At 44.3% G+C, this 72089-nt stretch overlaps 5 protein-coding genes across 5 annotated transcripts in view; 2 read left to right on the top strand and 3 right to left on the bottom strand.

Annotated features, from left to right (window-relative positions):
• Positions 1-16634: 16634 nt before the first annotated feature.
• LOC142204286 (olfactory receptor 11H4-like) lies at positions 16635-17210 on the bottom strand. Its single transcript, XM_075275596.1, has one exon. It carries the CDS (start codon positions 17208-17210, stop codon positions 16635-16637), a length of 576 nt encoding a protein of 191 aa, XP_075131697.1.
• Positions 17211-30490: 13280 nt separating this feature from the next.
• Positions 30491-32390, bottom strand: LOC142204285 (olfactory receptor 6P1-like). The gene is made up of 2 exons (XM_075275595.1): positions 32376-32390; positions 30491-31417 (listed from the first exon to the last, which is right to left on the bottom strand). The coding sequence occupies exons 1-2, from the start codon at positions 32388-32390 to the stop codon at positions 30491-30493; spliced, it is 942 nt and encodes a 313-aa protein (XP_075131696.1).
• Positions 32391-38923: 6533 nt separating this feature from the next.
• LOC142204284 (olfactory receptor 11H4-like) lies at positions 38924-48584 on the bottom strand. Its single transcript, XM_075275594.1, has 4 exons — positions 48260-48584; positions 48039-48106; positions 40638-40736; positions 38924-39841 (listed from the first exon to the last, which is right to left on the bottom strand). Exons 1-4 carry the CDS (start codon positions 48582-48584, stop codon positions 38924-38926), a joined length of 1410 nt encoding a protein of 469 aa, XP_075131695.1.
• A 206-nt stretch (positions 48585-48790) lies between these two features.
• Positions 48791-53980, top strand: LOC142204283 (olfactory receptor 11L1-like). The gene is made up of 2 exons (XM_075275592.1): positions 48791-48853; positions 53027-53980. The coding sequence occupies exons 1-2, from the start codon at positions 48791-48793 to the stop codon at positions 53978-53980; spliced, it is 1017 nt and encodes a 338-aa protein (XP_075131693.1).
• Positions 53981-69981: 16001 nt separating this feature from the next.
• The window catches only part of LOC142204282 (olfactory receptor 11L1-like), a 2299-nt gene continuing 191 nt past the window's right edge, over positions 69982-72089 (top strand). Inside the window, exons 1-2 of the mRNA XM_075275591.1 lie at positions 69982-70089; positions 71330-72089. The exon at positions 71330-72089 is cut by the window's right edge and continues 191 nt beyond it. Of these exons, the coding sequence (XP_075131692.1) occupies positions 69982-70089; positions 71330-72089 (868 nt within the window). The remainder of the gene's footprint in view (positions 70090-71329) is intronic.

Below are 72089 nucleotides of genomic sequence, written 5' to 3'. Positions count from 1 at the left end.
GCTTGCCTTCCAAATGATGGCGCATGACAGTGGTTGTGAGGTTGCTCTTTTCAGAGCCCCTACTCAGTTGCAAAGAGTGCAAACCACACTATATTTGTCCTCCGTGCATACATTGAAAAATCTCCACACCACCGAAGTCCGTGGCCTCAATGGAGGAGTTTTTCTAGGCTGGCTATAATAAGGAACATCTTGGGCTTTGCTGGCTGTGACCTGGCTTCGGTGAAGCAGCTGTCCTCTGCCTCTGGACATGCCTCTACCTGTAGGCACCATCTTTGGTGCTGCACTTACCTCCACATCTACACTGCTTTCCCCTCTTGACATCACCCCTGTCCAGGTTGGGTCAGTGTCCTCGTCGTCCACCAGCTCCTCTTCCAATTCCTCTCTTGGCTCCTCCTCCTGCACACCGCCCATAGGAACAGGCTGCCCTGATGGCAATTGTGTCTCGTCATCGTAACTGGGGGCGGGTTGCTGGTCAACAAAAACAACATCAACAGGAGATAACGGATGCTCCAGTGTTTGTGCATCAGGACACAGAAATTCATCTGCTAGTTCCTGTGATTCAGGAAGTGGAGGGACAGAGAGAGGGACAGTGAAAGGACCCTAATACCACTCCTGGGAGGTGGGAAAGGTGGGATTACTCTGCTGGGAAGATTGGGCATGTTGTGAGGAAGGAGGACCAGACTGTTGTCTAGGAGGAGGAGTTGAGGTAGAGGCTGACTGGCTGGTGGAGAATGTGCTGGAAGCATTGTCTGCCAGCCATTGTAACACCTCTTCCTGGTGCTCAAGCCTGGTTAGTATTGTACCCAGCACCCTACTTAATGTAGCCATCAAGTTGGGGACTGTGGGAAGTGCAATGCTTGCTGCCACAGAGCCGTAGGCACAGGATACGCCAGCGCTGCACCTCTCATGAGGCGACCTGAAGCGAGCGCTTCAGGCGGCGCTATGTCAGGACCCCAGGGAGGGCGGCATTTTTGATTATCTAAGCCAGTCCAGGACAAGCTGTCCTGGACTGGCTTAGCACCGAGCGGTGGTTTGGGGAAGCCACTGGAGCAGTGCTGCTCCAGCAGCCTTCCCTCACGCTCAGGCAGAAAGCAGGTCTTCTCCGTGCCTGCTCTCTGCCTGCGAACGGTGCTAAGCCCCGCCCCCTTCGCTCCACCACGCCCCATTCGCTCCTCCCCCTCCTCCCGAGGGGGGGGGGGCGGCTTTCTGTAGTTCGCCTCGGGCGGCGAAAGGGGTAGGTTCACCCCTGGGATACGCTGTTGGTTGACCGCAACCTTGCTCCCCAGCAGCACTTCCATGCCCCCATCCTTGTCCCCGTCTTCCTCCCCATCCCTTTGAGCAAGGCTTACGCATTTTTAGATGTATAGAAATGTGAATTTTAAGGTCTATACACCGAGGAATGCTGGGTTGAGCGTATACAGCCTGACAATTGCTGTGTATCCCAGTTAGGTTTTGGATTGAGCGTCTATCGACTCCTCAACCAGCCTGATATTCCATGGAATAGCTATTCGATCGAACGCCGTTTGCTCATTTCTAGTAGTTACATTACACGGCCGCTATGACATGTAGGGCACTGTATAAACAGAGATTGCAGGCATGAGCTCTGACATCTCCGCTGTAAGAGTTACAGCAGAGATGCCCTCCGGTGATGTCTGGGTCCGGTGATCCTCCCCTCCGTCGTCAGGTGCTGAGGGGAACCGCTGCAGGGAAGCAGCAGGCACCGCCATGCCCCTGGAGGGAGGAGGGAGCGGGCGTGACCGCTCTCTCTCGAGGGTGGACCTGAAGGATAGGCTCGGCCGCGCTGAGGGAGATTCCCTGCCGCAGGCAGGAGCGCCGAGACCAGATGGACAGAAAGAAATCCTTTATTTTTTCTTACATGGAGGTCTATGGAAGGCAGACACACGGATAGGAATCTGTTTCTCTGTTTCTGTTTGTTTCCATTTTTGTCTCTTCATTCTTTTCTGAACATGCTCAGAATGACGAAGGGGAAAAGAAAAACAAAGAAATTCCCAAACATGTCAAAAATAGACACAACCGGACAGTTTCTTTGATAGACCCCCATTGATTCCTCTGTCAAAAAAGACGGACTATGATATGTGTTGTGACTACTTGAACCCGTTTTTTGGCCATTCTGTGATTTTTTTTATATACGTATTGGCAGAGGATAGACCAACCATTCACAGTGAAGGTATGTGCAGTACTGATCCTGACAGAGCAGGAGGAACAGGGAGATCGATGTATCAGCTCTACAAAACAGCTTATACTCCGATCTGACCAGCCAGGGACCTGTGGTGGCCTCCACTTGCCAGTAATCATCATTCACACAGCCAGACAGCAGGGGAGAGAAGAGGTGAGTATTAGGGATTTTTTTTTTTATTCTCATATTTTTCATTCTAAATTGAATCCAAAGTCATCTTAATAGCCCTAATGGATCCTGAGATATGGGGCTCTAAATTGTCTCCCCCCCCCCTCCCCCATGGCTTAGGCAGTATCTTAGAACTTAGGAAAGAGGGGGGAGGAGTGGAGCTGTGGACTGCAGAAACAATAACTCGTCATTGTCTGTGAATGAGCTACTTGTAACAAAAGGATTGCAGGGATTTCTGTCCCTGTTATCCCCTTCTCCTATCAATCAGATACTATACTTTTGCTCTCTGATTGTCACATAGAAATATAATGTAATACCCCTCTGAGCCCAATCCCAGGGGCTATTCTTATGTAATACCCCTCTGAACGTAACTAGGACATTTATTAGCCCAGACATTTACCATTGTCCAGATCACAACACCAAAAAAGGTGCACCAAACACACAACACATGCACAAAGTCTTCAGTAGAGTTTACATTGCTTCACTGCCCTGTCCTGTCCATACCTTACCTTTATAGAGTAAAATCCACGACCGCCACGCTAGTGATATCCGCTACACACTAATATAATAGCAATAACTTATCACTAGAGATGAAGGTACAACACACATGCGACAGGCGGAAAAGTTTCATCAGTCAAATAACATATTTTCACCCATTTAATGTCACACTATAAAGTCCCTGGTTTTGGAAGTTTTCAGATGGGTATAATGGCGGGCGTTTTTTTAAATATTTTTTTTTAAGAAGCCGCAGTACAAACAAGACACCCGGACTGCCAGGAGTTTGGGGTTAAAACAACATTTTAATAGGTAAAAAAATGTCATCTTCTATTTTCACGGCCCAATTCTGTGAAACATCTGAAGGGTTATAACACTCATTATACCCCTTGATAAATTTCTTGAGGGGTGTAGCTTCCAAAATAGGGGTCACATTTTGGGGGGTTCTACTGTTGTGTCACCTCAGGGGCTCTGCAAATGTGACATGGTGCCTGAAACTGATCACAGCAAAATCTGCCCCCTAATAGCCAAATAGCGCTCTGTCTGCTCCAAGCTCTGCCATGTACCCATACAGCGGGATACGGGCACATACGGGGTACTGCTACGTTCAGGAGAAATTGTGTAATGAACTGTGGGGGAATTTTTCTCTAATAACCCCTTGTTAAAATTAGAAATTTGGGGCTAAAGAGACATTTTACTGGAAAGAGAGTAATTTTTATTTTTCATGTCCCAGTGGTAGTAAATACTGGGAAACAGCTGTAGGGTCAAAGTGCGCAATGTAGCCCTTGATAAATTCCTTGAAGGGTGTATGTCCTTAAATGGGATCATTTAATGAGAGTTTAATTCTTCTGGTACCTCATTTGCTCGTCAAATACAACATGGCACCTGAAAACGATTCCAGTAAAATTTGCCCTCCGAAAGCTCAACGTCGCTGCTTCCCTTTCTGCGTCCTGTCGTGTGTCCAAACAGCAGGCTACAGCAACCCATGTAATTTTTTAATTCTCATTTTATTTTTTTTTATATTTTACATTTTATACAACAAATGGTCAAAAAGGCAACACAAAGTGTGCACAAAGAAGGTAAGAAGAACTCAGAGTCAGAGCTAACATCCAAATTGACAACACTTGCGTTTGGAAGGTTTAAGCACCTAAGCCAACATGACCAAGTCAGGAAGAAGACAGCCACCATGTTAGGCTGACCCTGTGGCATCACCATATTCACACTGGGATGTTACATGACTAGTACATATAATAGGTAAGAATTGCCTAATCAATTACATAATATATTAAGAAGTAGCAATGTAAGCCGTGTACCGGGGTGGGCTCCCCAGGATACAGCCAAGTCACGAACAAAGGAAGTGAGTCCAACTCAATTTAGCAAAGAGAAGATTTTACTTAGTTTAGTAAACCCTCTACCCAAAAGAAGACTCCCGGATATTTACATTCACTCAGCCTTGAAGCTGAGACCCTGGTGCTGTACAGCGCGGTGCCCACTCGTGTGGCCTTCAATATACTCCAAGCTTTTAGCTATCTGCAGGCTGCGCCTATACAGCTGCCTGTTACCTGTTATTACCCTATTACACAGGAACAATTCAGTGTGTGTGACACAGGCATCCGGCGGTGTAACACCAGGGTTTACAATCTTATCACAATACTACTATTCCCCCCAAGCAAGGTACACCCAAGAAAATATAATAGTTGATTAGCTTGCAAGCCAAACAGTGTGATGTTAAACTGGACGTTGCTCCCAGACTTGCTTAGAAGTCCCTTTCTGAGAGATGTAACTCCGTAGAATCCTCAGAGTCTTAGTTCTTGCTACCAGACAGGTAGATAATTCCCCAGTAGTGCAGCCTGTGATCCTGGTTATGCCTAACTATCTAACTACAGGCTCTTACTCAGTCCCAAACAATTTGGTGCCAAACTTGCAGTGTGGTGTGTGCACGGTTACTTCTGTTAGGTACCTTTTAGCCTTTGTTTGCAACAGTTGGAAGAGGAGCTCCTCAGACAGCATGCGGTCTCACTGACAGTCTCACTTCTCAGCCAAGTCTCTGACAGCAATCTTCTCCTTAGGATGGTGTCTGGATAATCTCAGGAAGTCTCTACTTCAGCTCCATTTGCTGTAGCTCCAGCCCTCCAAGGATCTTCTCTACACAAGGATGCTACTGCAGTCCTTCCTTCTACTTCAGATCAAAACACACACTGCCCAAAATGGCTGCTGCACACACACTCTCCTCCTTCTGAGCCCACCTCCCCTGAACAGGGTCTCCTTGCCAGTACTCCAGGGGCATACAGCCTTTTCCCTTTGTCTTGTGGTCTTGCAACAGTGACCTCTTGTAGTCAAACAACAAAATGTCAGATTATGAAAAAACAAAACTTATTTACAGAAACGGGCACATTCACTACACAAGGGCTGTTTCACTCTCTTACACCAAGACAGAGGTTCGGGACATAAATTACCCCGAATATCTGTCAAAAAATGTGTGACTATAGGCAAATATGGCTATTGTTTAACATGGATATTAATCCTTAGGTGCACCAGGTGCTACTTATACTATACACTGCATGCCGTAACCGTACCAGCCTGCAGAATAAAGGTCACATGTTACTTATACTGTACACTGCACGCCGTAACCGTACCGACCCACAGAATAAAGGTCACGTTACTTATACTGTACACTGCACGCCGTAACTGTACCGACCTGCAGAATAAAGGTCACATGTTACTTATACTGTACACTGCACACTGTAACCGTACCGACCCACAGAATAAAGGTCACGTTACTTATACTGTACACTGCACGCCGTAACCGTACCGACCTGCAGAATAAAGGTAACATGTTACTTATACTGTACACTGCACGCCGTAACTGTACCGACCCGCAGAATAAAGGTCACATGTTACTTATACTGTACACTGCACACCGTAACCGTACCGACCCACAGAATAAAGGTCACATGTTACTTATACTGTATACTGCACGCCGTAACCGTACCGACCCACAGAATAAAGGTCACATGTTACTTATACTGTATACTGCACGCCGTAACCGTACCGACCCGCAGAATAAAGGTCACATGTTACTTATACTGTACACTGCACGCCGTAACCGTACCGACCCGCAGAATAAAGGTAACATGTTACTTATACTGTACACTGCACACCGTAACCGTACCGACCCACAGAATAAAGGTCACATGTTACTTATACTGTACACTGCATGCCGTAACCGTACCGACCCACAGAATAAAGGTCACGTTACTTATACTGTACACTGCACGCCGTAACCGTACCGACCCTCAGAATAAAGGTCACATGTTACTTATACTGTACACTGCACGCCGTAACCGTACCGACCCACAGAATAAAGGTCACGTTACTTATACTGTACACGGTAACCGTACCAACCTGCAGAATAAAGGTCACATGTTACTTATACTGTACACTGCATACCGTAACTGTACCGACCTGCAGAATAAAGGTCACGTTACTTATACTGTACACTGCACGCCGTAACTGTACCGACCTGCAGAGTAAAGGTCACATGTTACTTATACTGTACACTGCACGCCGTAACCGTACCGACCCGCAGAATAAAGGTCACGTTACTTATACTGTACACTGCACGCCGTAACTGTACCGACCCGCAGAATAAAGGTCACATGTTACTTATACTGTACACTGCACACCGTAACCGTACCGACCCACAGAATAAAGGTCACATGTTACTTATACTGTACACTGCACGCCGTAACCGTACCGACCCACAGAATAAAGGTCACATGTTACTTATACTGTACACTGCACACCGTAACCGTACCGACCCACAGAATAAAGGTCACATGTTACTTATACTGTACACTGCACGCCGTAACCGTACCGACCCTCAGAATAAAGGTCACATGTTACTTATACTGTACACTGCACGCCGTAACCGTACCGACCCACAGAATAAAGGTCACGTTACTTATACTGTACACGGTAACCGTACCAACCTGCAGAATAAAGGTCACATGTTACTTATACTGTACACTGCATACCGTAACTGTACCGACCTGCAGAATAAAGGTCACGTTACTTATACTGTACACTGCACGCCGTAACTGTACCGACCTGCAGAGTAAAGGTCACATGTTACTTATACTGTACACTGCACGCCGTAACCGTACCGACCCGCAGAATAAAGGTCACGTTACTTATACTGTACACTGCACGCCGTAACTGTACCGACCCGCAGAATAAAGGTCACATGTTACTTATACTGTACACTGCACACCGTAACCGTACCGACCCACAGAATAAAGGTCACATGTTACTTATACTGTACACTGCACGCCGTAACCGTACCGACCCACAGAATAAAGGTCACATGTTACTTATACTGTACACTGCACACCGTAACCGTACCGACCCACAGAATAAAGGTCACATGTTACTTATACTGTACACTGCACGCCGTAACCGTACCGACCCGCAGAATAAAGGTCACATGTTACTTATACTGTACACTGCACGCCGTAACCGTACCGACCCACAGAATAAAGGTCACATGTTACTTATACTGTACTCTGCACGCCGTAACCGTACCGACCCGCAGAATAAAGGTCACGTTACTTATACTGTACACTGCACGCTGTAACCATACCAACCTGCAAAATGAAGGTCACATGTTACTTATACTGTACACTGCATGGCGAAAAAATTTACAAAACTTATTCACAGAAACGGGCACATTCACTACACAAGGGCTGTTTCACTCTCTTACACCAAGACAGAGGTTCGGGACATAAATTACCCCGAATATCTGTCAAAAAATGTGTGACTATAGGCAAATATGGCTATTGTTTAACATGGATATTAATCCTTAGGTGCACCAGGTGCTACTTATACTATACACTGCATGCCGTAACCGTACCAGCCTGCAGAATAAAGGTCACATGTTACTTATACTGTACACTGCACGCCGTAACCGTACCGACCCACAGAATAAAGGTCACGTTACTTATACTGTACACTGCACGCCGTAACCGTACCGACCCACAGAATAAAGGTCACGTTACTTATACTGTACACTGCATGCCGTAACTGTACCGACCTGCAGAATAAAGGTAACATGTTACTTATACTGTACACTGCACACTGTAACCGTACCGACCCACAGAATAAAGGTCACATGTTACTTATACTGTACACTGCACGCCGTAACCGTACCGACCCGCAGAATAAAGGTCACGTTACTTATACTGTACACTGCATGCCGTAACTGTACCGACCTGCAGAATAAAGGTCACATGTTACTTATACTGTACACTGCATGGCGAAAAAATTAATGGGTAAAATGCAGTGCCAGAATTGATGGGGTTTTTTTGTAATCTACTAAAAAATGTTAATACATTTATTCAATAATTTGTAGGCACCAAATCTGGTGTCATTACAAAGCACATCTCATCCCGCAAACAACAAGCCCTTATATGGCCGCGTCACCAGGAAAATAAAGAAAATATAGCATCTAGCAATGTGAAGGCAAAACCCCCCAAAATTGCCAAATTATTAGAACACAACTGGCTGCGTCGTGTAGGGAATATATAAGTTGTACGAGCGGATATCAGGGGACACCCCAGATTTACAGGTTATGAGGGAAAAGACACCAGAAGTGACCCCCAAAGTGACCCCTAAGTGACTCCCCCAATTATAGGAGCTACTGGGACATAGTAGGGAATTTGGTGTTCACAATGTCCTCTGCACAGCTTATATATTCCCTCTTCGCCATCCGCTGTGCAGTCACGTCTGGGATACTAATACTCACTACACCCCCTGATAAATTCTTTGGGGGTTCAGTTTTCACAATGGGGTCACTCCTTAGAAGATTCCACTTTTCTGGTACGTTAGAGGCTCTACAAACATGACATGGCGCCAGATACCAAACATCTGACTCTGTGCTCCAAAAGTCACATCACGTTCCTTCTCTTCTGTGTGTTGGGTATTTCTGTGCTCAGGAGACATTGCATAGCAAACTGTAATGTGCATTTTCTCATTTAACCCCTTGTTAATGGATTAATTTTAGGGCTAAATGAATGTATTTTTGAAAAAAAAAAATAATTAAATGTCTAAGTTTCACCTTCATATTGTTTTAATTCCCCTAAAAGGTTAAAGGGTTAACAAACTTCCCAAATGCTGTTTTGAAAACAGGGGGATTTATGGGAGTTTCTAATACAAAGACCCTTCAAACCCCCACCCCACCCCCCACCCCCCCAAAAAAAAAAAAAAAAAAAAAAAAAAAAAAAGAAAAAAGAAAGAAAGAAACATTTAAAATCTGATATCACCATAAAGAAGAGATCTGGTAAATTATGTTGATTAACTAGTTTGAGTGGTATGACTCTACATATGAAAAGAGGACACAATATCAATGTTTTGTTTTTTTTTTTGTTTTTTTTTAATTTTCACCAAATTTCCTATTTTTTCATAAATAACCACAAAACATATTGACCCAAATTTTCAACCAAAGTGAATTAAAATGTGTCCCAAAAAACTCTCAAAATCTCCTGGAAAAGTGAAACTGTTCTAAAGTTATCACTAGAGATGAGCGAGTAGTATTGGATCGAGTAGGTATTCGATCGAATACTACGGTATTCGAAATACTCGTACTCGATCGAGTACGACTCGCTATTCGAATGGAAAAGTTCGATGCAGAACCAGCATTGATTGGTCGAATGCTATACAGTCAGCCAATCAACGCTGGTTCTCCTACCTTTAGAAGTCTTCTCCGTGCAGCTTCCACGCGGCGTCTTCCGGCTCTTCATTCACTCTGCCAGGCATTGGGCCTGGGCAGAGCCGACTGCGCATGTCTGCTTGTAGTGCGGGCATGTACAGTCGGCTCTGCCCAGGCCCGATGCCTGGCAGAGTGAATTCAGAGCCGGAAGATGCCGTGGGGAAACTGCACGGAGAAGACTTCTCGGAGAATCCAGCCCGACCCTCACTGGTGGACTTGGTAAGTATAATTTGATCGAACGTTGCCTACCCCTGAAATGAGCATTTCCCCCCATAGACTATAATAGGGTTCGATATTCAATTCGAGTAGTCAAATATTGAGGGTGTTAGGGGCACAAGACCCCCAGTGTTAGGAGTATTTAGGTTCATTGCTTTCTATTTTTCTTACCTGGGGAGTTTTTGGCTGCGCGGTGTCTGGGGTGGCATCCTGGCGCTGCGGGGTTGTCCTGTCGTGGGTATTGGTGCACACCTTCTGACTTGCACGCGCGCACTGCTGGGAGGCAGCTTTATTTCCTGGTTTATTAGTCTGTCCTCCCATTTGCACCTGGGAGGAGTGGTCTCTACTCTGTATTTAAACCCATGCCTCCCATGGTTCTGTGCTGAGTGTCGCTTTTACAGAGCTAGGCCTTAGCAGGAGGAGTAGGTGGTGATCTGGGATAGAGGAAGTTCCTTGGTTGGTTTTTGGGAGGTTTGGGTGAACTAGTTGGTGTGTGAGTTTTCCCTTCTGTGTTCACTAATCCCACCTCTGTGTGTAATTGACTGTGTGAGTGAATTGCCTTATCCTTTGATTTCTACTCAGTTTCCCTGTGTTTGTTTCCTAGTGTATGGTTCCTTCCCATATTGGTTTGGGGGAATCCTTTCCCACATGTTTCCTGTGTGCTGCTTGTGTTGTTAGTCAGCGCACACCCTTGTCAGTCCCTGTCAGTAGCAGCTTCACTTGTTCGTTAGGGGTGACCCCCTTTAGTCTCCAGTCCCTAGAGGTCTTATAGGGCATTCCTTCTCCCACTTCCCTCTAGGCCTACGGTGTCAGTGAGAGAGGAGCTGTCGGGGTCAGGCTTAGCCTGAGTACAGCCGACCCACACCCGTGAGGCAGGGACCGGGATAGCTAGTGGGAGTAGTGCAGGGCGAGATTCCCTACTGCTATCCCTTAGCCCCGTTGCAGCTACCTGGACTGACATAACAGTACACTCAGCCGTAAAAAAAAAAAAAAAAAAAAAAAAAGTTTGTTTGCATTATAACGGACCTGAAATAGTTGTACCAGGCGGTGCAGCAGATTTCCACTGAGATGGAGGGGATCAAGCTACGAATGGATGCCATCCAAGCTTCTGGCGTATCTCAAGTACAGCAGTTGGCTCAACACACAGCCTCTCAGGTGGAGGGCATACAGAGGCAGGTGAGTAGCGCCCCTGTGGGTCGGCCTCTGGAGCCAAAAGTCAGCTTACCTGAACCCTTCTGAGGTAAGAGGTCAGATTTTTTCCGATTTCAAAAGGACTGTCTTTTGTATTTCCGGCTACGGCCGTTTTCCTCCGGTTCTGAGGTACAGAGAGTTGGGATTATTATTACTTTATTGAGAGATGATCCCCTCAACTGGGCACATTCGTTACCAGCCGACTCAGCTTGCTTACTAACTGTAGAGGCGTTTTTCTCCATAATGGGGTTACTGTATGACGACCCAGACAGGGTACGCACGGCTGAGTATAACCTACGACGTGTGGTGCAAGGGGATATAGAGAAATATTGCACAGAGTTTCGTAGGTGGGCAGCAGAAGTACACTGGAATGACCCCGCTCTACTTAGTCAGTTTGAGACAGGACTCTCGGACCAGGTTAAAGATCATCTAGTTTCTCACCCTGTTCCGGGAGATCTAGATGAGGCCATGCAGCTGGCAATTAGAGTTGGACGGCGCCTCCGGGAGCGTGGAGACAAGAGTCCTGGGGGGCTTAGCCCTCCTCAATTCTCTGTTTTTAGAGAGGACCCGGGGGACCAACCCATGCAGATTGGGGCCACTGTGCGAAGTGCTAGACCCAAGAGTGAAGGGTCCCGCACAGTACGCTGTTTTGTGTGTGGAGGGATGGGACATGTAGCAAGGGTATGCCCCTCCAGAGAATGGTTCGCCAAGGAGAGTAATAACCCCAGGTCTATTGAGGGTAAAGGGAGAAAACCTACTAAGGAGGGAGGTGTGCATATTTCCTGTACTCAGACTGCCGGGTTGACCCTTGATGGATGGGTAAATGGGCAGAAGTGCAGGATTTTGGTTGATTGTGGTTCGGCAGTCAACCTTATTGACTCAGAGTTTTGTGAGCAATTAAGGGTGAGTCCTTTGGTCTTGAAGTCTCAGATACCGGTGTGGGCTATTGATAAGACCCCTCTACAGCAAGCTGTCATCTCCAAACAGGTGGAGGGTCTGGAGTTTATTGTGGGTGGCCACAGGGAAGAGATTGACTTGTTCTTGTTGTCTAAGTTACCAGCACAAGTTGTGTTGGGGTGGCCCTGGCTGAAGCAGCATATCCCTATTATCAACTGGGAGACAGAGTCAGTAGTTTCTTGGGGGCAGGGGTGTAATGGTCGATGTCTGCCCATATCCGTTATGTCTTTGTCTATAGACAATTTGCCTCAAGAAATATGTGAGTTCAGGGAGGTCTTTGAGGAAAGGGCAGCCAAGACATTACCACCACATCGCACCTATGATTGCTCGATTAAATTTATACCAAATGCAGTGTTACCCAAGACAAGGTTGTACAATCTCACTATTCCGGAGAGGGAGGCGCTCAAAGAGTATATTGAGGGGAGTGTAGAGGTGGGGCATATTCGCCCATCTAAGTCCCCAGTAGCAGTGGGGTTTTTCTTTGTAAAGAAGAAAGATGGAGGGTTGCGCCCTTGTTTGGATTTTAGGGAGATTAACAAAATCAAGGTGCGGAATCCCTATCCCATCCCGTTGATCTCGGATCTATTCAGCCAGATTACGGGAGCTCGCTGGTTTAGTAAAATAGATTTATGTGGGGCGTATAACTTGCTGAGAATCAAGAAGGGGGATGAGTGGAAAACAGCGTTTAACACACCCCTAGGACACTTTGAGAGTCTTGTGATGCCTTTCGGTCTAACCAATGCACCCGCGTTTTTTCAGAATTTTATTAATGATGTACTAAGTGCCGTCATAGGGAGGGGGGTTGTGGTCTATCTGGACGATATACTCATTTACACCCCGGATTTGGAGACTCATTGGGAGAGAGTGAGAGAGGTTTTAGATCTCCTGAGGGTTAACCAATTAAGTGCTAAGCTGGAGAAATGTGTGTTCGCGGTCAATAAATTATGTTTCCTTGGCTATATCCTATCGGACAAGGGGTTCAAGATGGACCCTGAGAAGGTCAGGGCAGTCTTGGAGTGGCCGCGACCCGAGAACCTAAAGGCGGTCCAACGGTTCTTGGGGTTCTCCAACTATTATCGCCAGTTTATCGAGGGATTTTCTGAGGTTGTGAAACCTATCTCGGACTTGACTAAGAAGGGGGCTGACTGTGCTAAGTGGTCGCCAGAGGCGCTAGCCGCGTTTGAAGAATTGAAGAAGCGATTCTCGTCCGCTCCCATTTTGAGACAGCCGGATGAGAGGTTGGCCTTCCGAGTGGAGGTGGATGCCTCCTCGGTGGGGGTGGGAGCAGTACTTTCTCAGGAGTTCGAGGAGGGTACGCATCCCTGTGCCTTCTTTTCTAAGAAATTCTCTGCCTCTGAATGGAATTATGACATCGGAGATAGGGAACTACTGGCAATAAAACTAGCGTTCGAACATTGGCGTCATTTCCTGGAGAGGGCCAGAAGGCCAGTCCAGGTATTTACCGATCACAAGAATTTGATTTATCTTGGGTCGGCGAAGAGATTAAATGCACGGCAGGCCAGATGGGCTCTATTTTTTGCGCGGTTCCACTTTACCGTGAATTATGTGCCGGGTTCGAAGAATGTTAGGGCTGATGCTTTATCCCGGTATATGTCAACTGAGGAGGAACGAGAGGCGCCTGCCACTATTCTTGGGGATGGAGTGGTGGTAGCAGTATTGGGCACGAAATTGGAGAAGGCCTTGATCGAAGTGCAACACGCTGCACCTTCCAAGATACCTAGAAACAAGCTGTTTGTCCCAACTACTCTCCGACAAAGTCTCCTGAGGGAGTGTCACGAGTCGGTTCTTGCTGGTCACCCGGGGGTTTCAGAGACCATGAGATTGGTGTCTAGGAATTTTTGGTGGCCAGGGTGGAGTAAGGATGTCTTGCAGTTTGTTCAAAATTGTTCGGTCTGTGCAAGAGCCAAGGCGTCGCATACCCGTCCCCACGGTCTTCTACATCCATTGGAACCTCCTAAGGCACCTTGGACTCATCTGTCTATGGATTTCATCACGGGCCTTCCAGTGTCTAAGGGTTTCACGGTCATTTGGGTAGTCATTGACCGCTTCACGAAAATGTGCCATTTGATCCCGTTTTCCAGGCTGCCATGTGCCAAGACACTATCAGAGGCGTTTATTAAAGAAATTGTAAGGTTGCATGGTCTTCCTGAGGAGATCGTTTCGGACAGGGGTCCGCAATTTGTGGCTAAATTCTGGCGGGCTTTTTGCAGCAGGTTGGGAGTTACACTGTCGTTTTCCTCCGGGTTTCACCCGGAGTCTAACGGACAAACAGAGAGGAAGAATCAGGATGTGGAACAGTTTTTGAGGTGTTTTGTTCGAGAGAACCAGAATAATTGGGCTGACTTTCTCCCCCTGGCAGAATTTTCCCTAAACAACCATGATTCCAACGCCACAGGTACCACACCTTTTTTTTGCTCCGGTGGTAGACATCCTGTTTTCAGAGTATTTTCTTCCATTTCTTCCCCAGTTCCGGAGGAGGAGCTATTTTCTAAAAAGCTGCAAGGGGTATGGTCCCGTATCCGAGAGAATCTGGTGCGGGCGTCGCACCAGGCTAAGGTCCAGGCGGATAGGAAAAGAGGAGAGTTACAGTTCTTCCCTGGTGAGATGGTTTGGTTGTCCACCAAGAATATCAGGTTGAAGGTTCCTAGCAAGAAGCTGGGTCCCAGGTTTGTGGGTCCTTTTAAGATCATCAAGATGGTAAATGAAGTGGCGGCGCAGCTGCAACTACCTAAAAGGTGGAAGATAAACCGGGTGTTCCATGTCTCCTTGTTAAAGAAGGCCAAGAAGGGAACGTCTCCAGTTAAGGTTCCACCAGTTTCTGAGTCCGGGGAGTATGAGATAGCCCGAGTTCTGGATAGCAAATATGTACGGGGGAAGCTACGGTATCTGGTGGCATGGAAGGGATACGGTCCTGAGGATAATTCTTGGGTTCTGGAGTCGGATATGTCAGCCCCCAGACTCATCGAGAAATTCCACAAGGAGTTCCCGAAGAAGGATGCTCCTAGAGAATCCGGAGTCTTCTCCTTGAGGGGAGGATCCTGTTAGGAGTATTTAGGTTCATTGCTTTCTATTTTTCTTACCTGGGGAGTTTTTGGCTGCGCGGTGTCTGGGGTGGCATCCTGGCGCTGCGGGGTTGTCCTGTCGTGGGTATTGGTGCACACCTTCTGACTTGCACGTGCGCACTGATGGTAGGCAGCTTTATCTCCTGGTTGATTAGTCTGTCCTCCCATTTGCACCTGGGAGGAGTGGTCTCTACTCTGTATTTAAACCCATGCCTCCCATGGTTCTGTGCTGAGTGTCGCTTTTACAGAGCTAGGCCTTAGCAGGAGGAGTAGGTGGTGATCTGGGATAGAGGAAGTTCCGTGGTTGGTTTTTGGGAGGTTTGGGTGAACTAGTTGGTGTGTGAGTTTTTCCTTCTGTGTTCACCAATCCTACCTCTGTGTGTTATTGACTGTGTGAGTGAATTGCCTTATCCTTTGATTTCTACTCAGTTTCCCTGTGTTTGTTTCCTAGTGTAAGGTTCCTTCCCATATTGGTTTGGGGGAATCCTTTTCCACATTTTTCCTGTGTGCTGCTTGTGTTGTTAGTCAGCGCACACCCTTGTCAGTCCCTGTCAGTAGCAGCTTCACTTGTTCGTTAGGGGTGACCCCCTTTAGTCTCCAGTCCCTAGAGATCTTATAGGGCATTCCTTCTCCCACTTCCATCTAGGCCTACGGTTTCAGTGAGAGAGGAGCCGTCGGGGTCAGGCTTAGCCTGAGAACAGCCGACCCACACCCGTGAGGCAGGGACCGGGATAGCTAGTGGGAGTAGTGCAGGGCGAGATTCCCTACTGCTATTCCTTAGTCCCGTTGCAGCTACCTGGACTGACATAACACCCAGAGCTTATGTTGTTGTAGTTTCAAATTAAATAACAGGCCTGGATTGGCTAAAGCCATCCTTTAGCCTGGAGAACCACAAAGACACAGATGGTGGTGTATCAAAATGCATTCTGATTTATTGTTACAGAGAGGTAGTATTTATAAAGGTTGGGTTATTCTAATGACATAGTAACATAACCTAGCATCTTCTTATTGGCTAAGGCCTAATTACATCTAATTATTACATTCCAACAGGAAACTACCACCCCACAGTCTCTCTCTCTAGATGTATATCTCAAGGCATTCTAAAGACAATAGACATCCTGTGTTTACATCCTCGTTGGAGACAATTAGGTTAATTACCCTTCTCCCTTTATCTAAAAAGGGGTCTTTCATCTTTGATCTTTTCCTAACAATGCCCCTGGTCCCAGCCAATCTGTCTCCTTTCTTTGTAAGATAGCATCACCCAATACACAGAGCACAGTGTCTACATAACAAGTCTGGCAAGTTCCAAACTGCTCATCTCTGGGAAAGGGAAATGGATAGATAGAACAATCTCAGCCCCCACCTCTATACATAATTTTTCATAAGATATTGTTAGCCCCCCACAAGGGGCTACTCGAAACAAATATCAAACCTCGGACATTTTACATTTTACTACGCTCATCTCTAGTTATCACCAATAAAGTGTCACAAGTCGTATTTGAAAAATGGGGCTGTGTCAGAAAGTCCAAAACTGACTGTGACACCAAGGGGTTAATGTCCATCAGTGTCTAAGAAGTCTTTCCTGTACGGCTTTCTTAATATCTTTGTTCCTCAGACTGTAGATAATGGGGTTCATCAGAGGAGTAAACACAGTATATAGCAGGGAGAGGATCTTAGTGAGAAGCATTGATTTCCCTCCTGTTGGCAGAACATAAACACTGAATATGGTCCAGTAGAATATGGAGACCACAATGAGGTGGGAGCTACAGGTGGAGAAGGCTTTCTGTCTACCAGAATTGGATGGGATCTTTAAGACTGCCCGGACTATATACGTATAAGATAATACAATGATGGTGGTTGGGATTATTGTAGCTGGTGCTCCCAGGATATCCATCTCCAAGTGAACAATAAAGGTGTCGGAGCAGGAAAGTTCTACTAAGGGGACAAGATCACAGAACAAATGGTCAATGATATTTGGTCCACAAAATTCTAAAGTTGATGGTGTAAAAGCAACAATAAATGATAAGAAAAAACCCAACAACCAGCACATAGAGACCAATTTAACAGAAATGTGATTTTTCATGATGGAGGAGTAACGGAGAGGATTACAGATGGCCACATATCTGTCATAGGACATCACCGAAAGGAGAAAACTTTCAAAAGCTTCAAAACTACTAATAAAATAAAACTGTATGAAACAACCAATAAAAGTAATGGCCGCCCCATTATTCAGTAGGATGTGGAGCAGTTTGGGGACAATATATGTGATCAATAAGATGTCACTGATGGAGAGTTGTGAGATGAAGAAGTACATTGGGGTGTGGAGGATCTTACTGGTGGACACCAATAATATTATCAGGAGGTTCCCGCATAGTGTTACATTATAAACAATGAAGAACAGAAGGAAGAGAAGATTTCTTAATAATTGACTGCCCTGAAATCCAACGAGGAAAAAACTTGTGACGACAGTCCGATTGGTCTGCAAAATATGAAGAATAAAAAAGCAAATGTGACTGCCATGAGATACTAGGATGATGGAGTAGTGCACCGCTCATTCACTGTATATGAGAACGGCCACACTGTAATAATAGGATATGAAGGTTCACAGCTCTGAGCTAGTAATATAATCCCTGTAATCCCTACAATTTACAGACAACCATACTCTGTAGGTGGAGACCAAGTTATGAGCATTGTCCTCGGAGAGGAACATAAACCAATAATATAATATAGGACAAAGTCTCCGGAGATCTTATAAAGTAGTGGCCAACAGGCACAAGGAGAACTCCTCACCCTCTGTAAGTGGTCGCCTTCTACCAGTCACATACATAGCAGGACAATCCTCCCCATTCTTCTGGATAATCTGCTGCAATCCACTGAGGATCTCTCATCACTAAGGAGGTTCAGTCCATGAATATATTTATATAATTGCGGCCATCAAAGTCTGATCTATTAAACTATAATGTTACTGATCTCGTGCGGTCAATGTTGTAACAAAAAATACCAAAGTCCAAGATTACTATTTACTGTGGAGCGATAAGTAAAATCATCTCAATGTTAGAAGCTTCAACAAGTCCAATGTAATGTCTGCTGGGATTTCCTTCTTGATGTTTTCCTCAATTATATCGGACACAGTGGAGATGGAGGGAGACCTACAGGATTCTACAAAGGACAATTAGTACATGGTATAGTAATGTCCGGTGAGATTGTGGGATTCAGTTTATTCCTAATCTTAATATAACTAATAAAGATCTGCTTGAAGGATAAAACAAAGATGTTTGGAGTAAGACGACCAGAAGATACCCAGGATATGTAGAGTCAGGTCCCAGCTTGGCCACATCATCGCTCACAATACACAGATACATCTAGATACATCATTATATAGTGCACAGGACCAAATAAATAACAGGTGTAATAGATGTCTCCTGGTGGTTGGTGCACAATGTGGGGCGTAGTGATATCGGTAAGTCACCATTACTGGGGTGTACAAGGAATATTCAGGTCTCTCTTCAGTTGTATCTTTCAATGTAAGGGTGCATTCACACTGAGTAAACGCTAGCTTATTTTGTAGAGTAAAATTACACTTGTAAATTTTGCTATCCCATTGACTTCAATGACATTTTGCAGGCGTATTTTTACAGGTGTATTTTTTACAGGCGTATTTTTACACTTGTAAAAAAATATCATTGAAGTCAATGGGATAGCAAAATTTACAAGTGTAATTTTACTCTACAAAATAAGCTAGCGTTTACTCAGTGTGAATGCACCCTAAGATTGTAACAAGAGAGGAAAAAGGAAAGAAAGAAGGAAAAAAGTGAGAATTCTATTTTGTATATTAACTTGGTTAATGAGATTCACTATATAAAGAATATTACTGGGACGTGTACACATTACTAGAGATGATAATGATAATAAAGAGGGGGAATCGCAGCCGTTCCCTTCACTACAGTCTGAGACCTGGCGGCTCCTTCTAGATCCAATCCACATCCAGTCTAGGTCTGTTCATTCTACAAGACGTCTCCCTTTCTTCTCTCCTGCTCTCCTATCCTGTAACATAGTAAATCTAACACTTCCCGCTCCTCCAATCCTTGGAACATCGCCTATAATGTATCAGATAATAAGAATATTTCTAGAGAAGGATTTTGTACTTACGTCAGATCTTTCCATCATCCAGAATATTTCTTACTTGTTTCCCTCAGTTATTCATCATTACATAGAAAATAATAAAGCGCAGGAACCTCCAATGTAACGCCTGTGTGTGACCAGGCACATAAAGGACCGGCCTGTATATATACAGCTATACACAAAGGGAAGGCAGAGGATTGTGGGAAATAAGACCATGTCACCTTCTTGCCATTACCTCAGGTCTCCTGTGATCAATTTACAAAGAAAGAAATGAATGATAATTAATCATTGTCAGGAGATGCAACAAATTTACTAAGTAAGAACTTGTATTACACACCGGAACTTTTCCCTTCTACAAACTTTCTGCCATTATCTATAATATTCTCTATATCTGATGAGAAGTTCTTGTTGAAGAGATCAAAAAAGTTTCTTCCATAAAAAGTAAAACTTTATCCAATATAGAAAAGAATAAAAGTGCAAAAGGCAGAATAAGAGGAAGAATCCGAGTAAGGAGACTTATTGTTCTAATTTATTGTTCCTTTTAGGGAGCCTTCACACGGAGTTACGCTGCGCTCATTCTGGTCGTAAAAACACATTCAGAATGAGCGCATAAAAAGCAGCTCCCATTGTGTGTATGTGTGTGTGTGATGTGGTAAGACATTCCAAAATTCACTTTTCTGTCCCTTAAGGTGAGCCTTTCCGAATTAAGGTAGAGGCCCTTAAGCTGAGCTCCCAGCAGAGATAGTTTTAGGCCCTTTAACTTCATTCAGCCTTGCACCAGCAGAGATTTGTTGGTCTTTTGGGTGAGTGGAGCCTTGCACCAGCAGTGAGTAGAGACTTCAAACATCAGTGTTTTTGGCCCTTGAAGTGAGTTGAGCCTCTGACCAGCAGAGTTGGGGTGAATCAGGGTGGATTGATCCTAGTAGGAGCAGAATTGTGCAGCACTGATGGAGGAGGAGTATGAGGAGGAGAAGGAATTGTAGAGGGTGAGCACACACATGCAACTTCATGTCGGGGTTCTTGACACCAGTGGACATGTAAATGATGGGTCTATCCAGTGACTGTTCATTTTTATGAGCGTCAGCCGGTCAGCACTGTCAGCTGACAGCCGGTTGCGCTTACCCGTAATTATGCCACCGGCGGCGCAGAAGACCCTTTCGGAAAGCACACTGGCAGCAGGGCAGGAAAGGACCTACAATGCGTACAGCGCAAGTTCCAGCCACAAATCCAACTTGGAGACTCAATAAGTATAGGGCACAGGGGGGATGGAGAGGATAGGGCTGTGGTGGGCCAGGTACTCCCACAACATGCGCCTATACTTATCCCTCCTGGTGACACTAGGCCCCTCAGTGGCGGTACTTTGGTGAGGGGGTGCCATTAACGTATCCCAGACCTTGGAGAGTGTGCCCCTGCCAGGTGTGGACCGGATGGAACTTGTTAGCCTATTGGAGGAACTCTCCTCTCTGCCGCCAACGAGAGTTGATGGAAACATCTCCATCATATTCTGCACCAGTTGCTTGTGGCAATCACTCATGCGACTGGCCCTCCCCTCTACCGGAATAAAAGTCAAGATATTATTTTTATACTGGGGGTCGAGGATTGCAAAAATCCAGTAGTCGTTGCTCTCCAGGATTTTGACAATGCGTTTGTCAATTGAAAAGCACTCCAACATGTATTCAGCCATGTGTGCCAGAGTGTTACTTGGCGTCACTTCGCTGCCCCCACCGGAATGGTCACTCTCCATTTCCTCCTCTTCCTCCTCCTCCTCCATTTTGTCCCAACCGCGCTGCAGCAATGGGACACAATGAACTTTCCCACTAGCCTCCTGTGTGACAATGAGATCTGCACTTCGCCATCCTCCTCCTCCTCTTCCTCCATCAATATACACTGTGAAGTGGACAGAAGTGTGCCCTGACTATCCTGCTAGTGGAAATAAAAACAAAGAACAGCACCGAGCTGCATATGGTGAAGTACCATATGGTAGAAAGAAATAAAGGATAAGAGATCTCCTCACCTTTACTGGATGTGAATACAACCATATAAAACGCCTGTGAACCACTTATTGTGTGTGAGGGGGTTCTACCCCAGGTGTTGAGACTGCAGGATCCGTGCCACCCTTTGGTGTCAGTCAATAATGGAAAGGACCAGAGATTTCAGCATCCAGTTGACGCAAGACTGTTTATACACTTGAAAAAGGGCGTGTACCTGAAACGCGTAGTGTTTCTTCAACTGACATAAAGATTACCCATCCTTGACCTCGGCTGAGCGCGGTGATCCTTTTAATCTCTATTCCTTTCAATTACTGACTATCCTGCTGGGATGGTTCTGCTCCTATCCCCGACTCCTCAGTGTCCAATGTGTTATCCCTGATGGCGATGAGGGATTCTCGCATCACACACAGAAGGGGGATTGTTACACTCACGAATGCACCATCACAGCTGACCCTCTTGGTGGACTCCTCAAAGACACGCAAGATCTCGCATAAGTCTGCCATCCATGGCCACTCATGGTTCAGAAACTGCGGGAGCTGACTCTGAGGAACCCTTGGGTTTTGGAGATGATACTCCATCAAGGGTCTCTGCTGCTCACACACTCTACTCAACATGTGGTACGTCGAGTATGCAGTATGCAGTATCCCAGCTAATTCGAATGTGTTACTGTTGCAGCTGATTAGAGGTTGGTGTTAAGTATTTTATATCATTGGGATGTGCAGTTTTTAGAAGGGTGTTTCACTTGATACTTGAGAGAGAAAGAGAGAGAGAGAGAGAGAGAGAGTCATTTGACACGTAAGTTATTAATTGCCTGATTTATGGTTTTTGAATCAGGAACGTTACTTTTTTTTTTTTTTTTTTCAGGACAAATCAGACTTTCAGATAATTTATTGTTGTACTACTGGTTATGCACACACATTTTTTGGTTTATCAACAAATGATCAAAAAAGGAATAGGATAACTTGCTGATCAGCTGGCGTTCTATCCTCACTTCCCCACTGATCTTGAAAACCGCTGTGTTCTGATAGGAATGCCATTTTGTACAGTGTATTCTGACTCATTTGGATGGGGAATATTGGGGATAGCTGAATACTTACTCTGGTATCTCTGGCAGTCTGTGTACAAATGTAGGACCAGGGGGTAACTTGTTCTAACTGGAATACCCATATAAATAGACACAGACAGACAGGGATTGGCAGGAGGAAGTTTGCAGATGAGAACACTAATTCTTTAAGAGATAAGAGCACAAACAGCGGTAGCCAAGGTCTGTTGGGAAGACACCAGCCAGCAGAGAGCGCTGACTTTGGTACTTCAGTCAATTACCATGAGTGACTGTTATACAATATACAATAATGCCCCTTATGCCCCATAACATAACACAAATCATTGAGTAAACTGATATAAATTGAAAAAAATCAGCTCTTTATTAAGTTGTTGCCCAGGAAATGGAACATTGGCCGTTTTGTTGCATATCCAGGTGAACATGAAGAGTTTATTGTATTGTATTTCCTGTGTCTGGACATATGTCTTGTCTGTGGTCACTGAGTCTTGTTGGCTAAAAAAATTTAGACTTGAGGACCCAAAGTAGAGTGGGCCTCAGAAGACTTCCACCAACTGCTATGTCAGCCCCCTAAGCATCATGTTAGTCTCCAAAAATCAGATATTAATGTAACTCAGTGTCTATGAAGTTTTTCCTGTACGGCTTTCTTAATATCTTGATTCCTCAGACTGTATATAATGGGGTTCATCATTGGGGTAAACACAGTATATAGCAGGGAGAGGATCTTACTGATGAGCAAAGATTTTCCTCCTGTCGGCAGAACATAAACATTGAACATGGTCCAGTAGAATATGGAGACCACAATGAGGTGAGAGCTACAGGTGGAGAAGGCTTTCTGTCTACCGGTAGTGGATGGGATCCTTAAGACTGCCCGAACAATATAAGTATAAGACACTACAATGATGATGGTTGGGATTATTATAATTGGAGCACCAATAATATCCAACTCCAAGTGAATAATAAACGTGTCGGAGCAGGCAAGTTCTAGTAAGGGAAGAGCATCACAGAATAAATGGTCAATGACATTTGGCCCACAAAAATCTAACTTTGATGGTGTTAATGTGACAACAAATGCAAAGAAAAAACCCAATAACCAGCACATAGAGACCAATTTAATACAAATGTGATTTGTCATGATGGAGGAGTAACGGAGAGGATTACAGATGGCCACATATCTGTCGTAGGACATCACTGAGAGGAGAAGACATTCTAAACCTTCTAAAGTACAGAAAAAATAAAACTGTGTGAAACAAACAACAAAAGTCATGGCCGCCCCATTATATAGTAGAATGCGGAGCAAGTTGGGGACAATATTTGTGGTCAACATGATGTCACCGATGGAGAGTTGTGAGATGAAGAAGTACATTGGGGTGTGGAGGTTCTTACTGGTGGACACCAATAATATTATCAGGAGGTTCCCGCATAGTGTTATTTGATAAACAATGAAGAACAGAAGGAAGAGAAGATTTCTTAATAGTTGACTGCCCTGAAATCCTAAGAGGAAAAAACTTGTGACGAAAGTCCGATTGGTCTGCAAAAAATGAAGAACAAAAAAGGAAATGTGACTGCCATGAGATACTACGATGATGGAGTAGTGACCCGCTCATTGAGTGTATATGCTATGACTGGCAGGATATATTAAAAAAACTAAATAATAATATCCTGCGGAGCCCACTGGAATCTGAACCGCTGGGCACACTGGTGTGAACAAGGCCCGACAGATAACTTCACTGCCGGGCTACACCATCAAACTGAGTGCTCCCGGTTACTTCACAGGCCAGCTGTCACTGCAGTACAGAGCAGCAGCTTAAATGAATTTTAAAGTCTTGAAGTTATTGCACTGCAAGACTAACAAAAAACAAACTAGGACAGTGTGCTCCCAGTAGCTTACTGCGCCGCACCCACATCACAGCCACATGCAGTTGTAGTACCACAGGTAGCACACTAGCTAGGTAGGAGATTCCCACAAATCTGACTAGGGAAAGGGGTACCCACAATTTTATCCCATAAAGGGGAATACCCCCTACCTGCCTAACTAGGCAGCTTGCTGCCAGCTAATGTCTTTCACAGACATGCACCATATGGAATTTGAGGATAGAGCACCCAATGGCCCAAATCTGCCTCCTTAAATGGAGGAAAGGCGGGACCGACCAGCCAGCCCAGGTGCTAAAGCCAGATGCTGATAGGGTGACACCAGTGTCAGTCAGCAGACCGACCACACCTATCTGCTGCAAGGGGGTTATCCCCATGCATGCTGGACTGAACAGCCAAAGCGGAAGAGGCTGCGACCCTGATACCATGGCCGCACCTGCTGCACAGTCCTAACAGTGTATGAGAACGGCCACACTGTAATAATAGGATATGAATGTTCACAGCACTGAGTTAGTAATATAATCCGTGTAATTCCTACAATTTACAGACAACCATACTCTGTAGGTGGAGACCAAGTTATGAGCATTGTCCTCAGATAGGAACATAAACCAATTAATATAATATAGGACAAAGTTTCCGGAGATCTTATAAAGTAGTGGCCAACAGGCACAAGGAAAACTCCTCACCCCCTGTAAGTGGTCGTCTTCTGCCAGTAGGACAATCCTCCCCATTCTTCTGAATAATCTGCCGCTATACACTGTGGATCTCCTCTTCACTAAAGTGCTTCAGTCCATGTTCACAATCCAAATAACAAAAACAGAAAAATCCCTCTGATGGAACCATATATCACAGAGAGAGGCTTGTATTCACATCTGGAGATTTCCTGCTCCCGTCTTCTGCTTTCCTTCCAGGCACAGACAGACAATGTACAGGCTGACCAACAATTCACTCTTTTAGTAAATGGATTAAACCCCTTCAATACATGTCAGAGGTCTGAACCCCTTAGTGAGGAATGGAAAGTCAGGCTGTAGGGTGTTTAGCATGTTCCATATCTGGACCACATTGAAGCCGCAGTCAACCAAGACCGCAGGGTCTAAACCATTAATTTCTATGGGCTCGGTTGTCCTGATTTCAAAGACTTTCAAGGTCTGCCCTCATGACTTACATGTTTCCTGTGACAATAATAATATTACAATACACTGTAACACAGACACAAAGAAACATGAATATATTTAGTATCACTGCACCCATCAAAGTCTAATCTATGAAACTGCAATGTTATTGATCTCACACAGATAAATGTGCAGCAAACCAGTTCATTTAGAAAAATAAAGGAAAATAAATAAACCTTGACTTCAGGCACAAAATGAGCAAAAACCAAATAATAAAAACCTGCCCGTCTGAGCAACTAACTAAAAAGAAGTATAACCTAACTATACATATAGCTTACTACCAGCCACACAAACAAAACAAGCACAATATATTCAGGGTTACAGGACAGACCCAGACGCCTCCTCACTGCCTGAATCTGCCCTGAAGTGCAGGCTCTGCAGCATGTTCTGGCCCTGTAATGACTCTCACCTGGGGCTGAGGTTGATTCCAGAATGGTCTTGGACCACACATAAGTTAAAAACCTGGAGGAGATATAGCGAGACTCCAGCACTCTGCCTGTCACCTTCTCACAATCTATACAACTATATAAATAAATAATTATTTTAAGAAGGGACAGAGCACTGGTACTACACAAAGAACATTGGGGTCACCTTTACTATGGGGGGCACTAATGGGTCTGGAAATTCAACAAACAAGTCATGTATTATTTAGCCCTCGTATACTGGTATTATGTGATAAGTGTAAGCCTAAATTATCCCTAGACATATTCATGATACAGAGGTGTTCTCCCTCACCTGTCCTCTTGGCTGGACATGTCCCCGTGTATCACAAGCTGAGCAACTTTTCTAAAAACACCATGGTGTTAAAAAATTAAGTAAAAAAAATGTAATAAAAAGAGAAGAAAACATAGAAGTGCCATTAACAGATCCACATCACAGTCTCCAGCCCCAGCGACACAAAACTGCGTCAACTACAGTCCTATGAAAAAGTTTGGGCACCCCTATTAATCTTAATCATTTTTAGTTCTAAATATTTTGGTGTTTATAACAGCCATTTCAGTTTGATATATCTAATAACTGATGGACACAGTAATATTTCAGGATTGAAATGAGGTTTATTGTACTAACAGAAAATGTGCAATATGCATTAAACCAAAATTTGACCGGTGCAAAAGTATGGGCACCTCAACAGAAAAGTGACATTAATATTTAGTAGATCCTCCTTTTGCAAAGATAACAGCCTCTAGTCGCTTCCTGTAGCTTTTAATCAGTTCCTGGATCCTGGATAAAGGTATTTTGGACAAACAATTCAAGTTCAGTTAAGTTAGATGGTCGCCGAGCATGGACAGCCCGCTTCCAATCATCCCACAGATGTTCAATGATATTCAGGTCTGGGGACTGGGATGGCCATTCCAGAACATTGTAATTGTTCCTCTGCATGAATGCCTGAGGATTTGGAGCGGTGTTTTGGATCATTGTCTTGCTGAAATATCCATCCCCGGCGTAACTTCAACTTCGTCACTGATTCTTGAACATTATTCTCAAGAATCTGCTGATACTGAGTGGAATCCATGCGACTCTCAACTTTAACAAGATTCCCGATGCCGGCATTGGCCACACAGCCCCAAAGCATGATGGAACCTCCACCAAATTTTACAGTGGGTAGCATGTGTTTTTCTTGGAATGCTGTTTCTTTTTGGACGCCATGCATAACGCCTTTTTTTTTTATAACCAAACAACTCAATTTTTGTTTCCAAAATGAAGCTGCCTTGTCCAAATGTGCTTTTTCATCCCTCAGGCAACTCTGTTTGTGGCGTACGTGCAGAAACGGCTTCTTTCTCATCACTCTCCCATACAGCTTCTATTTGTGCAAAGTGCGCTGTATAGTTGACCGATGCACAGTGACACCATCTGCAGCAAGATGATGCTGCAGCTCTTTGGAGGTGGTCTGTGGATTGTCCTTGACTGTTCTCACCATTCTTCTTCTCTGCCTTTCTGATATTTTTCTTGGCCTGCCACTTCTGGGCTTAACAAGAACTGTCCCTGTGGTCTTCCATTTCCTTACTATGTTCCTCACAGTGGAAACTGACAGGTTAAATCTCTGAGACAACTTTTTGTATCCTTCCCCTGAACAACTATGTTGAACAATCTTTGTTTTCAGATCATTTGAGAGTTGTTTTGAGTAGCCCATGATGCCACTCTTCAGAGGAGATTCAAATAGGAGATCAACTTGCAATTGGCCACCTTAAATACCTTTTCTTATGATTGGATACATCTGGCTATGAAGTTCAAAGCTCACTGAGGTTACAAAACCAATGTTGTGCTTCAGTAAGTCAGTAAAAAGTAGTTAGGGGAATTCAAATCAATAAAATGATAAGGGTGCCCATACTTTTGCACCGGTCAAATTTTGGTTTAATGCATATTGCACATTTTCTGTTAGTACAATAAACCTCATTTCAATCCTGAAATATTACTGTGTCCATCAGTTATTAGATATATCAAACTGAAATGGCTGTTGCAAACACCAAAATATTTAGAACAAAAAATGATTAAGATTAATAGGGGTGCCCAAACTTTTTCATAGGACTGTACATAAAAAAAAAAAAAAAAAGAAAAATATTTCTGATGGAGAGGAAAATAATAAAATAATGATAAAATTATTATTAATAATAATAATAATAATAATAATAATAATAATAATAATAATAATAATAATAATAATAATAATAATAATAACTTACATCAGGTCTCTCCATCTCCAGCCAGTCTATGTCTCTGGATTTCTCTTACTACCTGTATATATAGAAGCACACAGTGAAGGCAGAGGATTGTGGGAAATAAGACGATGGGATGTTCTTGCCATGACCTCAGGTCTCCTGTGTTACAACTTACAGAGAAGGAAAACTTCTGAGAATTGTCCGGAGATCTCAAGAAGTTTCTTCAGGAAAAAGTAAAACTTTATTAACTACATCATTATTCATAGAAATCATCTGTACAGAAAGTTTGTTGCTATTACAACAGATGTCTCATGTGAAATAACTTAGAAATAAGTAAAACTTCTGAGAATTTTCCGGGGATCACAAGAAGTTTCCTTTGTTAAAAGTAAAACTTAGCTAAATGCTTATGACTTGTATAAGAAAGTTTCCTCCATTACATCAGGATGTTCTGTATTTCTAATAAAACTTCTGATCATTTTCTAGAATCAAAATTTTTGTTTATTTAAAAAGTGAAGTTTTACTACAAGAAAAAGAAATGAAAGAAAGTAAAAGACAACAATGTAAATCTCCCCATAGACCCTGCACTGACCCCTCTGTGTCCTCTACAGACCCCTCTGACAACTACAGACTGATCTGGATCTTCACCCCATTTCCTTCAGATCTTCTGTCCCTCCGGTTCCCTATAGTCGGCCACACGCATTAGATATTACACGGCTGTCACTTGTCAGGAAAGAACAATTGTCAATCGTTCATACAAAGAACAAGGAACGTTCTCTTTCCCCAGACACATCACCTTTAATAATCATTTGTGATACAAAAAAAGTCACTTCACCCATTTATAATCTAATGTGTATGGCCGGCCTCACCCCAGACCACTCTGTCTCTTCAGCCATCTGCAGGACTCTCTCTCTAAGCTTCTGGTGGTAACTTATGTGCTGGTGGAGTAGTGGACTGGCCATGTTAGAATCTAATATACTCAGTTTTGGTTTTGCCTTGTTTCAGACTCTGGCGACCAGGAATTTTCTGCCATGTTTGTGGATTTAAAAAGAAGAAAACAACACCGGCATGGCATGATAACATTCAAACAAAGTAATGATGTAAGGTGGTTAAAGGAGTGGCTTTCACCTTGATCAGCTGTGAGAATAGCCAGAACTCTGTTAGAAGCGTTGGAACCAATCAAGTCAGAGGATTCCTCTCATGGTGGCTACCAGCAGCAAAACTCCTAACACCCTTAGGTGTGAAAAGATACACTAGTAGGACCAAGACCAAAACTCCAGACAGGCGTTACAGACAACAGGGATTACGCTTCACCACAAATTCTTGAAATCACGGCCTTATTATCTTTTAAAAAAAGCTGAAATTGAAAAGAAGCAAGTTGCAGATTTTACCATGACCTTCACAGTCCCCTAATCTAGACATCATTGAAAATATGGGGCTAGACATCAAAAGAGCAGAGCACGCAAGACGAGCCAGGAATCTCACAGAATCAAAAGACTTTTCCAGGGAAGAATGGATGAAAATTCCTCAAACAAGAATTGAGAGACTCTTGGCTGGCTATAAAAAGCATTTATGACTAGAGATGAGCGAACACCAAAATGTTCGAGGTTCGAAATCCGATTCGAACAGTTGCTTACTGTTCGACTGTTCGAACGGGTTTCGAACCCCATTATAGTCTATGGGGAACATATACTCATTAAGGGGGAATCCCAAATCCGTCTCTGGAGGGTCACCAAGTCCACTATGACACCCCAGGAAATGATGCCAACACCCTGGAATGAAACTGGGACAGCAGGGGAAGCATGTCTGGGGGCATATAAATCACTTTATTACATGGAAATCCCTGTCAGCTTGCGATTGTCGCAAGCTAACTTTTTCCCATAGGAATGCATTGGCCAGCGCTGATTGGCCGAATTCTGTACTCTGGCCAATCAGCGCTGGCCAATGCATTCTATTGGTGTGATGAAGCAGAGTGTGCACAAGGGTTCAAACGCACACTCGGCTCTGATGTAGCAGATGCTACATCAATGCCCCCGTTGTCGTAGTTCCTGTCCCACCTCCCCTGCGCTGTTATTGGTGCAAAAAAGGCACCAGGGAAGGTGGGAGGGGAATCGAGTTTTGGCGCACTTTACCATGCGGTGTTCGATTCGATTCGAACATGGCGAACACCCTGATATCCGATCGAACATGTGTTCGATAGAACACTGTTCGCCCAGCTCTAGTCTTGAGCAGAAAAGATTTTGTGATTGTGTTAGAGATAGAGTCAGGTCTGTCCATGACATTTTGTGCGCCAAAACAAATGACTGCAATGCCTTCTTCCTGAAGAATTTGCGGACATCGGCCTAGCTATTTCAGCCACCACACATGCCCAAAGGATCCCAACTTCTGCCAGTTTTGCCTATACGTCTAGAAATAGAAAGAAGGCAGGACTTGGCTTAGTGTCTGATGGAGCTGCAAGCTCAGAAGTCCATCAGGATCACCAATTTGGCTCTTCCCCCCGGGCTTAACTTTTTTTTGTCTAGCATGTTAATTGCAAGTACAACATATTAGGACAGATATCTGTGAATTGTGTCCTGGACGGCTTTCTTAATGTCTTTATTTCTATAACTGTATATAATGGGATTGACCAATGGGGTAAACACAGTATATAGCAGGGATATGATCTTATTGACATTCAGTGTTTGGCCACTTGTTGGAAGAACATAAACACTAAACAGAGTCCCATAGAATATGATGACCACAGTGAGGTGGGAGCTACAGGTGGAGAAGGCTTTCTGTCTACTGATATTAGATGGGATCTGTAAGATGGAACGAGCAATGCTGATGTAAGAAATTACAATTATTATACTGGGAATAACCACAAAGGGAATGCTGAGTAGATACATTTGTAGGGTCATGGGAAATGTGTCCGAACAGGATATTTTCTGTAAGGGAACAGGATCACAAAGCAAATGGTCAATAATATTCGACCCACAGAACTTTAGCCTTGATATTGTAAAAGTGTCAAGAAATGCAGTGAAAAAACTGAGCAACCAAGAACTGGCAGCGAACCTCACACAATGGGAACTGGTCATGATAGAGGAGTAACGGAGGGGATTACAGATGGCCACATATCTGTCATAGGACATCACTGTCAGGAGAAGACACTCAAAGATTTCTGAGACACAGAAGAAATAAAACTGAGTCATACAGCCGATATAAGTAATGGTCCCCCCATTATTCAGCAGAATGTAGAACAAATTGGGGGCAATATCTGAGGTCAACACAATGTCACTGATGGAGAGTTGTGAGATGAAGAAGTACATTGGGGTGTGGAGGTTCCTGTTGATAGACACCAGTGAGATGATGAGGAGGTTCCCACATATGGTGACCCAAAATACTTGAAAAAGCAGAGAAAATAGGAACAGTCTTAGTGGTGGGCTGCCTTGGAAACCCAAGAGGAAAAACTCGATGATATCAGTCAGATTGTTAACCTGCAAACAGTAATGTCAAAATGATACATTTGATATAATAAATTACAGGAACTAGAATAGTTTGTGTTTCCTACAAGGCTTTATTACCATTGATGGAACACTAAACCTTGGAATGAATACTAAAAGACAACAAAAAAGCTGGACTTGTCTAAGGAACTTCAAGCAGTTTTCCCACTTTTTTTTTTTTTTTTTTTTTATTGATGACCTATCCTCAGGTCGGTGGGATCCGGCACCTGCTGATCATTTGTTTGAAGGTGTTGCGGTGCTTGTGCTCTGACTGTTTACATGGCGCGCTGTCTGATTCATAGTGGAAGAAGTGAATGTGATGAGGCTGTAATTATATTGTATGGAAGACATGAAATGTACACATAGAAGAGATTAAAACATGTGTGAAAGCCTCACCGCCCCTTTAAACAGCCGATCAGTGGACCTACCAGGTGTTGGACCCCACTGATATCTTATTAGTGACCTTTTCTGAGGATGGTTCATCAATACAAAAAAGAACTGCCCAATCCATTTAATGACCGCGTTGTCCTACTACGGACGAGGCACCGCAGGGAGGCTCCTATAGAAGCCACTTATATTAGAACCTGTCACATGACTGTGAGGAGAAGGTTCGGGGACATGGGTGAGCTCATGGGGCACATTGAGAAGAGTTATTTGGATATTTAGAATAGTTTATTTTTTTCAAGCATTTTTTGAATGTATTGTTCCTTTAAGCTATCTTAACTGTATTGTGCAGGAAAGATAATAAGAAATAGAGAAGAAAGAGGACGGTCACTGTCACAGAAATAAAAGAAGAATCAATGTCTCAATATCCGGTGGAGTGAGGGGTGACCGACACTATAAGGTTATTTATTTCCTCCTCCATCTCTTCATTCTCCAGGATCAGACATAGTAGTAAATGATGGAATACAAGTTCTGTACGAGACAGTAAAGATCAGACTGCTGGACTTACACCAGGTCCCGCCATGTTCTTGCTTTCTTGGACTTAGTCTCATTCTGGAGGTGAGAACAGAGAAATCTTTTTAGCAATTTGTTCAGATTCTGTAAGATAATGCAACATAATAACGTGTTCATTTAGTCACAGAACATAATCTATACTGTCACTTCTTGTATATACAGTATATATCCTGTGCTATTTCCTTTACGGAGATGGTGTCTTTGTCTCTCCTGTCCCCTGAGTCCCATCAGGTGAGGAATCGGTTGAGGTTTAGCGGCTTATTCCTGAGGGAATGATGGTGACAAAGAATAAGGAAATAAACAAGTCAAGTGTAATAAAATCTAACTATTAACGTTCAGGAATAGGGTTGAGCCGATCTTGACTTTTCAGGATTTTCAGAATTTTGAAATCCGATTTCCGATCATTTTTCATTCGAACCCGATCTCGATCCCAATTCCGATCCCAATGCAAGTCAATGGGATTTTTTTTACTAATCGGAGATCGGATTTCAAAAACAATTCTATTCACTATACAGCATGGAATCTAACAATTGAACGGTTTAATTGTTAGAATCCATGCTGTGTAGTGATTCTTTTTAATCACTAAGTAGCCAGAGGATTTTTTTTTAATCCTCTGGCTACTTAGTCCCCCCTGGTATCCACTTACCTGCAGAGATGGCTGGTCCGGTGCCCGGTGTTCACATTCTTCTTCGCCTCGCTGCCCCCTGCCTCCCAGGTTAGGAGAGCGTGGGCGGGTTAGGAGAGTGGGGGCGGGTACTGGGAGGGGAGACATCACATCTCCCTGCTCTGTACCCACCCACATTCTCCTGTCACAAGCCCTGCCTTCTTCCTAGCTCTTTAACACTAATCTGGGAGGCGGGGCGAAGAAGAACGAGAACACCGGGCACTGGACCAGCCATCTCTGCAGGTAAGTAGCTACTAGAGATGTTAGCTAGTCTCCCATTAGAATGAATCGATGCAGCCGGCGCGGTTGATTAAGGCTGTGTGCCAGCTGCTTCCATTCATTCCTATGGAACTGCAGCGGAGCCTTCACACTGAGTATACACTCCGCTCAGAATGAGCAGAGCGTATACTCAGGGTGAAGGCTAACATTGTTAGCTTTTCCCACAATGCTTGGCCAGTAGCAAAGCATTGTGGGAAATAATCACCGATCTCGATCCCACTTAAAAAGATCGTGTTTGGAATTCTGATCGCGATCATGAAATTTTCTCGATTGCTGATCGGAACCCGATCTTTTCCAAACACGATCGCTCAACCCTATTCAGGAATCTTCCTCCTTAATCTCTTCCTGATTTTATTTGATATGTCCGTTATTTTCATAAACATAACTTTTCATCTCATTCACTTGTGGGGCAAGTTGTGCTTTATCAGGGCCGCATTTACTAGTCCATACCGCGTATAAGGAACTTGGAAAACAAATGGTTAATGGTCAATGTTTTCCAAAGTTGATGTTCTATAATACAGAAAGGCCAACGATTTTAGATCAGCAAAAATCCAACTGTCAAAACCCCAACATATCAGATCTGTTGTGAATGGGCCATTTCTGTAGTCCCGACAATGACAATTACTCAGAATACAGAGCAGTGTATTAGCTAGAATGTAAGCAACCCTTGGAGCCGCTCGCCCAAAAAACAACTGGGCGACAGTGGACCAATAACAGACCCCCATTTTTTTAAAGGCCCATCTTAAGGATAAGGCATCAAAAAGCCAGAAAACCCTTTCATGGGGGGACGAATTTTTAATTTTTTGTTTCTCTATTTGTAATGTTTTTATTTTCCATTCCGGTTTTCACCTGGGGAGTCTATTGCAGCCTATTTTGACCTCTTCCAGTACCTTTGCCAATGCCACATGCCCTAGGGTCACCAGATACATAAATAAGTCGTCTGGAAATCCAGCATAATGACATTTTCACAATTTTCCAATGACCTCAGGTCCAAATCTCAGTCAACAACTCTTCTTATCCCTCTATCTCAATTTCTTTGTTTTAACCATAGAGACTTGGCTGTAAAAACAAGGTGAACCATGTGTGAAAAAGAAACACAGAATACCTGCAATTGCAGCTGATTTAGTTTTCTTGGAACGCATCACGGTTCTGTCCACAGCGCTTTGATCAAAAAGTTGAACCCTGTTGCACACTCAGCTCTACTACATCGGACACTGCTACATGGCCCAACAGTGCTACATCGGGCCGTGCGCTCAGCTGGGCTACTCCGGAGATGCAGCTGAGCAGAGTGCACACCCAGCACTGCTACATCAGAGATGAAGCAGAGCTGGCCGTTGGCTGAGCTCAGATACTCCGGAGTAGCCAAGTTGAGCGCACGGCCCGATGTAGCAGTGCTGGCCGATGTAGCAGTGTCCGATGTAGCATGCTATAGCCTCCGGCCAATCAACACTGGTCAATGCATTCCTATGCCGAGATGTAGCAGTGCTGGCACTGCTACACCGGGGATTTAGCACAGCTGAATGTGCGCTGAACCCTGCTGCACACTCAGCTCTGCTGCAACGGACTGCTACATCAGACACTGCTACATCGGCCAGCACTGCTACATTGGGCCGTGCACTCAGCTTGACTACTCTGCTTCTTCTCTTATGTAGCAGTGCTGGGCATGCGCTCTGCTTGGCTGCATCTCCGGAGTAGCTGAGCTGAGTGCATGGCCCGATGTATCAGTGCTGGCCGATGTAGCAGTGTCCGATGTAGCAGTCCGATACAGCAGAGCTGAGTGTGCAGTAGGATTCAGCGAACATTCAGCTCTGCTATATCTCCAGTGTAGCAGTGCCAGCACTTCTACATCTCGGCATAGGAATGCATTGACCAGCATTGATTGGCCGAATGCTATAGCGTTCTAAGATCAATCCACAGCAGTCTCCATTCTGGTCCGATCTTAGACTCTGCCTCCTCACAGGCGAGCCTCTGGCAGAACCAGCGTTGATTTGCCGAATGCTGTACTCTGTTATGGCATTCGTCCAATCAACGCTGGTCAATGCATTCCTATGGGAAAAAGTCAGCTCGCGCATATCGCAGGGATCCTGACATAATACAGTGACTTGGCCTTGTAAGATGCCCCCAGACATGCTTCCCCTGCTGTCCCAGTTGCATTCCATGGTGTTGGTATCATTTCCTGAGGTGTCATAGTGGACTTGGTGACCCTCCTGAGTCTAATGGTGGTTTCCCCTGAAATGAAGCATTTTTCCCCATAGGCTATAATGGGGTTCGATATTCGATCGAATAGTCGAATATTGAGCGGCTATTTGAAATGAATATCGAATATCGAATATTTTACTGTTCGCTCATCTCTAGTCTTTATCAATATCCATTACAGGATCTGGGTGGTTGAAGGGAGTTCTTTTTTCGCTCTATCTTCCCCCATGGTAAGATTTGGAGTGCTCAGGGTCTGCCATAAGATCCTGAAGGTCAGTCAATGACTCCCCTAACTGATATGTATTGATGTTTAATAGGCATTACTATCAAAATAAGTAAGTTAAGCAAAAAATTACTAATCATATTAAGTATTGATATGTGGCTGTCAGTCCGAGGCTAGCCAACCATACTCCTATGTATCCAGTACAGTGAAAAATTAGAAAGTTAAGTAACAGACTCCCCTGTATCCTTATAGGGCTGATGTTGTTGGGTTCAAAGGACCCAAGTGACTGCCCCCTAGTGTTAGTATCATCATAAACATCAGCTGTATCTTTATAAATATCTTGTCCTCAGTCTCAGCAGCTCCCACAAGTCCGAGTAATTCAGGATGACTAGTATTTTGCAGAGGCCAGAGAAGGTGAATAAAATAAAACATTCTCCCCTGTCCAGAGCGCTACCACTGCGGCCCGGTCCTGCTGCTTCTGCCCCATGTGACCATTGAGGCCAATCCTGTAATAGACAGGACACGGGACATTGCAGGTAAAGTATGTGAGTGATGTCCCGGTTCCTATCCTTAGGTGGTTTGGCCTCAGCAGTCACATGAGGAGAGGACAACACCCCCGAGAGCAGCAGGAAGGGACACCTGACAACCCCTTTGGGAACTGGAATTGTTGATTACTCTGTAAATACATTCAAGGTTCCATTTTGAATTTCATTTGATACATGTGATATGATAAAGTATATACATGCTATTGCACCTCTTTGTAGTGGATCAGTCTATTGTAGTCACTATCCATGTTATGTCACCAGCTGTAATTATTTATTGCTCTTGATTTATGGAATTTATTAAAGATGTGTTATCAAATACAGCAAAAAAGTCAATAAAAGAAAAAACAATGACTGGCATATAATAAGCAAGTATACAGAATATCAATAGCCACAGTTTCTCTTGGCGAGCTCATATGTCATGGATGGAGAAGGCTAGCAGTAGCCACTGGACCATACCACTAGATTTAAGAAACCTAAAGGAATGACTGCTACTGTACTTACAGGATCCTTAGCACAGGGAGACAGGAGCCGGAATGGGTTACTTTTGGTCATCAGTCAAGGACCAGGACTAAACCTTGTACTACATACAGGAACGCTCTTCATGCCCCATTGTGTAGTACAAAGCAGTGAGGAAACCAGTGTCAATGTCCTAAACAAGTCCTGAACTTCTAAAATAGTGGTTTAAAGCAAAATAGTATCCAGGAGAGGGTCACCCCATATCCAGTACAGTGGACACAGACAGGGGACTGGAGACATGAGGGGTCAGTGGAAATAGACCTTCTAACTTTGTGAGGCCCATCCCAGGGCTGTCATAAAACAGGCAGCACGTTCTACTGAATCAGCATCTGTGGGACACAAATAAGGTTGTAATACACGGTAGAGGAGGAAGCCATAAGATTCTGGCTCTACCATTCTGTAACCTGTAGGCCACAAGATACTTTGACCTAAGACATCTGCGTTCCAGCACAGGCCAGCATGATGAGGTCACTGTATTATGCCTCCTGTGTCAGGATGTAGATGCCTCGTCTGGGATCATTGTGATGTGCAGCTGACAAAGGTTTGTTTTTCCAATGTAGAGCGGGTACCTCAATCTTCTACCATCTGGCCCACTTAATACTGCAGCACCTCACGGCCTTTGGACCATAAAAGCCACCATGACCACTTGAAAAAGAGGATAGTCAACATCTTAGGCCATCTCTGCTCCATCATCTTCACACCACACAGTCCCGGGATGTCACTTGACTTATACATATAATAGGTAGGAATTGCCTATTCAATTGTATAATATATTAAGAGGTGCAGGACTAAAATTATCCAGAATATCTGTCAAAAATATATATGGCTATAGACAAGTATTGTCATATGGTCAGCATGGGTATATGTTAGGTACATAATGGTAGTCTCAAAAAATTCCTAAAAAAATATACATATATAAGAAATACAAGAAAGACATAAGTGAACTGGAAAAAGTGCAAATACGGGAAACCAAAATAATTAGGGGAATGGGTGGATTGGAGTACAACGAGAGGTTAACAAACTTGGAGTTATTCAGTTTAGAGAAGAGACGTCTACGGGGAGATCTAACAACAATGTACAAATACATGAAGGGACAATACAAAGAACTTTCTAAGGATATTTTTACTCCTAGGCCAGTGACAATGACAAGGAGTCATTCTCTACACCTAGACTGGTGACAGTAACAACAGGACATCCTCTACACCTAGACCACTAACAGTGTCAAGGAGACGTCCTCTATACCTAGACCGGTGACAGTGACAAGGAGACATCCTCTACACCTAGACTAGTGACAGTGAGAAGGAGACGTCCTCTACACCTAGACCAGTGACAATGACAAGGAGACGTCCTCTACACCAAGACCAGTGACAGTGACAAGTGGACACCCTCTACATCTAGACCGGTGACAGTGACAAGGAGACGTCCTCTACATCTAGACCGGTGACAGTGACAAGGAGACGTCCTCTACATCTAGACCGGTGACAGTGACAAGGAGACATCCTCTACACCTAGACCAGTGACAGTGAGAAGGGGACATCCTCTACATCTAGACCAGCAACAGTGACAAGGGGACATCCTCTACACCTAGACCAGCAACAGTCACAAGGGGACATCCTCTACACCTAGACCAGTGATAGTGACAAAGGGACGACCTCTACACCTAGACCAGTGACAGTGACAAGGGGACGTCCTCTACACCTAAACCAGCAACAGTGACAAGGGGACATCCTCTACACTTAGACCAGTGACAGTGACAAGGAGACATCCTCTACGTCTGGAGGAGAGAAAGTTTCACCAGAAACGTAGAAGGAGATTCATTGAACAAGTTCAAAGAGAGCCTGGATGCCTTTATTAAAGACAGCAATACAACAGATTATGGAGTCTAGATTTTAAGGACTCATTGAGACAGGGTTTTTATACTGACTGCCAGATTGGAGTTGGGAAGGAATTTTTTTCCCTGAATTGGGGCAATTGGCCGGAGCCTCATGGGGTTTTTTGCCTTCCGCTCGGTTAACACTGTAGAGATTGTAGGGTTATAGGTTGGACTTGATGGACTGATGTCTTCATCCAACCTTATCTGCTATGTAACTATATGTAGAGTATTTAAATACTAATGCCAATCAGTGTCTATGAATTATTTCCTGTACGGATTTCTTAATATCTTGATTCCTCAGACTGTATATAATGGGGTTCATCAGTGGGGTAAACACAGTATATAGCAGGGAGAGGATCTTACTGATGAGCAAAGATTTCCCTCCTATTGGGAGAATATAAACACTGAATATAGTCCAGTAGAATATGGAGACCACAATGAGGTGGGAGCCACAGGTGGAGAAGACTTTCTGTCTACCAGTACTGGATGGGATCCTTAACACAGCAAAAACAATATAAGTGTAAGACACTACAATGAATATGGTTGGGATTAATATGGTTGGAGCCCCCATGATATCCATCTCTAAGCGAACAATAAAGGTGTCAGAACAAGAAAGTTCTAGTAAGGAGACAAGGTCACAGAACAAATGGTCAATGATATTTGGTCCACAAAAATATAACTTTGATGGTGTAAAAGCGATAATAAATGAAAAGAAAAAACCCAAGAACCAGCACATAGAGGCCAATTTAACACAAATATGATTTGTCATGATGGAAGCGTAACGGAGAGGATTACAGATGGCCACATATCTATCATAAGACATTACTGAGAGGAGAAGACATTCAGAAGCTTCTAACGCACCAAAAAAGTAAAACTGTATAAAACATCCAGCAAAAGTAATGGCCGCCCCATTATACACTAAGACGTGGAGGAAGTTGGGGACAATATTTGTGGTCAGTATGATGTCACTGATGGAGAGTTGTGAGATGAAGAAGTACATTGGGGTGTGGAGGATCTTACTGGTGGACACCAGGGTGATGATCAGGAGGTTCCCACATAGTGTTAGATAATAAACAATAAGGAACAGAAGGAAGAGAAGATTTCTTAATAGTTGACTGCCTTGAAATCCTAAGAGGAAAAATCCTGTGGTAACAGTCAGATTGGTCTGCAAGTAGAATAAAAAAGCAAATGTGAGTGCCATGATATACTACGATGATGATGATGATGTGGAGCGTCTCCTCTTTCACACAAATAAGAATGGTCAAACTGTACTAATTGTATGAGAATAAACTAATAGAGATCAGCGAGTAGGTGTTCGATCGAATACTACGGTATTCGAAATACTCGTACTCGATCAAGTACCACTCGCTATTCGAATGGAAAAGTTCAATGCAGAACCAGCGTTGATTGGCAGAATGCTATACAGTTGGCCAATCAATGCTGGTTCTTCTCCTACCTTTAGAAGTCTTCTCCGTGCAGCTTCCCCGCGGCATCTTCCGGCTCTGAATTCACTCTGCCAGGCATCGGGCCTGGGCGGAGCCGACTGCGCATGTCCGCTTGTAGTGCCCGATGCCTGGCAGAGTGAATTCAGAGCCGGAAGACGCCGCGGGGACGCTGCACGGAGAAAACTTCTCGAAGGATCCAGCCCGACCCTCACTCGTGGACTTGGTAAGTGTAATTTAATTGAATGTTGCCTACCCCTGAAACGAGCATTTTCCCCCCATAGACTATAATAGGGTTCGATATTTGAGACAAATATTGAATCTCGAACATTTTACTGTTTGCTCATCTTTATAAACTAAGTTTGTAGATCAGGTCAAATAAAAAAACATCTGAGACATTTTGTCCTAGATGAATATCCATTTTCTTGGCTTTATAAACGTGTTGGTTTTCCATCTCTGCTCAAATGTTTAGAAGCTAGAGGAGACTATAGAGAGAACTATATATAACAGAACACTCACCGTTAGCTGCAGCAGTGTGTTATGTGTGTCTTTGCTTCCTTCAACCTTCCATAGACTTCGATAGGCAACCACATTTTGATTTCTTTGTGAATTGATAGTCTTAGAGGACCAAAATGGACATAGCAGAAATCTCATAGTGAGTGAAGAGTTTAGGAAGGAGAAGGAGAGGACAGAAGATCTATGTGGCACCAGGATCTATCCGGCTGCTGCTAATGTTATTCTACATACTAGAGCTCCCTTCACTACAGTCTGAGACCTGGCGGCTCCTTCTAGATCCAATCCACATCCAGTCTAGGTCTGTTCATTCTACAAGACGTCTCCCTTCCTTCTCTCCTGCTCTCCTATCCTGTAACATAGTAAATCTAACACTTCCCGCTTCTTCTCTATTGGGAGAATGTGCCGGAACCAGCAGAGAGTTGTGTTACTTCTCCTCAGTCTCAACATGGATGTGTCTAATAATAATCATTGTACATGAATGGATTTATGAGATGAGATATGATGTTGTACAATGTTACTGACTAGGACAGCGCCATATCCACAGAATAGTAATAATAATAATAATAATAATAATAATAATAATAATAATAAACTTACATCAGATCTCTCCATCTCCAGCCAGTCTATGTCTCTGGATCTCTCTTACTCCCTGTATATATAGAAGCACACAGTGACGGCAGAGGATTGTGGGAAATAAGACCATGGGATGTTCTTGCCATGACCTCAGCTCTCCTGTGTTACAACTTACAGAGAAGGAAAACTTCTGAGAATTGTCCGGAGATCACAAGAAGTTTCTTCAGGAAAAAGTAAAACTTTACTGGAAAGTTTCTGCTATGACATCAGGTTGTTCTGTATTTCGAATTGATAAAGTTGAAAACTTCTGACAGAGATTACAAAAGTTTATTCAGTAAAAAGTGAAGTTTTACTGCTACAAAAAGAATGTACAGAACGTAACAGATGACAATGTAACGCTCGCCATAGACCCTTCACTGAGCCCTCCGTGTCCCCTACAGACTGATCTCGATCTCTCGGCCTTCTGTCTACGTCAGAACTTCTTTTTATTTCAGTTCAAAGTTTATTATTTGTTGTTTTTTCACTATAAACACCTATAGGGGACCTATAAAGTCGGCATACAGATAAGATATTTTTTACATGACCAGGGTATACAGATACAGACCCAAGAATAACAGAGTCCATGAAATAGAGGTTCGGATGGTCACAGTTGTCAAATAGCAACATCAAAGCTGCGACAAAGTTCATGTCAAAATTTCCGGCTAAGGAATTCTTCAAAATGAGCAAGTTGTTTGGAGCCAAAATTGCGCAATAATGGATGTGGCAGCCGCTAGTAAATGTGCCAGTAGGAAGTTGTTGGAGGGGTTTAGGTCTGTCGACGGCAGGGCCAGGAGAATCAGTTCTGGGGTAAGAGAAACATCTGAGAATTTGAGTTTGCAAAGATCAAAAAGGAGAAATGACGGAGTAGTATAACCAGATATGAAGAGATAGGAAGGGTGCCCACTTGTAATTTGTATCTCCAATAGATGTTATCAGCTGATATCTTCAATTGGTACAATCTATCCGACGTCCGATACCATCTGGACAAAATGTTGTAGTGGTTTTCTTGTAATCAGATACAATGTGAAAAACCTTGAGAGTATCTGATGGACATTGTCCGAGTTCGAGGAAATGCCAAGGTCTTGTTCCCAGGAATGAATGAAGGCAGGCTTTCACAGAACATGGCGTCTATATACATGGATAGTAGGCAAGATGTTTTGTGTAACATTTTGGTCTTAGACATTAGTGGCTTCTCAAAGGGTGTCAAAATAGTACGAGTCTGAAATATTGTCCAGAAGAGACAAGTAATGGGTCAGGTGATGCAAGTGTAGAAAATTCAGTTTTGAAGTCTGGTAAAAGATCCAGGATTTGCTGGGTGGTGAGGGGAGCACCTGATGGCACCAGGTTTGTCCCATATGAAATTATATACCGGTGCTGACTGACCAAGTAGGATCGGTATAAATCTCATGAAGAGGATTGCAGAGGAGACAAGGAGTGCCCCAAATCTTTCTAGACATCAAATGGGCCCTTTAGTAGTGGATGTAGAGAGGATGTGGGTTGCAGTGAGGCCTTCATCTACTTCAGAACTTCCACTCTTCCAGATACTTGCACCGGCTGTATATAATAAATTTTAGATTGCTATCGTTCATCTGGAAAGACCATTCAAGGACAGCTCATAGACACGACTGTTCCAAAACAACAACCAATATTCCAATGGATATTCATTTACACCAAACACATGATCTTTATCTAACTTAGATCTGACAACAAAGGAAGTGATGCCAACGATTCAAAAAAGTTTCCAGACACTTTTTTAAAATTCCATTTTAAATACAGGAACAGTGCATATAAGACAATTTCATAAAATGTACAACATTAATATTCTATATTGAGTAGATGGAACAAAGGGACCTGACATTGTGTCTGCAAGGTGAGAAAGTCCATATGGCCAGCAGTATAAAACAAATGGGGATAGATGGACTTTATAGTGATACGGTAAGAGAAGACATGGAGATTACATTAGTAGTAGAGATGAGCGAACACTAAAATGTTCGAGGTTCGAAATTCGATTCGAACAGCCGCTCACTGTTCGAGTGTTCGAATGGGTTTCGAACCCCATTATAGTCTATGGGGAACATAAACTCGTTAAGGGGGAAACCCAAATTCGTGTCTGGAGGGTCACCAAGTCCACTATGACACCCCAGGAAATGATACCAACACCCTGGAATGACACTGGGACAGCAGCGGAAGCATGTCTGGGGGCATAAAAGTCACTTTATTTCATGGAAATCCCTGTCAGTTTGCGATTTTCGCAAGCTAACTTTTCCCCATAGAAATGCATTGGCCAGTGCTGATTGGCCAGAGTACGGAATTCGGCCAATCAGCGCTGGCTCTGCTGGAGGAGGCGGAGTCTAAGATCGCTCCACACCAGTCTCCATTCAGGTCCGACCTTAGACTCCGCCTCCTCCGGCAGAGCCAGCGCTGATTGGCCGAAGGCTGGCCAATGCATTCCTATGCGAATGCAGACTTAGCAGTGCTGAGTCAGTTTTGCTCAACTACACATCTGATGCACACTCGGCACTGCTACATCAGATGTAGCAATCTGATGTAGCAGAGCCGAGGGTGCACTAGAACCCCTGTGCAAACTCAGTTCACGCTAATAGAATGCATTGGCCAGCGCTGATTGGCCAATGCATTCTATTAGCCCGATGAAGTAGAGCTGAATGTGTGTGCTAAGCACACACATTCAGCACTGCTTCATCAAGCCAATACAATGCATTAGCCAGTGCTGATTGGCCAGAGTACGGAATTCGGCCAATCAGCGCTGGCCAATGCATTCTATTAGCCCGATGAAGTAGAGCTGAATGTGTGTGCTAAGCACACACATTCAGCACTGCTTCATCAAGCCAATACAATGCATTAGCCAGTGCTGATTGGCCAGAGTACGGAATTCGGCCAATCAGCGCTGGCTCTGCCGGAGGAGGCGGAGTCTAAGGTCGGACCTGAATGGAGACTGGTGTGGAGCGATCTTAGACTCCGCCTCCTCCAGCAGAGCCAGCGCTGATTGGTCGAGTTCCGTACTCTGGCCAATCAGCGCTGGCCAATGCATTCTATTAGCCCGATGAAGTAGAGCTGAATGTGTGTGCTTAGCACACACATTCAGCTCTACTTCATCAGGCTAATAGAATACATTGGCCAATCAGCGCTGGCCAATGCATTCTATTAGCTTGATGAAGCAGAGTGTGCACAAGGGTTCAAGCGCACCCTCGGCTCTGATGTAGCAGAGCTGAGGGTGCACAAGGGTTCAAGTGCACCCTCGGCTCTCCTACATCAGAGCCGAGGGTGCGCTTGAACCCTTGTGCAGCCTCGGCTCTGCTACATCAGAGCCGAGGGTGCGCTTGAACCCTTGTGCACACTCTGCTTCATCAAGCTAATAGAATGCATTGGCCAGCACTGATTGGCCAGAGTACGGAATTCGGCCAATCAGCGCTGGCCAATGCATCCCTATGGGAAAAAGTTTATCTCACAAAAATCACAATTACACACCCGATAGAGCCCCAAAAAGTTATTTTTAATAACATTCCCCCCTAAATAAAGGTTATCCCTAGCTATCCCTGCCTGTACAGCTATCCCTGTCTCATAGTCACAAAGTTCACATTCTCATATGACCCGGATTTGAAATCCACTATTCGTCTAAAATGGAGGTCACCTGATTTCGGCAGCCAATGACTTTTTCCAATTTTTTTCAATGCCCCCAGTGTCGTAGTTCCTGTCCCACCTCCCCTGCGCTGTTATTGGTGCAAAAAAGGCGCCAGGGAAGGTGGGAGGGGAATCGAATTTTGGCGCACTTTACCACGTGGTGTTCGATTCGATTCGAACATGGCGAACACCCTGATATCCGATCGAACATGTGTTCGATAGAACACTGTTCGCTCATCTCTAATTAGTAGGGTAGAGATAAAATGAGGACGGGGTCCGAGGAGAAGAAAGAAAGGGAGAAAGAGAGTTGGGAGAAGGGAGTAAAGGGGACGACTTGTTCACTGAGGGTGATCGAGCCAAGGTGACCACTTCTTCCAGAATTTATGTTTAGAGATGAGCGAACAGTAAAATATTCGATGTTCGTTATTCGTTCCGAATAGCATCTCAATATTCGACTATTCGAGGGAATATCGAACCCATTATAGTCTATGGGAGAAAATGCTTCATTTCTGGGGATCCCACCATGCGACTCAGGAGGGTCACCAAGTCCACTATCACACGCCAGGAAATGATGCAACACCTCTAAAATGCAACTGTGACAGCAGGGGAAGCATGTCTGGGGGCATCTAACATGCCCAAATCACTGTTTTACCCCAACATCACAGCCTAACAACTACACACTTTCCACACTCAAAAAAACCTCTATCAAAGTGGGAAAATACCTGGAAACCTTCTTTACTCCCCAAATGGAGGGACACAAACCCCAATTTAAGCTCAACAAACATTAACAAGCACCCCTTTAAATCACGTTGCCCATGACAACCACAGATGGAATAGGCAATAGGAAAACCTTCAGTCCCCACCCTGACCTGTCATTGTGGATGTGTGTGATGTGGGGAGACCTTCCAAAATTCACTTTTCTGGCCCTTAACATGAGCCCTTCCAAATTAAGTTCCAGGCCCTTAAGCTGAGCTACCAGCAGAGATTGAGGCCCTTCAGGTGACTTCAGCCTTCTACCTGCAGAGTTTTAGGCCCTGTAACTTAGTTCAGCCTTGTACCTGTAGAGATTTGTTGGCCCTTTGGGTGAGTTGAGCCTTTAAAAAGCAGTGTTTTTGGCCATTGGCGTGAGTACAGCCTTTAAAATAGTGTTTTTGGCCCTTGGAGTGAGTGGAGCTTTTAAACTACAGTGTTTTTGGCCCTTGGCATGAGTAGAGCCTTTAGAAAGCAGTGTTTTTGGCCCTTGGAGTAAGTAGAGCCTTTAAAATACAGTGTTTTTGGCCCTTGGAGTGAGTGGAGCCTTTAAACTACAGTGTTTTTGGCCCTTGGAGTGAGTGGAGCCTTTAAAATACAGTGTTTTTGGCCCTTGGAGTGAGTGGAGCCTTTAAACTACAGTGCTTTTGGCCCTTGGCATGAGTAGAGCCTTTAGAAAGCAGTGTTTTTGGCCCTTGGAGTGAGTAGAGCCTTTAGAAAACAGTGTTTATGGCCCTTGGAGTGAGTGGAGCCTTTAAACTACAGTGTTTTTTGGCCCTTGGAGTAAGTAGAGCCTTTAAACTACAGTGCTTTTGGCCCTTAGCATGAGTAGAGCCTTTAGAAAACAGTGCTTATGGCCCTTGGAGTGAGTAGAGCCTTGCACCAGCAGTGTTTTTGGCCCTTGGAGTGAGTGGAGTCTTTAAACTACAGTGCTTTTGGCCCTTGGCACAAGTAGAGCCTTTAGAAAGCAGTTTTTTATGCCCTTGGGGTGAGTAGTCTTTAAAATACAGTGTTTTTAGCCCTTGGAGTGAGTGGAGCCTTTAAATTACAGTGTTTTTGGCCCTTGGCATGAGTACAGCCTTTAAAAAGCAGTTTTTTATGCCCTTGGGGTGACTAGAGCCTTGCAGCAGCAGTGTTTTATTTTTTGGCCCTTGGGGTGACCCCTAAAAAATTATTTTGCAGGCCGTTGGGCTGGAGCCCTAAAAAATTGAGTTGCAACCCCCTGGGGGGGGAGATAATGGAAATATATATAATTCACATGCAGAATTAGGGGCTGGGGTTGTAGGAGGAAGAGAAGGAGGAGGATGAGGAAGAGTAAATTGTTTGCTGACTGAATCTCCAGTACCTGGGCTCTGGGGTGGATACCAAGCTGGTTATCCACGTCCTCACCCATGTCCCCTTCTGCTGCTGGCAGCCCCTCTCCTGTACCTGGACTGTGGGGTGGATATACAGCTGGGTATCCACATCCTCGCCCACGTCCCCTGCTCATGATGACGAAGGACATTCGTGGCAGCCCCTCCACAGTAGCTGGACTGTGAACTAGACAGCCAGCTGGGTATGCACGTCCACATCCTCTCCCCCTGCTGCTACTGATGAGAGGCAATGCTGGCAGCCCCTCTCCAGTAGCTGGACTGTGGGGTGGATATCCAGCTGGGTATGCACACCCATGTTCTCGCCCACGTCCCCTGCTGCTACACTGCATGATTTGCTAGCTAGCTATTATTGAGCTCTGAGCTGTTATTATTGACAATTCCTGCCTAACCAAAGCCCTGTATCGCACTGACAGTCTGACACCACACTCTCCCTGATAGGTGATTCCTCAGGCAAGCCCAACAAGAGTGGAGGGGTAGGGAGTAATCCTAATCCTATCACTGTATCACGCTGTTTCACAGTGTAAGGGAAAGAGCTGCTGCTTTAACACCTTTTATATGCTCATATGGAGTTGTGACTATTTCACAACACCAATAGGTAAGAGACTAACTACATATCATCACCAAGAGTGTTTATAATTACTACACTATATTGGCGCTCGGTGTCTCTCCCATTTTATCTTTTTACCACACTCTCCCTATCACTCCAAAACTGAAATGACACGAATAGGGCGGCAGCCATTCTTATGAATGGGAGGTCACATGTTTTCAGCAGCCAATGGGTTTTTTCAATTTTTTTTCACTGCCTCCGTTGTCGTAGTTCCCGTCCCACCTCCCCTGCACAGTTATTGGTGCAAAAAACGTGCCAGGGAAGGTGGGAGGAGATACAAATTTTTACTGTGTATGCGGCCTGGCATTTAATTGTGAACGATACCTATTTGATCGAATGGCGTTCACTCATTTCTATTTGTGATGTTTCCTGTTTTGTAGATGGAAACTTTTCCAAGCAGGTGATGTGTTTAGCTTTAGATACCCATAGTTGTTTAGTGGGAATTTCACAGCCGCAAGTAAATGAGTCACTAAGTTCAATTTTCGTTTCTACTAGGATGTAAATAACATCAGAGAAACCATTTCTAGTGTTATGAGGATTGTTTAGTTGTCTGTTGTACTGGACCTCCATCCAGAAGGGTTGTAGTATGGAGCAGAGTCACCAGATGTGTGAGAGCGTTCCCTCATAGGATGGGCAGCACCAACAATGGTTTGAAGATGAGAAAGCATGATGAAAAAGCCAGAAGGGTGGACGATACCACCTGGCTAATAGTTTGTAGTGATTCTCTTGGATAGGTACACACTGAGAATGTCCATGTGCCAAGAAGAGAACAGTTTCTGTATCTTTGTTTGAGAGGGCAATGCCCAGTTCAGATTCCCATGAGAATATGAAACTTGTCTTGGAGTATTTAGAGAGGACAACATACTTCTCTAGTACATGAGGAGTTCCCCTACAAAGTGGGCTAGTGGCAGAGTAAGCTCTCTCAAAAGGAGTGAACTGTCCTCCGAAGCCTTCCAGTTTAAGAGGCATATTTAGACAATGGTCTAGGTCAGGGCTAGGGAACCTTCAGCTCTCCATCATAATCCATTCACTTCCATGGGAGTTCCAAGAACAGCACAATAGGTATGCATGCTGGGAGTTGTAGTTTTGCAACAGCTGGAGAGCCGAAGGTTCCCTACCCCTGGTCTAGGTTATTCATATGAAGATGTCACTTATGAAGTTAAGGTAGTACCATTATGAGTAAAGACATCTCAGATACAGAAGATCAGGTAGTAATTGCATTAATGACAATGGATAGGGTAAGGGAGCTAGAGAGACTTCTAGTAGAAGCTAGCCCATTAGTTTGGGTTGGTGGCCATTAGAGTCATAGAGCCATAGCATCGACTGGAAGGTGATGCCAAAAGTTTCTTGAACAAGATTATTAATAAGTTTGTCATGTCCAAGTGCAAGGATATCTATCCATGTAGTACATCTGGACATCAGGAAGGCCAATCCCTCCAGCGGTTTTCTTTTACTGCAGTCTAGGCCTCATGCCATGCCATAGGAAACTGGAGAAAATAATATGGATTTGATTTGAAGAAAAGATGCGGCAAGTGGATAGGCAGCATAAGAAATCAGTATAAGATCTTGGGCATGAAGTGAATTTGCAAGAGGTTGTGTCTTCCGAACCAGGATAAGGGAAGTGAGTCAAAGGAAGAAAGCAGAATACGGATGTCAGTCAGTCAGTATGGTGGAAAAGTTTTCTTGGACTGGAGATCAAATAAATTCCCAAGTACTTGATTTAACCAGAAGTCCATAAGAAGGAGGTCACAGCTCAATGCCTTGAGAAGGAAGAGTCACATTAAGTACCTCTGATTTAGTGAAGTTTGCTTGTATCGAGTGATTGTGCTACAGAAAGTTAGTGCAGAGGGCCAGTCTGCAGGTTGGTTATTAGGACGAGGACATCTTCAGGAAAAGTTGTGGAATTCAAGGTCTTCTTGACAACCTATAACCCTACAATCCCCTACAGTGTTGATCCAGGGGAAGGCAAAAAAAAAAAAAAAAAGAGGCTCCTGCCAATTGCCCCATTTCAGGGGAAAAAAATTCCTTCCCGTCTCCAATCTGGCAGTCAGTATAAAAACCCTGGATCAACGTGTCCTTAAAATCTAGAATCCATAACCCGTAATATTGTTCTTTTCAATAAGTACCCGTAATATTGTTTCATAATGTGCGAAACATGTTGTATTCGTGACGGGGATTGGTGCTTACTCTGATAATAAGGTCATCAATGAATAAGCTTAGAAAAATCTTTTAAATTCAAAGTGTGAATTATTTATTTCTTTGCACTTCTAGGTCATTGGGGCAACACCTGTCTAACTACGTAAATGTATTCTACACAGTCTCGAATGTTCCAGACTGTGGCGCGGTCACCACTTGTTGGGTTTATTTATCATGAGCAATTTAACCACTTCCGGACTGCCCATAGAGTATATACGTCCGGGAAGTGGTTGCCTTGTTCTGACAGGACGTACCTGTACGTCCAGTCAGAACACAGCAGCTGCACGGAGATCGTGCAGCTGATTTCAATAGGAGCCGGCTGTAACTTCAGCCGGAGCTCCCAGAGAGAAGACAGGGCAGATTTATTACCTCCCCTGCCTTCTCGATCGCTGTGTATACAGCTCTCAATGAGTGCTGTATACACGGCTATGGGCGCAGCCATAATTCAGCTGCCCTCTGACCCGGCGGACATGTGATCTGCCGGGAGCAGAGTCTTACCAGAGCTGCTGGGTCCTACAGGACCCCAGATAGCTCAGTAAGCTGTATATACAGTGTGCAGGAGGCTGGATTTCTCCTGCAACTGAGGCTAAATGTACCAGCCCCAGTTATAGGAGAAATCAGCCTCCAGTACAAAAAATAAGTGATCAGATGTCCCCAAAGGTATCTTATCACGTTATGGGGACACAAGCTGTAAAAAAAAAAAAAAAGATATATATATAATAAAAAGGTTTTTAAAAAATTAAATAAAATAATAAAAAAATAAATACGCTAATAAAACGTCGTTATTAAAGGTTATAGCGCCACCCCCGACGACACGATACACTTGTGTTATTAAATAAAAAAAAAATAATAAATTGAAAACCAGACACAATTTCCCTCCTATTTTGTTTATATTTTCCTGGATATAAAAAAAAATTAAAACACATTCGGAAATAAAGATAACATAAATATAAAGCCCTATGTGTCCCCGAAAAAAGACGCAAAAATTAGTTGACTGAGACATACGAGAAAAATGTTACAGACCTCAAAACCGCACATACATAATAAACCTAAAATGTGTCTGGTCCTGGACCACAAATTGGCCCGGTACTGAAGTGGTTAATCATTGTTTTATTAATGGGTACAAGTAGCTTAATAAATGTGTCTCATCGCACTAAAATCTTAATGCAAAATATTGCCACAATTTTTACACAAATCGCCATACATCATAGGCCGGCAGACAATGCAAGAATAAGTCTGTAAACATTCAATAGATGGGGCAGAGGGGCACAGGATCACCCCACTACCTATCATGTGTTGTACATTGTACTTCGTATCCTTATTATTTCTTATTTGTTGTGACCTTTATGTTTCACATTGAGTTAAATATTTGCTTAATTCTTCTTTTACAATGTATCAATATAATTATCCTCTAATGAGATCGTTGGATATTATTAGTTCTGTGGTGTGACTGGGAGTCCCGGAGGGCTCGCTGGATACGGATTGTATTAGTATATATATATATATATATATATATATATATATATATATATATATATATGAGTGTGTGTTCCCTGACAATGTGCTGTCACTGTGTATTATAGGGATACATGCCGACCTCCTGTCTGTAAGGATTATATACTGGAAGAAAGACCTTGTAGAGAATCAAACAACGTTATGTCCTGGATGTCTGAGGAAAGAACCCCGAGGTCACATGTCAGTCTCTTATTGTATCTTTCTTCTCTATTGTTTCCTTCCATACAATCCATATCATTACTGATTTATTGAAATTACATTTTCTTGAATTGTTGTTTTAACTGCACATTGTGGGACATAAAGATAAAATGGATCGAAAGTGTCTACATGGAGAGTTTTCTACTAAAACGTCAAGGTGCTTTTTATAAATAGGATATTGTCACTTTTTGAAATATATGATTGTAATTTTTCGATTATTTTGTTCTATGTAAAACATCTGACTTTCCGTTTATTAATCTGATGTTCTTATGTTATGTTTTTAATTGTATATTTTGATACGTGAAATTAAAATTCAATTAATGATAGACAATGGTTTGAAATACTGTGGGATGTAATTATTATATATAGTACTATATTATATTGTACATTTTATTAAAAAAAAAAAAAAAAGAAAAAAAAAAAAGGAAATTACAGGTGTGGGCCATCGGCTCATTACTGGGCCATTAAATACTGCAGAGCCTGCACGTCAGAGCATATCCTAGGAGAGGAGGGAGCCGGGTCTGTCCTGACATGGTGAGTCTGCTTAGAAGCTATTTTGCACTTTGGGTTGATCCCCTTGGCTGGTAGTAATCCCCACTTACAGGTAGGACTCTATTGTTTAGTCCGATGCTCAGACAAGGAGGATTTTGCTTTGTCTGAAGTTAAGGCTGTATTTTATTTTGCTCATTTTGTGTCTGATGTGAAGGTTTACATTTATTTTCCAATTTTTTTTCTAAATAAACCTGTTTCCTGCATATTTTGTGTCCTTGTCTCTGACTAGTTGGGTCTGCACCACTGCTTTCACCCCGCTACCTTCCCCACAATATACAATGTACAATAGATTATAGTAAATTTGGCAGAATTATGAGGCCGAGATGTTGCATTAGTATTATTAAGGGTATTCCCATCTCAGTATATACACAAAATTGCCTGAACGGTGTGAGTCCTAATTTTGGGGCTGACATTTGCGGACACAAGTGAATGAAAGTAGACAGTGGTGTGAGTCTCCATTACTCATAATAGCCAAGGCTGCTGGCTCAAGTGGAGTGACGTGGATACACCATTAAGAACAAAGCCATTCACAAGAGGCGATGGTCTGGTGGAAAAGATCCCTAAGGTAACAATGGGGTCTACTACTCCTACAACCTAGTTCTGCACACTATTGGCTACTGTGTCTCTATTGCTCTCACATCTCACTCTGTGTCCCGATATTTCCCCCAGTGATTGATTCATATGGTAGTTTTATGACCCTGGTGTCGATTTAGGACATTGGGATATCCTCGGCTTTATAAACTCACATCTGTGCATCAATATGTAAGATTTGTTTCAGTTCCTTGCACATCTTTGTTTGTCTTGTGGACTGTAGTTGACCGTAGACTTCTTCTATTCGCCCAGCAATGTCACTACATCTTATAGATTCACAATATAAAATGTCTGACCTTATATCTATTAAACTATTGAGTTAATGACAGACATTTTGCTAATTCTCTCTTTCATGCCAGGAGATGAACCAGACCTGGATCACTGAAGTTCTGCTCTTGGGATTCCAGAATCTTCAAGATTTCCGAATAGTTTTTTTCCTCCTTTTACTCTTGATCTATGGTTTATCCATTGGTGGGAACCTCCTGATCATCACCCTGGTGTCCAACACCAAGAGCCTTCACACCCCCATGTACTTCCTCCTCACGCAGCTCTCTGTATCAGACATCATGCTGACCACCACCATTGTCCCCAACATGTTGTACACCACTCTGAGTAAGCGCCGTGTCATGTATTTTGCGAGTTGTTTAGTTCAATTTTACTTTTTTGGTGTCTCGGAGTGCTCGGAATGTCTTCATCTCACCATAATGTCGTACGACAGATACTTGGCCATTTGTTCTCCATTACGTTATCCCACCCTGATGGGACTTGTGTTTTGCAAGAAATTGGTTTCCCTTTCTTGGATCCTGAGCTTGTTTGCAATGTGGATGGAGGTGATAACCCTCGCCATGATGCAGTTTTGTGGACCGAATATTATTGACCATTTCTTCTGTGATCTTTTGCCTCTTCTAGATCTTTCTTGTTCAGACACCTCGATGGTCCAGCTAGAAATCCTTCTTCTTAGTATTCCGGTTCTTGTCCTGCCATTTACTTTCATTGTAATATCCTATATTTTCATCATTTCTTCTATCTTGAAGATTACATCCACAACTGGTAGACAGAAAACTTTTTCAACTTGTAGCTCCCACCTGACTGTGGTTTCCTTGTTTTATGGGACATTGTTCACTTCTTATGTTCTCCCAACCAGAAGTCAGTCAGTAAATGTTAGTAAGATCCTCTCCCTGTTATACACTGTGATGACCCCTCTAGTGAACCCCATCATATACAGTCTGAGGAATAAAGAGATGAAGGCCGCACTTGGAAATTTTGTCACAATCTTTAAGTTATGGTCATTGCATTCTGTTAAAAAAATGTAATCTTTTTCTTTGAAACTGTTTTGGTTCAAGCTTGGCCGGATACAACTGGAAGAGAAATTATTATACTTTAAGGTCTCTTAAGACCCCAGACTGCCTGGAGGCCCAGGGAAGGTGAAAAACCCATTCCTACTCATCTCCCTTTACCTCTTTAGCCTCCTTTTGGCATCCAGTGTTCTGTTTCTTTCTCCTCGTGGCGTCTGGTGCTTTGCTCTGATCTCATGCACCTGGGGGTCTCCGCTGAGGCCTATATTTGAGCCTCTGTAGTTACATGATCACACCGAGCGTAATGTCACCATGATGCTTGGAAGTCCTATGGAGTTGTTGTGCAGTCCCAAAACATGACAGTGGTGCATATGCAGTGGGACAACCAAGAAATTGAACAGTACAGTACACCGCGTATGTGCTAAATGGAATCACAGAGGAAATATGATCAGTGCAGCCTACATGCACTGAAGAGAAGCTCGGAAAGATTCTCTGAGTAACTGCAAAGTGAATGAGAAAAACAGAGGACAGAGATGATATGGTGATATATAAGTATATGCGCCAAGACTAGGATTCTATAATGAATGAAGGTCTAACTACCAAATCTTCTCAACAAAAAACAAATACCATTAATTTTCATCATGTTTTCCTTACCAATTATTTTTCCTATTTTTATTTTATTCATCTCTGTTTCTTTCCCTGCCCATCCTGACATGTTGTTTCTGCAAACCAGTCTCTCTTCTGATTTCTTCTGTCTCCTCCCCATGTCAGACCTCATTCACATCTGCCTTGGTAATCCATTCAGGGAAGTCTGCATAGGGACCCCCCCGAACGGACTGGCTAATGCATTTGCAAGCGGTGTACAGTGAAAGCACATGGATCCCTATAGACTATAAGGGCCCATTCACATGGGCACAGAGGGGGTGGATTATGGCATGTAAACCCCGTCATAATCCGCCCCCTCACAATGGTGGTCTATGGAGACTTCTAGGCTACTTTTTTCCGTGAGCAGCATGCTGCCGCTCATGGAAAAAAGAAGCGAGCTGCCCTTTCTTATGGTATTTTTCACGGCTCAGTGAGCCGCGGCGTCCGCCTGGTGGCAGCAACCTCTGGAGTCAGTTCATTCATTTGAGCCAACTCTGGGGGGGGGAGGGGGGGGAGGGGAACGCCGTGACAGTCATGGCCAGCGGGTTTTGACTCGAGATTGATGCGGCTCCCCATGTCACTCTCGGTGCCAAAACCCGCTTTACTGCCCCCCGTGTGAGCTAGCCCTAACGGGTCCATGTGCTTGCCACGAGATAAGACAGAAAAGTACTTCATAATCTACTTTACTGTCTGCATGATTCATGTGGAGAGCTCGAGGCAAGCACACGGACGCCATTGTAGTCTATGGGGATCCGTGTGCTTTCACTTCACACCGCTTGCCAACGTGCTTGCTATGGGGGTTCTTATGTGGACTCCCTAAATGGGTTACAAACGCAGATGTGAACCAAGGGTTAGGTCTCAGGTATAGCACATTCATGGCCGTAAGTGTTGACACTCCTGAATTTTTTCCAGAAAATTGTTATTATTAGAGATGAGTGAGTAGTGTTGGATCGAGTAGGTGTTCGATCGAATACTACGGTATTTGAAATACTCATACTCGATCGAACACTACTAGCTGTTCAAAGTTTAAGGTTCGATGCAGAACCAGCATTGATTGGCAGAATGCTATACATTGCCAATCAACACTGGTTCTTCTCTTACCTTTAGAAGTCTTCTCCGTGCAGCGTCCCTGTGGCGTCTTTCGGCTGGAATTCACTCTGCCTAGGCATCCGGCCTAGGAAGAGCCGACTGCACATGCGCGGGCATGCCCTCGCATGCGCAGTCGGCTCTGCCTAGGCTCCCGAGTCGTATTTAGTCGAGTATTTTAGGTGAGAGACAACACATTGGTAGTAAATTAGACTCTTACCTGGAAGACTTGTGAGGAATTCACAACTACTTGTAGCGCCAAGGGACCAATCACAGGGAGTTCCCTCCCTGGGTGGATAGTAGCAGTCGATTTTCCTGGCACCAGCCTTCAATATGTGGGTCGAACAATTAGAACCTTAAGGAAAGACTCAATAAGCATGGCTCTAATGTGGTCAACAACTTCCCTAAGCACAGCGTATCCAGACATGCGGCCATGTTGCACAACGGCTCTTTTTACTGTAACACCAATTGACCACATGTCTCCTTCATACAGTAACAGGATTAGAACGTTATGCAGGAAGGAAATGTTTTGGATCTATAAACTAAGCACTGTATCTCTAGCTGGTCTCAATGAGGCACCATAGGATGTAACTAGAACTGGGACTCCTATATTATAACCATTCTGCCGCTTCTTATTACCCAAAGACATTTTTATTTTATTTATTCAATTATCTTATTCAATTATTGTATGCTTTAGGATTTGTAAGATGTGTACAACACCACAAGTGTTACCCTAGCCGAGAGGCGGAGTCATAGACTCCTCCCTCATTTATATAGGAATTTGCATACTCGTTTTATCACTCAGAAATATTTTTCCTCACTATTAGAGATGAGCGAACAGTGTTCTATCGAACTCATGTTCGATCGGATATTAGGCTGTTCGGCATGTTCGAATCGAATCGAACACCGCGTGGTAAAGTGCGCCATTACTCGATTCCCCTCCCACCTTCCCTGGCGCCTTTTTTGCTCCAATAACAGCGCAGGGTAGGTGGGACAGGAACTACGACACCGGTGACGTTGAGAAAAGTAGGCAAAACCCATTGGCTGCCGAAAACATGTGACCTCTAATTTAAAAGAACAGCGCCGCCCAGCTTCGCGTCATTCTGAGCTTGCAATTCACCGAGGACGGAGGTTTCCGTCCAGCTAGCTAGGGGTTAGATTCTGGGTAGGCAGGGACAGGCTAGGATAGGAAGGAGAAGACAACCAACAGCTCTTATAAGAGCTAAATTCCAGGGAGAAGCTTGTCAGTGTAACGTGGCACTAACGGGCTCAATCGCCGCAACCCAGCTTTCCCAGGATCCTGAATGGAATACACTGTCAGTGTATTTCCGTATACCCGATATATACCCCGATACCCGTTCCAACGGTGTGCCCCCCCACCTTCACCCCAGAAATACCCTGCAAGTCCCCTAGCAATAGAATTGGGGCTATATACACCCACAATTTTTACTACTGGTATACAGTGCCATTGTCTGACTGGGAATTCAAAGAATATATTGGGAATACAAATACCCTCATTTCTTGCTACTGCCATATAGTGCCAGTTTCTGACTGGTAATTCAAAGAATATATTGGGGTTACGTGCACCCACAATTTTTACTACTGGTATACAGTGCCATTGTCTGACTGGGAATTCAAAGAATATATTGGGAATACACATACCCTCATTTCTTGCTACTGCCATATAGTGCCAGTTTCTGACTGGTAATTCAAAGAATATATTGGGGTTACGTGCACCCACAATTTTTACTACTGGTATACAGTGCCATTGTCTGACTGGGAATTCAAAGAATATATTGGGAATACAAATACCCTCATTTCTTGCTACTGCCATATAGTGCCAGTGTCTGACTGGGAATTCAAAGAATATATTGGGGTTACGTGCACCCACAATTTTTACTACTGGTATACAGTGCCATTGTCTGACTGGGAATTCAAAGAATATATTGGGGTTATAAATACCCTCATTTCTTGCTACTGCCATATAGTGCCAGTTTCTGACTGGGAATTCAAAGAATATATTGGGGTTACGTGCACCCACAATTTTTACTACTGGTATACAGTGCCATTGTCTGACTGGGAATTCAAAGAATATATTGGGAATACAAATACCCTCATTTCTTGCTACTGCCATATAGTGCCAGTGTCTGACTGGGAATTCAAAGAATATATTGGGGTTACGTGCACCCACAATTTTTACTACTGGTATACAGTGCCAATTTCTAACTAGGAATTCAAAATGCGCAAGGCTCCCGGAAAGGGACGTGGACGAGGCCGTGGGCGAGGTCGGGGGAATGGTTCTGGGGAGCAAGGTAGCAGTGAAGCCACAGGGCGTCCCGTGCCTACTCCTGTGGGGCAGCAAGCATTGCGCCACTCCACAGTGCCAGGGTTGCTTGCCACATTAACTAAACTGCAGGGTACAAACCTTAGTAGGCCCGAGAACCAGGAACAGGTCTTGCAATGGCTGTCAGAGAACGCTTACAGCACATTGTCCAGCAGCCAGTCAGACTCTGCCTCCTCTCCTCCTATTACCCAACAGTCTTGTCTTCCTTCCTCCCAAAATTCCGAAGCTTTACAGAACAATAACCCAAACTGTCCCTGCTCCCCAGAGCTGTTCTCCGCTCCTTTCATTGTCCCTCAACCTGCCTCTCCACGTCACGATTCCACGAACCTAACAGAGGAGCATCTGTGTCCAGATGCTCAAACACTAGAGTCTCCTCCATCTCCGTTCGATTTGTTGGTGGATGACCAGCAACCCACCCTCATCGACGATGATGTGACGCAGTTGCCGTCAGGGCATCCAGTTGACCGGCGCATTGTGCGGGAGGAGGAGATGAGACAGGAGTTGGAAGAGGAAGTGGTGGATGATGAGGACACTGACCCGACCTGGACAGGGGGGATGTCAAGCGGGGAAAGTAGTGTGGATGTTGAGGCAGGTGCAGCACCAAAAAGGGTAGCTAGAGGCAGAGGCAGAGGTCAGCAGCTTAGGCGAAGCCAGGCCACACCCGGAATCTCCCAAGATGTTCCAGTTCGTACCCAGCCCCGAAAAACTCCCACCTCGAGGGCACGTTTCTCGAAGGTGTGGAGTTTTTTCAAGGAATGCGCCGAGGACAGATATAGTGTTGTCTGCACAATTTGCCTCTCGAAATTGATTAGGGGCTCTGAGAAGAGCAACCTGTCCACCACTTCAATGCGCCGTCATTTGGAATCCAAGCACTGGAATCAGTGGCAGGCAGCAACGGCAGGACAAAGGCCGCCTGCCGTTCACGCCACTGCCACTGCTTCTGCCACTGCCTCTGCCTCTGCCACTGCCACTGCTGACTGTGCTGGCGATGCACTCCAGAGGACGAGCCAGGACACCACTTCATCTGCCTCCGCCACTTTGTTGACTTCTACCTCATCCTCCCCTGGTCCTGTCTTATCTCCTTCTCCTGCACCATCAAAGGCACCATCAGGCGTTTCTTTACAACAACCCACCATCTCTCAGACATTGGAGCGGCGGCAGAAATACACTGCTAACCACCCACACGCGCAAGCCTTGAACGCCAACATCGCTAAACTGCTGGCCCAGGAGATGTTGGCGTTCCGGCTTGTTGAAACTCCCGCCTTCCTGGACCTGATGGCAACTGCGGCACCTCGCTATGCCGTCCCTAGCCGTCACTACTTCTCCCGGTGTGCCGTCCCCGCCTTGCACCAGCACGTGTCACTCAACATCAGGCGGGCCCTTAGTTCCGCGCTTTGCACAAAGGTCCACTTGACCACCGACGCGTGGACAAGTGCATGCGGACAGGGACGCTACATTTCACTGACGGCACACTGGGTGAATGTAGTTGAGGCTGGGACTGCTTCCCAAACTGGCCCGGTGTACCTCGTCTCCCCGCCTAACATTCCTGGCAGGGACACGAGAAGAACACCCCCCTCCTCCTCCTCCTCTACCGCCTCCTCCTCCGCCACCGCCTCCTCCTCCGCTGTTAGATTGACCCCAGCTACGAGTTGGAAACGTTGCAGCACTGGCGTTGGTAGACGTCAGCAGGCTGTGCTGAAGCTGATCAGCTTGGGGGACAGACAGCACACTGCCTCCGAGGTGAGGGATGCCCTCCTCGATGAGACGGCAATATGGTTTGAGCCGCTGCACCTGGGCCCAGGCATGGTCGTTTGTGATAACGGCCGGAACCTGGTAGCAGCTCTGGAGCTTGCCGGACTCCAACATGTTCCATGCCTGGCCCACGTCTTCAACCTAGTGGTGCAACGTTTCCTAAAGAGCTACCCCAATGTTCCAGAGCTACTGGTGAAAGTGCGGCACATGTGCGCCCACTTTCGCAAGTCGACAGTAGCCGCTGCTAGCTTAAAATCTCTCCAGCAACGCCTGCATGTGCCACAACACCGGCTTTTGTGCGACGTCCCCACACGCTGGAACTCAACGTTTCAGATGTTGAATAGAGTGGTTGAGCAGCAGAGACCTTTGATGGAATACCAGCTACAAAACCCTAGGGTGCCACAAAGTCAGCTGCCTCAGTTTCACATCCATGAGTGGCCATGGATGAGAGACCTTTGTGACATCCTACGGGTCTTTGAGGAGTCCACAAGGAGGGTGAGCTCTGAGGATGCGATGGTGAGCCTTACAATCCCGCTCTTGTGTGTTCTGAGAGAATCCCTGATTGACATCAGGGATAACTCAGATCACACAGAGGAGTTAGGGATAGCATCCGATCCGTCACAGCTGGAGAGTAGGTCCACACATCTGTCCGCTTCACTGCGTTTAATGGAGGAGGAGGAGGAGGAGGAAGAAGAGTTGTCCGATGATGTGATGGTGATACAGGAGGCTTCCGGGCAACTTCGAATCGTCCCATTGTTGCAGCGCGGATGGGTAGACATGGAGGATGAGGAGGAAATGGAGATTGAACTTTCCGGTGGGGCCAGAGGAGTCATGCCAACTAACACTGTGGCAGACATGGCTGAGTTCATGTTGGGGTGCTTTACAACCGACAAGCGTATTGTCAAAATCATGGAGGACAACCAGTACTGGATCTTTGCTATCCTTGACCCCCGGTATAAAAACAACATCTCGTCTTTTATTCCGGTAGAGGGGAGGGCCAATCGCATCAATGCTTGCCACAGGCAATTGGTGCAGAATATGATGGAGATGTTTCCAGCATGTGACGTTGGCGGCAGGGAGGGCAGTTCCTCCAGTAGGCAACCAAGTTCTCACCGGTCCACACAAACGAGGGGCACACTGTCTAAGGTCTGGGACACCTTGATGGCACCCCCTCGCCAAAGTGCCGCCACGGAGGGTCCTAGTGTCACCAGGCGTGAGAAGTATAGGCGCATGTTGCGGGAATACCTTTCCGACCACAGCCCTGTCCTCTCCGACCCCTCTGCGCCCTACACGTATTGGGTGTCGAAGTTGGACCTGTGGCTTGAACTTGCCCTATATGCCTTGGAGTTGCTGTCCTGTCCTGCCGCCAGCGTCCTATCTGAGAGGGTGTTCAGTGCAGCCGGTGGCATCATCACTGACAAGCGCACCCGTCTGTCAGCTGAGAGTGCCGACCGGCTCACTTTGATAAAAATGAACCACCACTGGATAGAGCCTTCATTTTTGTGCCCACCTGTGTAAAGCACCCCAACATGAAACTCCATGTCTGTACTCAACCTCTCCAATTCCTCCGCATCCTCATACTCATCCACCATAAGCGTTGCACAATTCTGCTAATACTAGGCTCCCTCCAACATGATTTCCCCCAACTCTGCTGGTTAGAGGCTCCCTCCACCCTGATTTCCACCAACTCTGCTGGTTAGAGGCTCCCTCCACCCTGCTTTCCCACAACTCTGCTGTTTAGAGGCTCCCTCCACCATGAATTTGCCCAAACTGGGCTGGTTAGAGGCTCCCTCCACCATGAATTGGTCCAAACTGGGGTTTTTAGAGGCTCCCTCCACCATGAATTGGTCCAAACTTGGCTGTTTAGAGGCTCCCTCCACCATGAATTGGTCCAAACTGGGGTGGTTAGAGGCTCCCTCCACCATGAATTGGTCCAAACTGGGGTTTTTAGAGGCTCCCTCCACCATGAATTGGTCCAAACTTGGCTGTTTAGAGGCTCCCTCCACCATTAATTGGTCCAAACTGGGCTGGTTAGAGGCTCCCTCCACCATGAATTGGTCCAAACTGGGTTTTTTAGAGGCTCCCTCCACCATGAATTTCCCAAAACTTGGCTGTTTAGAGGCTCCCTCCACCATTAATTGGTCCAAACTGGGCTGGTTAGAGGCTCCCTCCACCATGAATTGGTCCAAACTGGGTTTTTTAGAGGCTCCCTCCACCATGAATTGGTCCAAACTGGGCTGTTTAGAGGCCCCCTCCACCATGAATTTGCCCAAACTGGGCTGTTTAGCGGCTCCCTCCACCATTAATTGGTCCAAACTGGGCTGGTTAGAGGTTCCCTCCACCATGAATTTGCCCAAACTGGGCTGTTTAGAGGCTCCCTCCACCATGAATTTGCCCAAACTGGGCTGGTTAGAGGCTCCCTCCACCATGAATTGGTCCAAACTGGGGTTTTTAGAGTCTCCCTCCACCATGAATTGGTCCAAACTTGGCTGTTTAGAGGCTCCCTCCACCATGAATTGGTCCAAACTGGGGTGGTTAGAGGCTCCCTCCACCATTAATTGGTCCAAACTGGGCTGGTTAGAGGCTCCCTCCACCATTAATTGGTCCAAACTGGGCTGGTTAGAGGCTCCCTCCACCATTAATTGGTCCAAACTGGGCTGGTTAGAGGCTCCCTCCACCATTAATTGGTCCAAACTGGGCTGGTTAGAGGCTCCCTCCACCATGAATTTGCCCAAACTGGGCTGGTTAGAGGCTCCCTCCACCATGAATTGGTCCAAACTGGGGTTTTTAGAGGCTCCCTCCACCATGAATTTGCCCAAACTCTGCTGGTTAGAGGCTCAATCCACCCTGATTTTCAAAACAAATGTTGGTGCCAACCTCAACTTACTACAAGGGCCAAATTCACTGCTGGTGACAAGCTCTCCTCACTGCAAGTGCCAAATACACATGTTTCAAGGTGTTTTCCTACTGTCAGAGAGGTGGTATTGAGTGTGTAAAGTGTGTAGTTGTTAGGCTGTGATGTTGGGGTAATAGAGGGTCTTTGGTGTGTTAGATGCCCCCAGACATGCTTCCCCTGCTGTCCCAGTGTCATTCCAGAGGTGTTGGTATCATTTCCTGGGGTGTCATAGTGGACTTGGTGACCCTCCAGACACGGATTTGGGTTTCCCCCTTAACGAGTATCTGTTCCCCATAGACTATAATGGGGTTCGAAACCCGTTCGAACACACGAACATTGAGCGGCTGTTCGAATCGAATTTCGAACCTCGAACATTTTAGTGTTCGCTCATCTCTACTCACTATTCAATATTATGTAAATGAATTGGTTCTTATTGAATTCTTTCTACTTTATCCTTAATATAATCTCAATTGAAGAAAGATTTATTTTACTTGTGAGGATTTTAGTAACACTGACTGTTTATATAAACCCTGGGCAGTTATTATTATAATGGTCCATTCCGCCATGCCACTTATTCAGTGGGGGGTTTGTATATTACTTCTGACCCAGAGCATTCTCTTATCATTCATCATTTGATCCAATGTATCTGTTTAGTATCTTTACTAAGCAATGTAATATAAGCTATAGAGGTTTTTATATCATTTGACTTGTACTATTTTTTACTTAATTTTATTACATGATGGACGTCACATGTCACTTACATTATGGACTTCTTTAAACTACTAACTCTAGCGAATTTGTGATGCCTTGTATTTATTCAGTGATTATATCCATTCCATATGTATGGCTGTAATATATATTTTTTATATGGTTTTGTACATTCTGTTAGTGGATATGTATTCCCTTTGCTGTGTGTTTTCTATTTTAAACAATTCCAGTTCATTGCACTTGAGAAAGGGCAAACATATGCCCAAAACGACGTCCGATACCATCTGGACAAAATGTTGTAGTGGTTTTCTTGTAATCAGATACAACATGAAAAACCATGAGAGTATCTGATGGACATTGTCCGAGTTCAAGGAAATGCCAAGGTCTTGTTCCCAGGAATGAATGAAGGCGGGCTTTCACAGAACATGGCGTCTATATACATGGATAGTAGGCAAGATGTTTTGTGTAACATTTTGGTCTTAGACATTAGTGGCTTCTCAAAGGGTGTCAAAATAGTACGAGTCTGAAATATTGTCCAGAAGAGACAAGTAATGGGTCAGGTGATGCAAGTGTAGAAAATTCAGTTTTGAAGTCCAGTAAATGATCCAAGATTTGCTGGGTGGTGAGGGGAGCACCTGTTGGCACCAGGTTTGTCCCATATGAGATTCTATGCCGGTGCTGACTGACCGAATAGGATCGGTATAAATCTCACAAAGAGGATGGCAGAGGAGCCAGATACTGTCCCAAATGGTTCTAGACATCAAATGGGCCCTTTAGTAGTGGATGTAGAGAGGATGTGGGTTGCAGTGAGGCCTTCATCTACTTCAGAACTTCCACTCTTCCAGATACTTGTACCAGCTGTATATAATAAATTTTAGATTGCTATCGTTCATCTGGAAAGACCATTCATGGACAGCTCATGGAAACGACTGTTCCAAAACAACAACCAATGTTCCAATGGACATTCATTTACACCAAACACATGATCTTTATCTAACTTAGATCTGACAACAAAGGAAGTGATGCCAACTATTCAAAAAAGTTTCCGGGCACTTTTTTTACATTTGAAACAGAATACAGGAACAGTGCATATAAGACAATTTCATAAAATGTACAACATTAGATGGAACAAAGGGACCTGACATTGTGTCTGCAAGGTGAGAAAGTCCATATGGCCAGCGGTATAAAACAAATGGGGATAGATGGACTTTATATTGATATGGTATGAGAAGACATGGAGATTACATTAGTAGGGTAGAGATACATTGGGGATGGGGTCCGAGGAGAATAACAAAAGGGAGAAAGAGAGTTGGGGAAGGGGGTAAAGGGGACGACTTGTTCACTGAGGGTGATTGAGCCAAGTTGACCACCTCTTCCAGAATTTGTGATGTTTCCTGTTTTGTAGATGGAAACTTTTCAAGGCAGGCGATGTGTTTAGCTTTAGATACCCATAGTTGTTTAGTGGGAGTTTCACAGCCACAAGTAAATGAGTCACTAAGTTCATTTTTGTTTCTGCTGGGATGTCGATAACATCAGAAAAAACATTTCCAGTGTTATGAGGATTGTTTAGTAGTCTGTTGTACTGGACTTCCATCCAGAAGGGTTGTAGTATGGAGCAGTGTCACCAGATGTGTGAGAGCGTTCCCTCATAGGATGGGCAGCACCAACAAAGGTTTGAAGATGAGAAAGCATGATGAAAAAGCTGGGAAGGTGGAGGATACCACCTGGCTAATAGTTTGTAGTAGAGATGAGCGAACGCCGTTCGATCGAATAGGTATTCAATCAAATATTGTGGTGTTCAATGTATTCGTTCACAATCAAATACCAGACAGCATACACAGTAAAAATTTTTTGTCCCCTCCCACCTTCCCTGGCGCGTTTTTTGCACCAATAACTGCGCAGGGGAGGTGGGACAGGAACTACGACAACGGAGGCAGTGAAAACAATTGAAAAGAACCATTGGCTGCCGAAAACATGTGACCTCCCATTCATAAGAACGGCCGCCGCCCTATTCGTGTCATTTCAGTTTTGGAATAATAGAGAGAGTGTGGTGTCAGACTGTCAGTGCGATACAGGGCTTTGGTTAGGCAGGAATCAACAATAATAACAGCTCTTTTCAGAGCTCAATAATCGCTAGCAAATCATGCAGTGTAGCAGCAGGGGACGTGGGCGAGGACGTGGACGTGTATACCCAGCTGTATATCCACTCCACAGTCCAGCTACTGGAGAGGGGCTGCCAGCAGTGTCCCTCATCAGTAGCAGCAGAGGATGTGGACGTGCATACCCAGCTGGGTGTATAATCCACAGTCCAGGTACTGTAGAGGGGATGCCACCAATGTCCTTTGTCATTATGAGCAGGGGATGTGGGCTAGGAAGTGGATACCCAGCTGTATATCCGCTCCACAGACTAGGTACTGGAGAGGGGCTGCCAGCAGCAGCAGGGGACATGGGTGAGGATGTGGATAACCAGCTGGGTATCCATTCCAGAGTCCAGGTACTGGAGAGATTCAGTCAGCAAATAATTCACTCTTCCTCCTCATCCTCCTCCTACAACCCCAGCCCCTAATTCTGCTTGTGAATATATATATATATATATATATATATATTTCCATTATCTCCCCCCCTCCCCAACTCTATTATTAAAGGGCTCCAGCCCAAGGGCCTGCAAAATAATTTTTTAGGGCTCCCCCAAAGGGCCTGATATCAAATTTTTTTAGAGGTCACCCCAAGGGCCAAAAAATGAAACTGCTAATGCATGGCTCTAGTCACCCCAAGGGCCAAAAACACTGCTTTCTAAAGGCTGTACTCACCCAAAGGGCCAACAAATCTCTGCTGGTTAGAGGCTGAACTAAGTTAAAAGGCCTAAAACTCTGCAGATAGAGGCTGAAGTCACCTGAAGGGCCTCAATCTCTGCTGGTATCTTTGTTTGAGAGGACAATGCCCAGTTCAGATTCCCATGAGGATATGAAACTTGGTTTGGAGTATTTAGCGGGGACGACATACTCTAGTACATGGGGAGTTCCCCTCAAAAGTGGACTAGTGGCAGAGTAAGCTCTCTCAAAAGGAGTGAATTGTCCTCCGAAGCCTTCCAGGTTAAGAGGCATATTTAGACAATGGTCTAGGTCAGGGCTAGGGAACCTTTGGCTCTCTAGCTGCTGCGAAACTACAACTCCCACATAGTCCATTCACTTCCATGGAGTTCCAAGAACAGCAGAACAAGTATGCATGCTGGGAGTTGTAGTGTTGCAACAGCTGGAGAGCTGAACGTTCCCTACTCCTGGTCTAGGTTATTCATATGAAGATGTCACTTATGAAGTTAAGGTAGTACCATTATGAGTAAAGACATCTCAAATACAGAAGATCAGGTAGTAATTGCATTAGCATTAGACATGAGCGAGTACTGTTCGGATCAGCCGATCTGAACAGCACGCACGCATTGAAATGAATGGACGTAGCCGGCACGCGGGGGGTTAAGCGGCCGGCCAGCGTCAAAGCGGAAGTACCAGGTGCTTCCATTCATTTCTATGTGTGCGTGCTGTTTGGAACGGCTGATCCGAACAGTACTCGCTCATCTCTAATTAGCATCAATGGATAGGGTAAGGGAGCTAGAGAGACTTCTAGTAGAAGCTAAGCCCATTAGTTTGGGTTGGTGGCCATTAGAGTCCTAGAGCCATAGCATCGACTGTAAGGTGGTGCCAAAAGTTTCTTGAGAAAGATTATGAATAAGTTTGTCATGTCCAAGTCCAAGGATATCTATCCATGTAGTACATCTGGACATCAGGAAGGCCAATCCCTCCAGTGGTTTTCTTTTACAGCAGGAGAGATAATGGCAGTCTAGGCCTCATGCCATGCCATAGGAAACTGGAGAAAATACTATGCATTTGATTTGAAGAAAAGATGCGGCAAGTGGATAGGCAGCATAAGAAATCAGTATAAGATCTTGGGCATGAAGTGAATTTGCAAGAGGTTGTGTCTTCTGAGCCACGAAAAGGGAAGTGAGCCGAAGGAAGAAAGCAGAGTATGGATGTCAGTGAGTATGGCGGTAAAGTTTTCTTGGTTCTTCCCGATTGGAGGTGAAATAAATTCCCAAGTACTTCCAGGTCTTCATTGGTAGAAGAGCAAAGGAAAGGAACTGAATGGTGAAATAATATAGAAACCCCTTTGGTGACAGACAAGGGTAAGATTGAAAAAACAGAAACGTGGTTTGTCTGTTTTTGGCGCCTGACGTTCTTTCCTGCCACATAACCCCTATATAACCCAGAAGTGCCTAAGGCACAGCAAGCATTTCGTCCACCTGGACAGGGTAGCCTGTTTTATTCATTTTATATACTTTTTATTATTATCTCTAATTGGTAGGTGTGAATAGAGAATATGTATGACTATTCAACTGTGGTTAGCTATATATTTTTTTTGCAGCTATGATACAACATAGGAGACGTGGGTAGAATGTTTTTTAGCATCACTCTTTTTACCTCTACTCTGTATAGTTTGCATATTTTCTAGCATTTTAATGCATTTATTGTTTTTATTAATGATTTATGAACCTTATAATGTGAACATTGTTCAGACCATGTTTTTGTATGAGTATTTATTTATTTATAGTTCACGTAGTTCTCATTATCATTTCTAATATTTTTTTGTATCCTTTTGTAAATTTCATGAATGTTTTGGTTATTATTTATTTTGTTTTTAAAGATTGTGTTTTGCACTTGAGAAAGGGCTCCAATGCCAACAACGCGTCGTGCCAAATAAAATTGCCTTCTGTATCCTACTGTGGGTGAGCGCTGGTTTACTGCCTGTCTCCATAAGGCTGGTCCATCTTCCCACAAGGGTAAGATTGAGAAATTTTTCATTTTCATTTTTATTTGTGGGCATTCATTTTCTTACTCTTATACAGTAGAAGGACGAGTTGGCTTAAAAAAAGAAGTTCCATGTAGAGGTTTTTCTCGGCTAGTAGGTTCAATACATTGTCTTTAAAAAGTAGAAAAGATGAAAAAAATCTAATGGGTCAACATCTGGCTAGCCAGCTAAGTAAGCAGCCACACGTTACAGAGCTCCTCAGCCCCCAGACTGTAAATACTGAAATACTGCTCCATCCTTGTGTTGCCTTTCCATTAGTTAGCTTGAGGTCCTCCCCTATACCTCAGTCAGCTTATTTGGGATGCTATTTCACCAACTACACTAGTTACGGGGACCATGGCCTACCAGGGACTTCAGGGCTTCAGCGACCATGGCCTACCATCGCTGTACAGTCCACCCACCATCTTTAGCTACCGGACTCCTGAGGCCTACCTTCAAACTATGGCACTGCACTGGTCCCCTGCTTGGACCACACCGACTTGACCACCATCCTAAGACTCACTGCTGTGCAACTACAGAGACACAACTTTTGTAAGCCATGGCCGGAATCCGCCATCTTTTCCGGCTTACTCACCTTCCTCCTGCGACACATCACTGGTTCTCCTGTCCAAGTGTCACGATACTAGTGGTACGGGATCAGGAGTCCAGTCGTCGGGTAACACAGAGGAGGCTGGAGACAGCAGGTGGATAGCCCACAGGGGGCTGAGGTAGTAGTCCAAGGGCAGCTGGGTAAAGACCAGGTAGAAGTTTGTAGTCTTTCAAGAGCTGTAGTAAAGCTACGGTGAGCTTGCAGCTAGCAGGTGAAGTTCCAAAGAACTGAAGAGGATCTCCAGCAAGGAGGTCTCCTGGGTGTTCAGGCTGTATCTGGAATAAACAGAACACAATACCAACACAACAGGAAGTGTCAGAGTCACCTATATATAGCCAGTCCAATCAAGGTTAATACAGGGCGGGTTCCAATCATTAGCAGCAGCTGATGAGCCTCAGGAGTAGGCTCCACACAAAAGTTCAACAGGCAATTATTCCACAAGCCTGATAGCTCAGGCAGCAAGGAGACACCGGGCTAGACAGCAGGTCACAGGTTCAAATCCTGACACCAAGTCAGAGGTGAGCCTTGCTGTGCGCTGCCAGCTCCTGGGTCCTCTGGGTTTACAGCAGGTGAATTATCGGCATCTTCCGGTGCTGTCCCATCAAAATGCTGCCGCCTACCTCACTGAGGATTCTTACCCTCCTGGCTTGGCTCTCCGGTTTTACCTGTTTATTGTCTCTCCCTCACCCATTGAGGGATTCTGAACAATCAGACTTGACACGGCCTCATATTAGCCCTCCAGGGACAAGTAGACTAAAATCCCCCTTAAGATAAGATAATCCTTTAATAGTCCCACCATGGGGAAATTTCATTGTGTTGTAACATGATAATACAGATCCAGTATAATAACAGTAATATATTACAGAAGGAGACACATAAGTTCAGAATAGCAGCTAGGAGAAAAATACTAGGAGTCATAGCAGCTAAAGAAAAAAGAAAGAAGATTTCAGGATCAATTAGTTCTCTCTTTGCTTTGTCTGATGTAGATTATGTAACCTGACTTTTCCTTCTCACCCTTGGGGTGAAGCAGTTGGTTACTGCTGTCAAGGTCTTATACATGGGGTGGGATTTAGTCTCCAGCATGGAGTTCACCATTATGTTGAGTTCTATAGTGAGCTATACCAAAAAGGTGCTCGGGCATGTGCAGTACCAGTCTGAACTGCACATGCCCGAGAATTCTGGCCGGAAGAACATCCAAGGAGGAGGAGGGTCAGATGGAGCACCAGCAATGGAGGGGTGTGAAAAAGGTATGATGTTGGGGGAGCTCACAGGCTCTGGGGAACGCCCAGGGGGCTCGATAGGCTCATTTACATAATTAACCAGGATTACAATGGAACGGCAGGGAGAATCGAGAAAAGAAGGTAATAGTAGAATAGTCTTTTTTAAAGTCTATCCTGTAATGTCTTTATCTCAAAACCACCGACACCAATGACAGAATCCCTTTAATAAATGGGCCCCATTGTCTTAATTTCAACAAAATTCTTGACGCAAAATATTCTCATAATTTTAACACAAATCGGCAGGTCATAGGCCAAAGACAGTGCCAGAAAAAAGTCTCAAAATAGTCAATAAATGGGGCAGAGGGGCACAGTATAATCCCAGTATATATGGCGTGTTGTACATTGTATCCTTAGTATTTCTCATTTGTTGTGACCTTTATGTTTTGTTAAGTTAAATATTTGCTTACTTAGGAAATTCTTCTTTTACAAAGTATCAATATAATTATCCTCTAATGAGATGGCTGGATATTATTAGTTCTGTGGTGTGACTGGGAGTCCCGGAGGGCTCGCTGGATACGGATTGTATTAGTATATATATATAAGTGTGTGTGTTCCCTGACAATGTGCTGTGTATTATAGGGACACATGCCGACCTCCTGTCTGTCAGGATTATATATTGGAAGAAAGACTTTGTAATCCATGAATAGAATCAAACAACGTTATGTACTGGATGTGCGAGGAGAGAACCCCGAGGTTACATGTCAGTCTCTTATTTTATATTTCTGTCTATTGTATCACTTTCTTCATACAATACATATAATTACTGATTTATTGGAAATACATTATTTATTTATTTTTTTTAACGGCACATTTTAATCCATGAGGGTAAAATGGATAGTGTCCTACTAAAATGTCTAAGTACGTTTTAAAACAAATTTTAGGGGAAATGAAATCTATTGTAAATTATTGTATAAAAGGAACAATTTACTTTTCAATTTTACAAAATATTTTCTCTTTAATATTTTCTTCTATATAAAACATCAGATTTTTTTGTTTATTAATATGATTTTAGGTTATGTTATTAATTGTAGATTTTGATACATGAGATAAAAATTCAGTTGAGCATAGACAATGGTTGGAAATTGTGTGCAAGATATAAATTCTATACACAGTGCTACAGTACTTGACTATATTATATTGAAAGTTATTTTATGAAATCAAAAAGTTACATTTTCTCTAATTTTGCTAATTCTCTCTTTCATGCCAGGAGATGAACCAGACCTGGATCACTGAAGTTCTGCTCTTGGGATTCCAAAATCTTCAAGATTTCCGAATAGTTTTGTTCCTCCTTTTACTTTTGATCTATGGTTTATCAATTGGTGGGAACCTCCTGATCATCACCCTGGTGTCCAACACCAAGAGCCTTCACACCCCCATGTATTTCCTCCTCACGCAGCTCTCTGTATCAGACATCATGCTGACCACCACCATTGTCCCCAACATGTTGTACACCACTCTGAATAAGCGCCGTGTCATGTATTTTGCGAGTTGTTTAGTTCAATTTTACTTTTTTGGTGTCTCGGAGTGCTCGGAATGTCTTCATCTCACCATAATGTCCTACGACAGATACTTGGCCATTTGTTCTCCATTGCGTTATCCCACCCTGATGGGACTTGTGTTTTGCCAGAAATTGGTTTCCCTTTCTTGGATCCTGAGCTTGTTTGTAATGTGGTTGGAGGTGATAACCGTCACCATGCTGCAGTTTTGTGGACCAAATATTATTGACCATTTCTTCTGTGATCTCTTTCCTCTTCTAGATCTTTCTTGTTCAGACACCTCGATGGTCCAACTAGAAATCATTCTCCTCAGCATCCCAGTGCTTGTCCTGCCGTTTGCTTTCATTATAATATCCTATATTTTTATCATTTCTTCTATCTTGAAGATTACATCCATAACTGGTAGACATAAAACTTTTTCAACTTGTAGCTCCCACCTGACTGTGGTTTCCTTGTTTTATGGGACATTGT

The sequence above is a fragment of the Leptodactylus fuscus genome, chromosome 5 (genome assembly GCF_031893055.1).
Source record: "Leptodactylus fuscus isolate aLepFus1 chromosome 5, aLepFus1.hap2, whole genome shotgun sequence".
Classification (NCBI taxonomy): Eukaryota; Metazoa; Chordata; class Amphibia; order Anura; family Leptodactylidae; genus Leptodactylus; species Leptodactylus fuscus.
This window is presented reverse-complemented; position numbering and strand designations above follow the sequence as displayed.

Excerpts from the sequence above, each read along its gene's own strand:
- LOC142204283 (XM_075275592.1), top strand. The coding sequence starts at position 48,791 with ATGAGTAAAGACATCTCAGATACAGAAGATCAGGTAGTAATTGCATTA. Across the intron at positions 48,854-53,026 it reads CATTAATGACAATGGATAGG|GAGATGAACCAGACCTGGAT; the intron begins GTAAGGGAGCTA and ends CTTTCATGCCAG.
- LOC142204284 (XM_075275594.1), bottom strand. The coding sequence starts at position 48,584 with ATGCCTCTTAAACTGGAAGGCTTCGGAGGACAGTTCACTCCTTTTGAG. Across the intron at positions 48,107-48,259 it reads TTTCTCATCTTCAAACCATT|TAGAAACGAAAATTGAACTT; the intron begins GTTGGTGCTGCC and ends TTTACATCCTAG. Across the intron at positions 39,842-40,637 it reads ACACACTGCTGCAGCTAACG|ACCAATCTGACTGTTACCAC; the intron begins GTGAGTGTTCTG and ends TTCTACTTGCAG.
- LOC142204286 (XM_075275596.1), bottom strand. The coding sequence starts at position 17,210 with ATGTCCTATGACAGATATGTGGCCATCTGTAATCCTCTCCGTTACTCC.